The sequence below is a fragment of the Pecten maximus genome, chromosome 17 (genome assembly GCF_902652985.1).
Source record: "Pecten maximus chromosome 17, xPecMax1.1, whole genome shotgun sequence".
Lineage (NCBI taxonomy): Eukaryota > Metazoa > Mollusca > Bivalvia > Pectinida > Pectinidae > Pecten > Pecten maximus.
Window position 1 is genome coordinate 25,707,240 of NC_047031.1, and position 72,089 is coordinate 25,779,328.

General features: G+C 34.7%; 2 protein-coding genes across 2 annotated transcripts; one reads left to right on the forward strand and one right to left on the reverse strand.

Moving 5' to 3' along the window:
* Window positions 1-11,283: 11,283 nt before the first annotated feature.
* On the reverse strand, window positions 11,284-34,282 carry LOC117315348 (fasciclin-1-like). Its single transcript, XM_033869498.1, has 14 exons — window positions 34,063-34,282; window positions 24,418-24,595; window positions 23,556-23,671; window positions 22,995-23,173; window positions 20,732-20,906; window positions 19,855-19,975; window positions 18,864-19,002; window positions 18,426-18,585; window positions 17,130-17,262; window positions 16,666-16,813; window positions 15,545-15,938; window positions 13,430-13,550; window positions 12,359-12,607; window positions 11,284-11,398 (listed from the first exon to the last, which is right to left on the reverse strand). Exons 1-13 carry the CDS (start codon window positions 34,201-34,203, stop codon window positions 12,393-12,395), a joined length of 2,220 nt encoding a protein of 739 aa, XP_033725389.1. The 5' UTR covers window positions 34,204-34,282; the 3' UTR covers window positions 11,284-11,398; window positions 12,359-12,392.
* A 25,244-nt stretch (window positions 34,283-59,526) lies between these two features.
* LOC117315350 (snaclec subunit B-like) lies at window positions 59,527-70,409 on the forward strand. Its single transcript, XM_033869501.1, has 6 exons — window positions 59,527-60,143; window positions 65,687-65,774; window positions 66,170-66,264; window positions 67,793-67,889; window positions 68,394-68,598; window positions 70,212-70,409. Exons 1-6 carry the CDS (start codon window positions 59,850-59,852, stop codon window positions 70,231-70,233), a joined length of 801 nt encoding a protein of 266 aa, XP_033725392.1. The 5' UTR covers window positions 59,527-59,849; the 3' UTR covers window positions 70,234-70,409.
* Window positions 70,410-72,089: the final 1,680 nt, after the last annotated feature.

Below are 72,089 nucleotides of genomic sequence, written 5' to 3' on the forward strand. Positions count from 1 at the left end.
CCGACTGTCTGGATAAAAAGACAAGTGTATTACCACTGTGCCACCCGACCGACCCCAATCCCTGATGTTAGACTTGTGGGTCATATTTTACATGGATTTAATTTGTATCAATTATCTAGCGACAGCCCTCTAACCATCAAACATACAGACTCGGAGTCATCCAATTCTAAGAATTTCCAGAACTTTCCATCATTACTTATCTGAGACTTTTCAGTGAGTGTGGTGGACTTTTAGTGAAACTGAGATTACTATGTAACAGAGTACAAAAGCTGATTTTCAGCCGCAGAAACAATTCTGTAATGAAACAAGTGTTAATACCAATTCACGGAGACTTGTCACATTAAAATCAAAATTCCACAAAAACAAAGGAGTATTTTTTAAATATCAAAGATATATATGACTTTTCAGGTGATTTTTGCCAATTTCTAGGAATTTACATACCAATGTGAATCATGGTCTTGCGATAACACATTAACAGATTAATTATCTAAAGCTTGCTACCAAAGTCACAATATCATCTATGTAATTCCACACAAAAACAGACCTGATTAAAGTGTTTATTCTTAGGAATAAAATGGTCAAATAATGTCTATATAAAGAAATACAGATGATTGAGACGAATCTTTATCTGGAGAATAAATATGTTTACTCCACGTAGTACAGATGTTTATGATAACTACAAAAATATGTTTGAAATGAAATGAAAGTCTGAAACAATAGAGAGACGTATTCTCACGTATGATTTTTTTATATATACATATATAACAATGTACCTCTCAAATTCAAATTCTATATCGCTTCTTGTGTATCTATCAAATAAGACATCAATCCTTGTGTGAAACCTTCAAATGTGTCATCAATTCTTGTGTACCTTTCAATTATGTGTCATCAATCCTTGTGTAACGTTCCAATATGTCATCAACTTTTGTGTATATATTTTAATTATCACCAACTATTTATCTTTGTACATGGTATAAAGTGCTTACCCTGTTTCTTTTTCATGAACTCTCTTGTAAAGGATCATGTAATATAATTGATCTGTAATCATAAATGTCATGAGTGACATACAACCTTAACACAATGTTATCTAAAAAGTGTGATAATAGAGCGAGTCATCAAACTATGACACATGACCTGATTACTGACTTATCCTTAAAAGATGACATACAACCTTACTGTAACACTGAGTCAACCTTAATATTGAGTTATCCTAAAAAAATGATAAACAGCCTTACTGTAACGTTGATTCATCATTGAAAGGTGACATACAGCCTTAACACAGAGTCATCCTTGAAAGGTGACATACAGCCTTAACACAGAGTCATCCTTGAAAGGTGACATACAGCCTTAACACAGATTCATCCTTGAAAGGTGACATACAGCCTTAACACTGAGTCATCCTTGAAAGGTGACATACAGCCTTAACACAGAGTCATCCTTGAAAGGTGACATACAGCCTTAGCACAGAGTCATCCTTGAAAGGTGACATACAGCCTTAACACAGAGTCATCCTTGAAAGGTGACATACAGCCTTAATATTGAGTCATCCTAAAAAAGGTGACATACAGCCTTACTGTAACACAGAGTCATCCTTGAAAGGTGACATACAGCCTTAACACAGAGTCATCCTTGAAAGGTGACATACAGCCTTAATATTAAGTCATCCTAAAAAAATGACATACAGCCTTACTGTAACATTGATTCATCCTTGAAAGGTGACATACAGCCTTAACACAGAGTCATCCTTGAAAGGTGACATACAGCCTTAACATAGATTCATTATTAATGCAAAATGTATTGTCTTCAGTTGTGATGTCTATTGTGTGGGTACAAAACCAATATCCGTATATATGTGTTTACAGTAAGAAATCTTCCTCAATGTATAGATTCTAGTATAATATATTTATGTAAACTGGTAACAGTTATAATCAAATGAAAGGTAGAACTATTTAATGTAAAAATGCATGGGAAATATTATCCTGATATATTAATGTTGTGGTTAAGTCTATTTACATTTCCTACATCCAATTACAAAATATTATATACATATTTACAGATAACTAGAACACAAATTATAAAGGCTATTAACAATGACTTATGATGATTTATATTCACAGAATATCCTCAAATTATCACCTTTAAAATAATCAAATTATTACAGATTACTTGATCACACTCTCAAAATCAATCACATGATCACCCTCACAAAATCAATCACCTGATTATCTCACAAAATCAATCACCTGATCATCTCAAAAAATTATCACCTGATCATCTCACAAAATCAATCACATGATCACCCTCACAAATCAATCACATGATCATCTCACCAAATCAATCACATGATCATCTCACAAAATCAATCACATGATCATCTCACAAAATCAATCACATGATCATCTCACAAAATCAATCACATGATCATCTCACAAAATCAATCACATGATCACCCTCACAAATCAATCACATGATCATCTCACAAAATCAATCACATGATCACCCTCACAAAATCAATCACATGATCATCTCACAAAATCAATCACATGTCCCTAAATAAGTCTGTACGAAACTTTACAATGTCCCTAAATAAGTCTGTACGATACTTTACAATGTCCCTAAATAAGTCTGTACGATACTTTACAATGTCCCTAAATAAGTCTGTACAATACTGTACAATGTCCCTAAATAAGTCTGTACGATACTTTACAATGTCCCTAAATAAGTCTGTACGATACTTTACAATGTCCCTAAATAAGTCTGTACGATACTTTACAATGTCCCTAAATAAGTCTGTACAATACTGTACAATGTCCCTAAATAAGTCTGTACGATACTTTACAATGTCCCTAAATAAGTCTGTACGACACTTTACAATGTCCCTAAATAAGTCTGTATGATACTTTACAATGTCCCTAAATAAGTCTGTACGACACTTTACAATGTCCCTAAATAAGTCTGTACGACACTTTACAATGTCCCTATATAAGTCTGTACGATACTTTACAATGTCCCTAAATAAGTCTGTACGATACTGTACAATGTCCCTAAATAAGTCTGTACGATACTTTACAATGTCCCTAAATAAGTCTGTACGATACTGTACAATGTCCCTAAATAAGTCTGTACGATACTTTACAATGTCCCTAAATAAGTCTGTACGATACTGTACAATGTCCCTAAATAAGTCTGTAGGATACTTTACAATGTCCCTAAATAAGTCTGTATGATACTTTACAATGTCCCTAAATAAGTCTGTATGATCTAGCTTGTTCCCGATATATATCTCTATGCTAACTCTGAAAATTAGTTTCTGTCATGATCTGTTTAAGATAAATATGGCACAATGAGAAAATGAACACATTCACTACCAGACTAACAAATACACACACAAAATGATCAAAAAATATTTCTCCATGATAACCTTGACCTTGGATTGGTTTTGTATTGTTTAACATCCTATTTATAGCTCTGGACCTTTAAGGATAGGTTGAACAATGGAAAGACCTCAATATTTATTAAGAAAGAGAATTCTCAATTTTTCAGTGATACATACATGTACTTCTTCACTACTTAACTTCTCAGTGATTCGTTAGTCTAACAGAAACAGTGTATCAGCTGTGTTCTGGTGTCAAAAAGAAGTCTACAAATACATGTCAAAGTTGATTTAGGAAATTTGGTGGTAAATAGTCTCCTTCATGGAGACTGAAAATATTGATAATGATGATATCACTAGGTTGAAAGACTTTACAAAATATGGAATTTTTACAAACTTTTGTAACTATACTTCAACAATTTTCTGTTGAAGATTTTTTTTTGTTTTACAAATTTTGATTCTGTTTTTTTTTTACACATGCAAGCATACTTGTATAATCATATTCAACTTGTACAGACTTGTACATGTGTAGATTTGAATATACCCATAAACTAATAACATTATAGTAAGACTTGGACGGACTGGCTTGTGACGATTTATGAAGAGATTATAAATATTAAAAGTAATGACAGTTTCATGCTTTCTTCATTTTTGACATTCTTCTCATTTTCAAAAAAGTCCTTAGAGAAACGTAACTATAAATTCTCTTTAGAAGTTATATCTGATTACAGATACTGGAATTAATGTCCCCTATGATAGCTGGTGGTCATATTCTATTCTCTTACTCTGGACAGGGATATCCACAATTTTACCAGTGTGAGATTTTCTTATCTTATCCAAGGGTCGAGACACGCTACACTTGACAAGCCTTGTGTTTGGCAAATAAGAATCTTCCCCTCCGGTTAATGTCCCCTTTTCACTCCCAAGGGGGTGAAAGATTTTATCAATACCAGACATTTTCCCTATATATAACTTATGGTAATATTGTTATCTTAGATGTTTTAAATATTTATCTCATTAAAGCAATGAAGAAAAGTATCTTTGAGTTAAATGCTAATTTTCTGTGTCTCTGCATCAGGGAACATCAGTTTTAGTAAAGCTAGAAATGTAAAAATTGCTGCGTTAGTAAAGCTGTATACTGCAAACATATATTTACTGGTAATCTTATTTTAGCGACTTTTGCACTGAAAGAATACAACTTAATTTCATTCGTCTAAATCTCAGTTTCTGTATATTTATTATTCTTTTATGGCAATTGATCTGGTTTAAATTAAGATATGCATGAAAATTCAATTACACCAAAATATGTTTACAGTACATTAATGTTTTAATAGGAACAAAAACTTTAAAATTTCTGTACAGTTAAAAATTAACATGTTATGGTAAGATTATAAAAGTATTAAGAGGAATACATAGGTATTAAACCGTCCTTGATTTTACAATTATTACAATTTTAAGCACCATCATTTTCAGACAATATACATACATGTAAAAATAAAATTATTTCCAGATATCAACATTTTAATATTTGCATAAGTAGTTTATACTTATCAATACATATATACGTAACAATGGATTAGACCCAACGGTGTGACAACTGTTAACGACGCGCGATAGTATACACGTACGTACCTGTGCATGTGTGATATACAGAGCTAGTTTGACTTTGGATTATATTGAACCATGGGTAGAACTAAGACTTCTAGTTCTACCGTCCCGAAGACAACGGAAGAGAAATTAGATGATATATCTGAAATGTTAGCCAATCTAGTGACCAAAACGGAAATGGACAAAAAAATTGAACGCATTACAGACAAAATGGAGGAGAAATTTTCTAGGTTGAAAGAAGACATCAGAAGAGAGAACCGTGAGCTCATAGACACTTATGAAAGCAGAATTTTCGATTTGGAAAAGGAGAACGACGAACTTAAAGAATCAGTTGGTAATCTTAGAAACAATTGTTTGGAATTACAGGACACAGTAAAAGAGATGTACTTTAAGTTCAATGACCTAGAACAGCACGGTCGAAAAAATTCCATACGGATATTTGGTCTGGAGGATCCATCACAGAAAGAGACAGTAGCGGAGTGTAAAGAAAGAGTTACCAGTTTTGTCAATTCTAAGTTAAAAGTGATACTCCGTAGTGAAGACATCGACATCACCCACAGACTTGGAAAATATGTTCCGGGGAAAAAGAGAAATATTATCGTAAAGTTCACACATAGAACAAAGAAACACGAAATTCTCAAAGAGAGAAGAGTGCTCAAAAACACAGGAATCACGATCTTCGAAGATCTCACCAAACACAACCAAGATCGCCTCAGGGAAGCTTACAGTTTGGAATGTGTAAAGAACTCGTATAGCACTGACGGGAAATTATTCGTTATTCTGAAGGATGGCAGAAAACGAAGACTGTTTAATGACACCCCTTTAGATGCAGAATATCTGTTGAAGGATGGTAATTTCCGCTGACTAGATAATGGATTTTTGACTAAAAATCGGTAGTGGACATTTCCGGGAAATCGACCCGGTTACCGATTTGTGATGTACATGTGTTGTGGTAGCTGTCTAGTTGTGTACGGTTTTTCTCAGATTGTGTATTTGTTTTCATTCTTAATAATGGATGTAACACTTGTGAGGATAACTCTCTCTTTCTACAAGGTAAGCTCTTGTGCTTCAATATTTTTTCTTTCGATTTCCCATTTTTTGGCGAGTGTGGTCATTTCACATACGCTTGCACTTGTGCATTAAACACAAAAGAAATCCTTAGTGATTTCATTTCTATCAATATCGTTTCAAATATGTGATTATTATCTCTTATCATCATTTTGTCGCGATTGCATTTTTATTTCTTTAATGAAAAAGAAAGAGTTACCTTGTATGTATAATTATCAGAGTTTGCCCTGTTTGCGCAATTTTCGGGTATCCGTTTATGACGGTGCACTATTTATTTATTGCTTAACCCCCCCCCCCCCCCCCCCCCCCCCCCCCCCCCAATGTGTGGTTATTATCTCTTTTTAAATTATCATTTTGTCGTGATTACTTTTATTTTAATGAAAACGAAAGAGTTGTCTTGTAATCTTGTATGTATAATTATCAGAGTTTGCCCTGTTTGCGAAATTTTCGGGTATCCGTTTATGACGGGGCACTATTTATTTATTGCCTACATACCCATATCCCCCCCCCCCCCCCCCCCAATTTAATTTTTCCGGAACCTTAATACCGGCATCTAGTTTTTTTTTATTATTTTTGACATATCACATATCATCTCTAGCAGCGATATTGTTATAATTTGTCATGTGTTGTAGCAGTAATTTGTAAATAATGGTTATTCCCGATTTGACTTGAGTATCAAATATTCTGCATGTTAAATAAATATACATTTCCGGAATTTTAGCCCGGCATTTCTGTGTAATAAAATTTCTATTGTTTAACTTCAAACTTCTAGGTGACTGAGACTACTTGTAATCACTTCCGGTTAATCGAACCAATATTCAAAATACGATGTAGAAGAGAAGATGCAGTATTGTGTTTTTTTTAAGTGTTTTTAGCGCGTAAGTTAACAGTTGTCTATGTCTGAGATCTCATAGGCTATCTTTTTATGTTTTGTCTTTATGTTTGTGTGTTTGATGTACCCTTTTCCATAACAGGCCTCGGAAACTCGACTATTACTCAGTGGCTCGTTGCTGGTGATGTGATATGTGGAATTGGTCGAACTTCTGCGGCCCTTTCTTCATGTTGTAACACCGGTAGCGATCCAATTCGGTTATACTGTTTTGACTGTAATTTAGTAATTGATTACTGATAATGTAACGATTCTTAGTGCAAACTGTCAGGGTTTGGGGGATAGGATTAAAAGAAAAGACATATTCTCTTATTTGAAGAATCAGTCTTATAATATTTTCTGTCTTCAGGACACACATTTTACGCAAGATAAGGAGAATGTAATTAGAAGTGAATGGGGATACGAATGCTTTTTTAGCTCCTATAAATCAAATTCAAGAGGTGTTGCAATATATTTTAATAATAATTTTGAATTTAAAGTGTACAAGGAAAAGAAAGATAATACTGGTAACTTTTTGGCGCTAGATATAGTAATTGAAGGATCCCGAATGACTCTTATAACTGTATATGGCCCGAATCAGGATAGTCCTGATTTTTATGATATTATTACTCAGACTATTGACGATTTTGAAAATAATTATGTTGTGATATGTGGAGACTTTAATTTAGTATTGAATCCAGAGGTTGATTATGACAGTAATTATAAAAATGTAAATAACCCTAAAGCAAGAGACAAAGTATGCGAACTTATTGAAAATTATAGTCTTATTGATATATACAGAGAACAGCATGAAGAGAGTAGAAGATATACATGGAGAAAAAGCAACCCTATTAAACAAGCCAGACTAGATTTTTTCTTGATTTCAGAAAATATGCTGTCTAATATTGAAAGTTCTTCGATAGATCCTGGGTATAGGTCTGATCATTCCTTTCCTAAAATTCAGTTAAAGTTCAATATTTTTAAAAGAGGGAAGGGATTATGGAAACTAAATAATTCTCTGTTACATGATTTGGAATATCTCAATATTATAAAAGATCTTATTAATGAAGTAAAACTTCAATATTGTTTGCCAGTTTATAATTTAAACTCTATCTCTACAATCACAGATACTGATTTAGAATTCACCATTACAGACCAGTTATTTTTAGAAGTTATGTTGATGGAAATAAGAGGAAAAACAATCTCGTACTCGAGTTACATGAAAAAACAACAAAATCTCAGAGAGGATAGTTTGAAAAAAAACATACAGGAATTAGAAGATAGGGATAATATTGATTTAACTGTCCTTGAAGATAAGAAAAAAGAACTTGAATCAATTAGATTGCATAAAATAAAGGGAAATATTGTTAGATCGCGAGCCAAATGGATAGAAGAAGGAGAGAAACCTACAAAATATTTTTTTGGTGTAGAAAACAGAAACTATACTTCTAAAATCATTCCTAAGTTGCAGAAAGAAAACAATGAAGTTATATCAGACCAGGGGGACATTTTGAATGAAGTCAAAGACTTTTATGAAAAGTTATATGATGATTCAGATGACATAGTAGATATTGATTTAACAAATTTTTTGTCTCACTGTAATGTCCCAAAATTAAATGTTACTGAGTCAGAGAATTTAGAAGGTATTATTACTCTTGAAGAAGCAGGGAAAACTCTTAGTAAAATGAAAAGTAATAAAAGTCCTGGTTCAGATGGATTTAGTGCAGAATTTTTTAAATGTTTTTGGAAACAATTAGGCACATTTGTTGTAAGATCTTTAAATTATGGATATTTTAATAATGAACTCTCTGTTACACAAAAGCAAGGCATTATTACTTGTATTCCAAAAGGGGACAAACCAAGACATTACATTAAAAATTGGCGACCAATATCACTTTTAAATATTGTCTATAAAATAGCATCTGGAGTTATAGCGAGTAGGTTAAAAACAATTTTAGGAAAGCTTATTCATAATGATCAGACAGGGTTTTTGGAAGGGCGTTACATAGGCGAAAATACTAGGCTTATTTATGATATTATGAGTTACACTGAAGATCATTATATACCTGGAATGCTTCTCATGATTGACTTTGAAAAGGCCTTTGATTCAGTGTCGTGGAAATTTATAGACAAAACTCTTCTATACTTCGGTTTTGGGGATAGTATCAGAAAATGGATAAAAACACTTCATAATAATGTTAATTCGGCCATAAATCAGGGTGGGAATATTTCTAATTTTTTTAAGGTAAAGCGTGGTTGCCGTCAAGGGGACCCTGTCGCACCTTATATTTTTATATTGTGCACAGAAATCTTAGCAACCAGGATAAGAAATAATAGCAATATAATGGGTATAAACATTGATGACTTTCCTATTCTTCTTTCACAGTATGCAGATGACACTTCATTAATACTTGACGGATCAGAAAAATCTTTACAAGAGTCCATTCTGGAATTGAAACTATTTGCTGAAATTTCCGGTCTTAAAATCAATATAAATAAAACCCAGGTAATATGGATTGGGAGTAAAAAGTACAGTAATGACACCTTTTTACCAGATTTAGGCTTAAAATGGGGTAGGGACAAATTCACACTGCTGGGGATAGATTTTAGTGTTAATTTACATGAAATACCTAAATTGAACTTTGACAAAAAACTTATTAAACTCAAGTCTTTAATTAAGTCATGGAACAGAAGAAAGTTAACTCCTATTGGTAAAATACACATAATTAAATCTCTATTAATATCTCAATTTAATCACTTGTTTATTTCACTTCCTAATCCAAGCAGTAACTTTATCAATAAGCTGAATAGTATTTTATACAATTTTCTATGGAATGGTAAAATAGACAAGGTGAAAAGAAAGGTAATAATCAAAGAATATTTTGAAGGGGGACTAAAAATGGTTGATATAAAAGCCTTTATCGATGCACTTAAGCTCAGCTGGTTAAAAAGATTTTTTCAAAGTACTTCTACTAAAAATTGGCAAGTGATCTTCATGAATATTACTAACATTGATTATATTACTAACTGTGGAAAAGACTTCTTACATAAATGTGAAAGAAGATGTAAAAATTTATTTTGGTGTGATGTTCTGAGGGCATGGGGAAAACTTCTTGACTTAGATATACTCAAGGGCAGACAACTCTCTATTTTAAAAGCACCTCTGTGGTATAATCCACTTTTGAATATTGGGGGACATTCTGTTTTTTATAATAATTGGTATAGAAAGGGTGTTAAGATAATAAATGATATGTTGAAACACACTTCTCCAGTTACTTTCTACTCCTATTATGAATTTATTCATAAATATGGTGTAGTTACCAACTTTCTTCAGTTTCAAGGTATTGTCAATGTAGTTAAACTAAATATTCATATACAAAGTATCCAAGATACAAAACTTATACTCCCCTTCATTCCTTTTAACATAGAACCATTCATTAACAGGACAAAGGGAACCAGACATTTATATAAAATCTTGTCTAAGAATGATGAAATCCCTACTGGTAGAAAAAAATGGGCTGATAATTATGATTTTGATGATTCTGTCTGGGGAAATATATTCTATCTTCCTTTCAAAATAACCAATGATTCAAAACTTCAGTGGTTCCAATACAGAATTTTACATAATATTTTGACAACAAATTCTTTGCTTTTCAAGGCAAACATTGTTATAAACCCTCTTTGCACATTTTGTAATTCAGAGTCCGAAACCATAACACATATTTTTTGGGATTGTCAAAAAGTACAGGATTTATTGCAGAGTCTAGAAATACTTCTGGATGCACTTTTAATTCCTTTTACTATGAATAAACAGTCTTTTATATTTGGACTCCCATCAGTTAGAAATGTGTATAATAAAGTTGATAATGAGATTAACATCATCATTAAACATTATATCTATAAAACCAGATGTCTAAACACTACCCTAAATTTAAATGCTCTTATCAATTCAATAAGAGAAAACCACAATGTCAAAAAGTATGCAGCAATTGGGAAGGGTGAAGCTTCTCTTGAATGTTTTAACAAAGGTTGGGAAAAATGGAAAAAGGTTCTCCTTTTGTAAGTATTTATTATATTGAATATATTTTTCTTCTCAAACTCTGACTGTTTGTAAAAAGCCAATGACATTTATAAAATTCTATCAGATATTTTCAGCAAGTATTTCTTAAAAGTGTTTTCAATTCACTTATCAATTTTTTTCTTTCTTCCGAAGGCCTTTTTGTATGTCTGAAGTGTCTGTCTTGTGTTTGTCTGTTTGTCAATCTGTCTGTCTTTCCAATTATCTGTTCGTGTTTGGATGTCTTTATAGTTGTCCGTCGGGTGTCTGTCTGTCTAGCTGTTTGTCCTTATAGATGTCTTATATGTGTTTATATATATATATATGTATTTTTTTTTCTTTTTTCTTCAATCTGTCTATCCTTGTAGTTGTCTGTCTGTGGTATCTGTCTGTCTTGTGTTGGTCTGTATCATGCATCTCCCTCCTTTAATAAAAAAAAATACACATTTCTATCTTTTGTTTTGATTGTAAAGAAACATATAAAATATATTTCTTTCTCTAAGAAAATAAATAAATACAAACAGTGATATAAATGTCAGTCACAATGATGTGTGTATATATATACTTTCATACTATACAAATATTCAGATATGATTACTTGAATAAGTATGAAAGGAAATAGTATGCAATGGATGCTTATATGTATCAAGAGTGTTTGAATTTGTGATATGAAAAAATGGATGAAGGTAAAAGGAACGAATGTATTGTCAAATTGTGTCATGTGTATGTATTTTTTGTTTTGAAAACTGAATAAAAATATAAGTTATAAAAAAAAATACATATATCATAATAACAACACCTATATATATAACACGATTGACTCCAAACACTCCTCAGTGATGAAGACTTGCTGGCTGAATGAAGTTGGGCTGAAAAAATTTATCTCCCTATATTCATCCACATTGGCCCCTCCCTTAGTGACAAAGACGGACCAATCATGGCCTCATCATTGGCCCCTCCCTTAGTGACAAAGACACACCAATCATGGCCTCATCATTGGCCCCTCCCTTAGTGACAAAGACGGACCAACCATGGCTCCATCTTTGGCCCCTCCCTTAGTGACAGCAGAAAGACTTAATATTGCGGTGGGAACATTTGTCTCTTTCATCACCAGAATCAAGGATTTCTAACCAGTAAGCCACAAAATAGTACCTCTTAATTCTGAGGAAACTTAAAAAAAAACGTGGTAGAATATTTCATGAAAGGGAGGATTAGTTGTGAGTTAACAATCCCATTTATGTCCCAGTCACTGAAGTATGGAGGTGGCTACTTTGTCAAAGGGAGATAACTTCTGGCCAGGCGGCTACTTTGTCAAAGGGAGATAACTTCTGGCCAGATATCGTTTATATATCAGTAACGTCTACACTTAACAATACTGGCTTACATATAACATCCTAAACAGTTACACTGGTGAGCTGTTACAATCTTCTGTGTCTAGTGATGAAAATACTGATAAGTGCCATGGTTACTATGACAAGGATGCTGTATCTGACGTCAGCGCCTCGCGATACGTCACGCGTCAAATCTTCCGGGACATACAGTAGGCGGTCAATGATGTGAATCAGGCCATTTGTTGCCCCAATATCCATACTGATTACATTGGCTGTGACACCACTAAACTGGATCTTAACATCTGAAAGTAAACAGGAAATGATGTTCAGGTTACATAAAACATAGATAGGGCATTAAACTCATGACACAAAAAATATCAATAAATCTTTAGGTTTCATTAACTGAATCCCTATATAACACTTTTGCCCTGAGCTTCAGAGAGTGAAAATGAACTGAACTTCCGGAATAATGAGGATGTGCTGCAGGGCTTTTTCTGTAGGCTTTTTAGGGCTGTTAATGGGCCCCCTTTCCAACTGAAATATTTCAAATTTAAGCCAAATTTCCAAAACTTGCAGTTCACTTCTGAAAAAATCTTTCCCAATTCATCAATTCTCCTTCCAAAATGAGACAAAAAAGTCCCAATCCCAAACCTGTGAGAAAAATCCCAGCATAAACTGACAATATTTAAAAGGAAATTGTTAAAGGGGCATAACTCCAAACTGAAAAAAACTCGTAACAGTGATAACAATGAATCTTTTGGCTGTCTGCTAGCTAAATGATAGGAAACAGGTTTATTCTTTTAAAACATGTTGTATGAAACCATTAAAGGGCAAAACTCCAATAAACATGATCAAAATGAAAAATCAACAAACTATCCAAGATGGATCTTTGTGCCCATCAATGAATGATATTTTTAGATCATATAGGACTATCTTTTTTTTTTACACTTTTCTCATTTTTCTTCATTTTTTTCTTAATATGAAATTTAGAAAATATTCATGTAATACTCTTGAGAATTAGATACATGTTACAAACAGTTCAAACAAAATTCAAAATGGCCACCTGGTTACCATTTTGTTTGCTGATCAACTAGAGCTGTGTATTGCAAGGTGGGACCTCTTACCTCTGTCCATAGACTTCAGTATGCGAATGGATTCTCCCGTCTTAGCAGTGAATATGTGATTTGTATTAGATAACTTCTCCAAGACAATGGGCTTTCCTTGGAACAACAGTCTCTTAAATAGCTGAAATAATCACAAAATCCACCTTTTGAATGACCTATTAAGATGTTAGATTATATATAAAATAGCACAAAAAAAATCATCTTCAAATTTACCAATACATTATTGTATTTCAGTTTGGGTGAAGTAACATGGTCTATCAGCTAGTGTGACGGCCCTATAACACATATGTTATTACAGACCAGCTTTTACACTGGGACTGTGTGACAGGTCTATAATGAGGTTTATAACAGAGGCTCTATAACACCAATGTTATTACAGACCAGCTTTTACACTGGAACTGTGTGACAGGTCTATAATGAGGTTTATAACGGGGGTCCTTATAACACCAATGTTATTACAGACCAGCTTTTACACTGGAACTGTGTGACAGGTCTATAATGAGGTTTATAACGGGGGTCCTTATAACACCAATGTTATTACAGACCAGCTTTTACACTGGAACTGTGTGACAGGTCTATAATGAGGTTTATAACAGAGGCTCTATAACACCAATGTTATTACAGACCAGCTTTTACACTGGAACTGTGTGACAGGTCTATAATGAGGTTTATAACGGGGGTCCCTATAACACCAATGTTATTACAGACCAGCTTTTACACTGGAACTGTGTGACAGGTCTATAATGAGGTTTATAACAGAGGCTCTATAACACCAATATAATGTTATTACAGACCAGCTTTTACACTGGAACTGTGTGACAGGTCTATAATGAGGTTTATAACAGAGGCTCTATAACACCAATGTTATTACAGACCAGCTTTTACACTGGAACTGTGTGACAGGTCTATAATGAGGTTTATAACGGGGGTCCCTATAACACCAATGTTATTACTGACCAACTTTTACACTGGGACTGTACATGTGTTACAGGTCTATAATGAGGTTTATAACGGTGGGTCCCTATAACACCAATGTTATTACAGACCAGCTTTTACACTGGAACTGTGTGACAGGTCTATAATGAGGTTTATAACGGGGGTTCCTATAACACCAATGTTATTACAGACCAGCTTTTACACTGGAACTGTGTGACAGGTCTATAATGAGGTTTATAACGGGGGTTCCTATAACACCAATGTTATTACAGACCAGCTTTTACACTGGAACTGTGTGACAGGTCTATAATGAGGTTTATAACAGGGGGTCCCTATAACACCAATGTTATTACAGACCAGTTTTTACACTGGAACTGTGTGACAGGTCTATAATGAGGTTTATAACGGGGGTTCCTATAACACCAATGTTATTACAGACCAGCTTTTACACTGGAACTGTGTGACAGGTCTATAATGAGGTTTATAACAGAGGCTCTATAACACCAATGTTATCACAGACCAGCTTTTACACTGGAACTGTGTGACAGGTCTATAATGAGGTTTATAACGGGGGTCCTATAACACCAATGTTATTACAGACCAGCTTTTACACTGGAACTGTGTGACAGGTCTATAATGAGGTTTATAACGGGGGTCCCTATAACACCAATGTTATTACAGACCAGCTTTTACACTGGAACTGTGTGACAGGTCTATAATGAGGTTTATAACAGAGGCTCTATAACACCAATGTTATTACAGACCAGCTTTTACACTGGAACTGTGTGACAGGTCTATAATGAGGTTTATAACAGAGGCTCTATAACACCAATGTTATTACAGACCAGCTTTTACACTGGAACTGTGTGACAGGTCTATAATGAGGTTTATAACAGAGGCTCTATAACACCAATGTTATTACAGACCAGCTTTTACACTGGAACTTTGTGACAGGTCTATAATGAGGTTTATAACAGAGGCTCTATAACACCAATGTTATTACAGACCAGCTTTTACACTGGAACTGTGTGACAGGTCTATAATGAGGTTTATAACGGGGGTCCTATGACACCTGAATGTTATTACTGACCAAACACTGTTGTTAGGACAAGCTGTTTTCTACATTAACCCCATCAGGAAAGGATCAGTGTAAAAGTTTAATGTGAATCATGTACTCACATATTGGAGTCTCTGAGAATCTCTCATGATCTTTATCCCGATACTCGTCTTCTGGAAATAGTCAATAGCTGTGGAATTGGGCACGAAAAACGTAAAGGAACATCCCGAGCAGGTCCCCATATCATATTGAGATGCCTGGTTACTGGGGTTTAAATTGTTAGACTGTTGGCCGTACGGATTGTAAGTTGTCTGCTGATAGTTGTTTCCATAGTTATTGTTGCCGTAGTTATTGTTGCCATAGTTATTGTTGTTGTTGTTGTTGTTGTAAGAGTTGCTGCTGTAGTCATAACCTGGAGGGTAGCCATACATTTCAAAGTAACAACGTCTGGCGGTGAAACGATTATCTGTAAGATAGTTCTTCATCCCTACTGACCGGATATAGTCGTATGTTCTCCTGTAAAACAGATATATATCATGTTTATAAGTTTACTCTTTAGTAATGGGAATTGGTTTCAATTTCAGAAACGATAATCGGATCGATTACTGATTTTGATTGACAGAATTCACAGAATTGCCCTTTTGTAGAAAATGTATGTACATCTCAAGTACATTTATTACATGTGTTAGCCTTTGATGTCAATACCTTTGATACTGAACACAAACAAGCCATTTAACTGTTGTTAATATATAAGTCTCCTTAATTGCTTGTAAACAATCAATGAATATATCAGTGAACTAATTCTTTGTCTGGTAATGTTAAACCGAATATTTATGAACATTTTCATAATCATTATCAATGATCATCTTTAGGGTTGATTATTTTTTACTAATTTTCAAGTATTTTCGATCATCTTCAAAAATAAAAGTGGAGGAAATTATGAAAGTACATAAATATGTATTCTATGGTTTGACTATGACATAAAAATATTTATTCGAATTAACAGCAGAAATAGAAAATGATCAAATGATCAAATTTACAAAGAAATTTTCAGTTAAAATGTACTGAAATAATATTTAAAAACACATCCACCAAATTTTACCTATACTGAAGAATGCTTCTGAGGATGAACAAATATTTCCATTTCTGTTGATGATTGTTCGATATTATACCAAGATCAATCATGAAAGAAATTGTAATGATCGTAGATAACTTTTAAGCCAATCAATAAAAGTATACTCACAGCAACCAAAGATCATCACATATCAACATGGGCAAGTCCAAATAAGGAATGCCCAGGATGGAGTCGATGAGATGTACTCTTCCATTGGTCGCTTTTAGATCTGGGCGAACCACACGTGCCTTAACAAACCCTCCTTGGACCCAGCTCTCTGTCGTAAAAAAAGAAAATTGAAATGAGACAAATGTTCCTCTGTACATTAAATTTGCTATCGAAGAAACGAATAGTAACAAATTATTCTTTGTTAAACTAATTAAGCTGAGCCTGTTAGAGCAACAACCATGTAATCCTATGTGGAGATCCGAGATGTGATGTTTAAAACTGTGTCTGTTGTGTTTCTCACGAAGCTGAAAATCGGGCTGGTCTGGGCTGTCATGGTTGTGTCCATGGGCAAGACATTTGTCTGTTAACAGGACGATAAATCCCAGCAAACACTACATATTTTACCAAAATCATATCTAACTTACCATTCCTGTCATTGTAAATTGTGACGTTCCAGCCCTCGTAAAATGTCTGTCGGTACTGACGACTCTCGTAGCCGCCAACGATGGCCGAGATCTCAATATCCTGGAAAGCTTTCAGGATATGGAAGCGAATCATCTACAATGAAGAAAATATTTCTATATTAAGAAGAAAAGGCAGTTTCATCCAAACCTACAGGATGTTCTGTTTTATTGTTAATGGACTAGGATTACTTAAAAATAAGCAAAAATTGTATCCCTGTTGGATTAGAAATTTGGTTTTTGATGTCATACATTTTAAAGCTTTCCAACATAATGTAATTGCTCAAAACTGTCGCATCCATGTTTCAATATTTCAAGTTACTTGTAAAAATCTGTTTTCGCTACAAAAATTTTAACAAAATGTGATTCAACAATATACAGATACGTAATGTACGAGAAAGCTACACTGGTCTAAATATCAACCACGATGATAAATATCAAAGAAACTGTACATGTGCCCTTGACCTTACCTTGTCTAACCGAGACATATGTGACCTTGACCTTACCTTGTCCAACCAAGACAGATGTGACCTTGACCTTACCTTGTCTACTTAAGATAGATGTGACCTTAACCTTACCTTGTCTAACCGAGACAGATGTGACCTTGACCTTACCTTGTCCAACCAAGACAGATGTGACCTTGACCTTACCTTTTCTACCAAAGACAGATGTGACCTTCATCTTAGAACCTTGTCTACCCAAGACAGATATAACCTTGACCTTACCTTGTCTAACCGAGACAGATGTGATCTTGACCTTACATTATCTAACCAAGACAGGTGTGACCTTGACCTTACCTTTTCTACCTGAGACAGACGTGACCTAGATCTTACCTAAGGTAGATGTGGCCTTGACCTAAACCTGTCCACATGAGACAGACATGACCTTGTCCTTACCTTGTCCACTTGTGACAGATCTATGACCTTGACCTTACTATGTTCACCTCAGAAAGATCAGATATTGATCTTTACCTTGTCTACCTTGACACAAATCTATGATCTTTACCTTACCTTGTCTACCTGAGACAGATCTATGACCTTGACCCTACTATGTTCACCTCAGAAATATCAGACCTTGGCTTTACCATGTCCACCTGAGACAGATATGACATGGTTCTTACCTTAGGCAGAGTTGACCTTGACCTAAACTTGTCCACCTGTGACAGATCTATGACATTGACCTTACTATGTTCACCTCAGAAAGATGAGAACATGGCTTTACCTTGTTCACCTTTAAACAGATCTATGACCTTGACCTTACCTTGTCTACTTGAGACAGATCAGAGACCAGGTTAACACCAGGAACTCCCTGTATTTTGGTGAATGCGTCGCCAATAGGAATAAAGACATTGACTCCTGAGGCCTGTACAAGGGCATCCCTCGTGTCTGGCTGTGCCTTGTTAAGGTACTGGTCAAATTCACTGTAATATAGTTCAAAAGTGAAGCAACAAGGATCTTTAAAAGGAATTCAAAGGCTCAGTATCAATTCATAATTATAGAATTCAAAGTTTCATGTAGAAAGGTACTGCAATTTGAGTGCATATAAAAAATTTAGATATTGAATTTTACTGCATTGATATACATATAAATTGGTATACCACAAAATGCTGGAGGCAAAAATCTTTTTTACATTGAGATCAAGACAATCACTACATAATATCAAGCATAAAAATATATTGTCATTGTCGACCATACTTACGGCGAATCTTGAGTGATAGTTTCACGGACGGAGTGGTACACGTAACCTAGGAGTTGATCAACAACATGGACGACACCGTTATATACGGTGATATTGCCCTGTACTATAGCGGCATCGACTCCCTCACTGTTCACATAAACTGTATAACAGACATAAATACATTGTAGTAGATACTACATCATGATTATTATAGCGACATCGACTCCCTACATCATGATTACTATAGCGACATCGACTCCTTACATCATGATTACTATAGCGACATCGACTCCCTACATCATGATTACTATAGCGACATCGACTCCCTACATCATGATTACTATAGCGACATCGACTCCCTACATCATGATTACTATAGCGACATCGACTCCCTACATCATGATTACTATAGCGACATCGACTCCCTACATCATGATTACTATAGCGACATCGACTCCCTACATCATGATTACTATAGCGACATCGACTCCCTACATCATGATTACTATAGCGACATCGACTCCCTACATCATGATTACATGTATACAGAAGTATCAGTCAGCCTACTTATTAATTTCACAACAACTGCAAACAAGGTTCATACCAACTTATATCAATCTTGTTGAGTCGGATGGAAGTGTATTTCCATCTATAGAGAGTATATTTGTTTTTTAGCAATCTGAAGTACTTTAAAGGATATTTCTGAAATTCAAGCTAATTTGACCCATTTTGGCCCCACGTCCCTCAGAGACCCTTGTGTATGTGGACCATATATTTCATACCTTTTGTGTATTTGAGACCATGGAGGTTTCAATTGAAATTGATGCATGGTTTGGTTTGGTTTAGTTTGTTTAACGTTCTATTAACAGCCAGGGTCATTTAAGGACATACCAGGTTTTGGAGGTGGAGGAAAGCGGGAGTACCCGGAGAGAAAACACCAACCTACGGTCAATTCATGAGTTTCTGAGAAGACATATTAATTGCAAATAGGCAAAATTTTAAAAAATGTTACCTTGGTCTCCGTAAGGTCGTCGGAATCTCACCAAATGATTGAGACGACTGTTAAATCCTTCGTTATGGTTGACGTAGGAAGTAAATATAACTCTGTCTGGGATGATATGGGCCTTGAGAACCTGAAAATCAAATTGCACAGATTTTTAGCCATATTTTGCTGAAAATCACACTGGAACATTGATACCTAATCCTTGGCAGTGATTCTCTTCATTACATCAAGACCCAAAGTACATGAATGAATTTGAACATGAAGCCAAAACAGACACCAACAATAAATTGCATGATTATATACACCTGGTATATATGAACATTTGTACCTATATATTTCACATTTAGTCAAAAATTTGTCTTCCTTCGTCATTTGTGTTACTATGTTATATATCTATTTATTAGCACAAGGTATCATATCCACCATGTGTTGGTGATCCGAAGATATAGATTTGAATTTCCTGTCGTAGTTGTACCGAGAGAAATATATATACAAAATGTATATATAAAATTATACATGAGATTGAAAATGGAAATGCGAATGCTTAATTAAGTCTTCGTGGAGCCCTAATTCATTTTGATATATACAATACATATATATAAATATATGGATTTCAGTGCCATATCTGAAAACTAAATCAATGCACAATAAGGACAAGCAGGCAAAATTTGAGAGATTGGTTCTTTTTGATAAATACGTACCAATAAACAAGACCTGTCGATGGACAGGCAGATTAAAAATGGGGGAAAGATTTGATCAGTTAAAAATAAATAACAGGATAAAAACTAATATTTCTGGTGACGTAATTATTGATACCCAGTAATTGCTGTTGGTAGAAGATAATGAGCTAAAATAACCATAACTATGAGATGAAGTTAAAACTTACCCTGTCTAAGACTCGTGGGTTCTGCTGGAGGTAACTGAGTTTGGAGGAAGGTATCTTCTCCATTGCTTTGTTATTTGGGACAAACATGGTGACCTTTTTGTTGCGGTTTGAGAGATCTGATAGTGTGCTGTAGAAACCGTCCTGTAGATATCTCGATATCAGTTCATAAAACAGGCTGTTATAAAAACAAAATGTGTAATCTACAAAATGTGTTCAAAATCTATAACAAAACTCATAAAATAATATTCTGATCAGTTTAAGATGAAGCAGGAAACAATCCATAAAATATTCAAATTATTCTTGTCATAAAAAAAAAGTCAATCTTGTTGATGAAAACAAATATGCTGTGAAAAGTACCTTAAATTAATTAGATGTTTGTGAAAATCTGAATGTTTCAGCATCTAAAAGCAATTAAAAAAAGCTCAGTCTTGATCTGTTTTCTAACACAATTTTTGTGTAGTTAGAGGGAGATTAATTAATGATGTAGTTTTCCTTCAGAATTGTGGGAAGTTAAAGAGAGATAAATCTGATTATTTCCTTTGTTGGGGTGTAGTTAAAGGGAGATAAATCTGATTATTTCCTTTGTTGGGATGTAGTTAAAGGGAGATAAATCTGATTATTTCCTTTGTTGGGGTGTAGTTAAAGGGAGATAAATCTGATTATTTCCTTTGTTGGGGTGTAGTTAAAGGGAGATAAATCTGATTATTTCCTTTGTTGGGATGTAGTTAAAGGGAGATAAATCTGATTATTTCCTTTGTTGGGGTGTAGTTAAAGGGAGATAAATCTGATTATTTCCTTTGTTGGGGTGTAGTTAAAGGGAGATAAATGTGATTACAGTGGACCCTCGATAATCCGAACACCTTCGTTCCCAGCCCAAACCGTCCGGATTACGAGTTTTCCTGACTACCGAATTTCGTCTACCAGGTCAAAAAAAATTGTTGTGTAAGAGTTATCTCCCTTGACTCTATACAATACGGGACATTTTAATGACGTTTCATAAACACGTCTAATTGTCAGTCTTTTAAAAAAATAAATATATTTATGTTCTTGATATGATTCTTGTTTTCTTTTATTTTGTAGAAACTAAAAAATAAACAATGTTTTTAAAAGAACATGTGAAGTGAAAGTTGTTTTATTGATAGCGGGAATATGTGACCTACAAACAACACACATGGGTTACGTCCCAGAGGTTCACAAACGAGTAGAAATTACAAACGTTAAATACCTGAAATGAAAGACACTTAACAATGTGACACTTACTGATGAAAATCAGCGGTATCTGACGACTTATTAGTGTGTAATTAACCCGGTTCTTGTGATCACTGCTTAATACGTAAATGTACCATATGTGTAATTAATAACATGCATCTTTCAATGAGTCGTCATTACACGTAACGGTGTTACAAGCCGATATCCTTGTTTACCCAATACAATTGTTAGTGATGTTAATTACCGATAATAAATTTATTACATGCATTTGTGATTGATTAAGTATCGTATCACATACTGTATGTTAGTGAATTAATTATTGCTAACTACGAAAAAGCACTATGTAAAATAACTATAATAGATATTGTACGTCAAGTTGATCAAAGCAAGACCAGTCTACACTGTAAAACCCTTTAATACTGTAGCATTTAGGTCGATCGTAAAGAAAAGCAATGTACCGTTATAAAAACAGAGCTACAATGTAACACAGGTAAACACCCGGGGCTATGACCTGGCAGCGGTCGCTATGACTACGCAGTGTCAAGCGATAGTCTGTACAGCTGTCGACACGGGTGACTTGCCCGACATTTTTCTCTACTCGTGGTGAAAAAATCGTCCGGATTATCGGGGGAAATTTACTAATGAAAAGTACTTTCCGTTCCCAAAATGGGCTTCCGGAATCGGAAACCGAATTTCCGGACTGGTGAGTACAAATAACGTTACGGAAATCCGTTCCCGTGTTATTCCGTCCGGACTGCGAGTTTTCCGGACTATCGGCATCCGGATTATCGCGGGTCCACTGTATTTCCTTTGTTGGGGTGTAGTTAAAGGGAGATAAATCTGATTATTTCCTTTGTTGGGGTGTAGTTAAAGGGCGATAAATCTGATTATTTCCTTTGTTGGTGAGTAGTTAAAGGGAGATAAATCTGATTATTTCCTTTGTTGGTGAGTAGTTAAAGGGAGATAAATCTAATATATTTCCATAAATTGTGTGTAGTTCAAGGGAGATAATTCAGATTATTTTCTTTGCATTGAAAAGCTGATAAATCTTTACTTTGTTCGTAAACTGTTATCGTCAGGATCAGCTATGTAGCCATACGCCATTTTTATGCTAGAGATGACATCCATACGTGCCAGGCCGTGAACTACCCCATTACCCGCCACCAGATCCTTCTGTTCATTGGAGATTTCCGCTCCGTTTACAAAGTACACAGTTGGCCCAAAATATGTATTCTGAAATGATCAAAAAGGACACTGTACATAGATAAGTGTGGGCTACATATGGTGAAGCAGCTTATAGATTTAAACCCGTGAACGTTACACATTGAGAGTATTACGGAAATGTTAAAAACTGATACTTCAGGATAAAAATAAATGAGGTCATTAAAATATCACAAAATTCTAAAATATGCTTTCTCTTTCATTGCTATGAACACTTAATCAAGCTAACAATACTATTCCTCATTTCGTACTGATTCTTCACTTTTGTTGCCAGACAATTCCTAATTTCTGTGAATTGGCTATATATTCACCAAACAGGGAAATTCATTAAGCTTCCTGTTTGTAGTTTTTCTAAAACATTCTATATGTTTTCTTAGTTTACTAGGTTGCCTACCGAGAAAGATGCAGTTCTCTGACGTCTGTTGATGAAGATCCTTTCTCCATTTGTTCCCATACTCTGGTACACTTGGTTATCCTGCATACTGCCCGTGGTCAACATCGAGTTAATCACTGTAAAGACAACACAAATTACCTCCCCATGTATATCATTGTAAGAAACAACAAATTATCTCCATTTGTATATCATTGTAAGACACAACAAATTACCTCCCTTTGTATATTATTGTAAGACACAACAAATTACCTCCCCTTGTATATCATTGTTACAAGACACAAAGAATTACCTCCCCTTGAACATCATTGTAACAAGACAGAACAAATCATCTCCCTTTGTATATTATTGTTAGACACAACAAATTACCTCCCCTTGTATATCATTGTTACAAGACACAAAGAATTACCTCCCCTTGTAAATCATTGTAACAAGTCAAAACAAATTATCTCCCCTTGTTTCTCACTGTAGCAGGACACAACAAGTTATCCCCCCTTGTTTATCCCTGCATCGAGACACACTTGCTTTATGTTGTATCAAGACACAACAAGTTATCTCCCCTTGTTTATTACAGCAATTAGACAAAAATATGTGCCCTTGTTTATTACTGTAGCAAGCTACAACAAATCAACTCCTCTTGTTTTTCATGTAACAAGAAGCAAAAGATTATCTCCCCTTACCTTTTACTGTTACAAAACACATGTTGTTCAATGTTCATTAATGTATGGAAACAAAGAATTATCTCCCCTTGAAACAGTAGACTATCAACATTATTTCACACAATATAAAGAAAATGACTCTTTGAGCAACAAATATCAAAGAAGGTTCATTAATTTGAACCTGTCTAAGATTGTCTTCAACTTACATGTGTGGCACTTGATAAATCTTTGTAGCTCCACTGATCTGTCAGACCAACTCTCGATTTCCGCCCTTTTTTCATATGGTATGTTTTCAAATGCTGTGTTGTTTGGAGCAAACACTGTGAATTGTCCATTTGAGTTAAACAGATCAGTGAGGCCAGCTCGTGACACCAGCTCGGCAAACTGTAAATAGAAGCAAGTATTTCACATTTACAATTATAGTTATTGATTAGCACATCTCCACCGTTCTGTGGAAAAGAGGATGGGTGTATGTGCTAATTGAGACTTAATTAAAACATTTCTTAACTCACTAATCTGCCAATAGAATATTTAATCTTCAGTCTTTTATAAAAAACAACTCTATATAGTTTTCACTTCAAAAAGGTATGCACCAAGCAAGTTATAGTAACTGTTGTTAGTTCTACCAAATTTAACATTGAAATTTACCGTTGTACATGATTTTATGAACACACCTGTTCTGTGTTTTTTTAAGTGTACTTATTAGATTATTTGGTTATATATGGTAACCAGTGTTACCCTACAGGTGTAACATGAGAAATCCATGCAGTCACTGAAAATAGTCTGGTATAACATGAACCAAATATGTTCTTCAGGCATTCTCGAGATATCTCACTGATTTGGAACGGGACCGCTGGACATTGGTGACAACTAATCCCCCCTGTCCCCCTTTTTTTGATCTCAACTTTCTGTTAATCATAACATCCTGTTTGAACAAAACATGACTGTACTTTTTGTTCTTATAACTTCAGTGTCAAAACTGAACATGCATTGCAGGGAACCTGATATATATTTACATATGTGTGAATTTGAGAAAGATGTTTATGGTACTTGGTACTGTTTTTCAGAAATAAACCAACAAATATCATCTCTCATAACCCAAGATGGCCAAGGTATCACATTGCCAAAAAAATAAAATAAAAATAAAATAGATCCATAAAAACAAAAATATATTTGTCAGGGATATTTGAATTCTGTGATACATTTTGAAAATATACAGATGTTTGTAGTTGGGACGAAGACATAATTGTTTTATAACATAACCGCCTTCAAAAGGCTGACTTTAAACTGTTAAATATTGCTGCTTAATATACAATTGTAATAAGTGTTCTTGTTAACTGGTGGTTCATATAATGAATAGGAGTATGCTAGATGATTTTGTTAATTTTACAATAGTACTACATTATAAAAATTTGTAGACAAAAAAAAAAAAAAAAAAAAAGAACACACAAAAAAAAAAGCACTTGTAGCTTCCAACTCTCCAGCTTTCAAGATACAGCCAGGATCAGTAAGGGACATGCCTGGTTTTGGAGGTGGAAGAAAGTCGGAGAACCCAGAGAATAACCACCGGCCTTCGGTCAGTACCAGGCAACTGCCCCACCTGGGTGCCGGACTTGCCACCCAGAGGTGGAGGGCTAGTGATAAAGAGTAAGGACACCTTAACCACTCAGCCACTGCGGTCCCCCACAAAGGTTACAGTCTCAAAAAATACAATATGTTGAATAAGACCTACACCATAGGGGGAACAAGTGACATTTTATAGAGCTAACAAGAATAGTTTCACCTTTCACTTTCAGGACAAACAACAGAAGGATGGTGACCATGGGTGGTGACCATGGATGGTGACCATGGATGATGACCATGGGTGGTGACCATGGATGATGACCATGGGTGGTGACCATGGATGATGACCATGGGTGGTAACCATGGATGATGACCATGGGTGGTGACCATGGATGATGACCATGGGTGGTGACCATGGGTGGTGACCATGGATGATGGCCATGGATGGTGGCCATGGATGGTGACCATGGGTGGTGACCATGGATGATGACCATGGGTGGTGACCATGGATGATGACCATGGGTGGTGACCATGGATAGTAACCATAGATGGTGACTATGGACAGTAATATAACCATAGATGGTGACTATATATATGGACAGTAATATAACCATGGATGGAAGGCGATAGAACATTAAACTGACCTACAGTGTATATCAATTAATGTGTCTAAATGATAAATAGATTATACAGTTACACTGCCACCCATAAAACACTATAAAGACTCTTGTGACTTGCTTGTATGTTAAAGTGCATAAGACAACTTTAACTGGGCAATTTCTTGAAGTTGATTAATTTGTCAGTGACAATGACAAATTATTTAGAAAATAACCCACCTTGATGAAGTTCCATGGATGGTCATGCATATCAAGGTAGGTACCTGTTTTTACACTTGTACCATAAAATAACACTCTAGAGTAATCCCTTTAAAATAACTTTGCTTTGGGAAAAAATGCTCTCAGTTTAATGAAAAGAAACATATTATTGAAAAAGTATTGCACTTGGAGGATTTCTGTTTCCAATAACCACATCACCTATTAATGGACTGATTGTTATGGTATTATAACAAAATATCAGACAAAAATTACAATATTCAATTATAAAATCTGACTGACTGAATTTCAAAATAATTTTTTACAGTATGTGCCTCAAAAGAATTTATATAGGTGGGCAAACATATGGTTCAGATAAAGCATATCCCTCGGGTCATTCCACATGTTGTGGTGAACAGATTAAAATTAATAATGTGTATCTAGCCTGGTCATTTATTCAATTAATCAATGTTTAGGTATCCACCTGTTACAACCACACAGCCTATGAGAAACAACAGGATCTTCAGACCTCTATAAACTTAACCATCCTACCAAAAAGGGCAGACCTTAATAACATGTACCTGCATTGCATTTTCATTGGTTGATTAATACCTATATTTTCATTGGGTATATAATATCTGCAATGTCATTGGGTAATATGTATACCTGCTTATTCCATGGCTAATTGATGCCTACATTTTCGTGGGAAATACAATGTACTTGCATTTTCATTTGCTAATTAATACCTATGTTTTCATTGGGTAATACCTGTATTTTCATTGGTTCATACCTACATTTTCATTGGCTAATTAATACCTACATTTTTATTGGATTATACCTGCAACTTAATTGGCAAATTAATATTTGCCTCTTTATGGGCTAATACTCATCACCTCATTATTTGCTATCAAGGGCATTTAGAAATTGCTCAAGTGGTGAGGAAATGACCAATACCTGTTATGAAGACTCACAACATCGATAGGAATATATAATAAAATGTTCTCATATACTTGTGACACCTTGAATCATTGATATGTGTAAGCTTTATATAGTTCTATAATTAGAACATGTGAATTGTCATCACAATTATAGCTAGATTTATTGTTTTATTGAGGACTTCAGACCTTTCCCAGGGTGTTAAACGAAATATATCATCAACCTGGAGAGGATGACAATAAACCAATAACCCTTACTCCCTGTATACATAATGTACCTCAGTATATACTGTACATACACTGGGTAGTTTATAACTCCGCTGTAGCCGGTCCCAAGCCCACATTGAGAAAGGAGGAGGGGATCACCAACTTACAACATCTAACAGTCACCCGAACTAATGTTCTAACCTAGAGTCGCGAGTAGAGGTTGTAACCTAAATCGAGACTTTAAACCAGCAACATCAACATCACATCAACATCAGGGTAGTTTATAGGGAAGAGTTTAAGGGGAGATGTAGTGTTGTTGTTGATGGCCTCATGATCAGTGCCTACAGTATCAATTACACAGATGATTGTTTTCTTCTTTTTTTTGGAATTGAAACAAAATTGAAGTCAACTAATTAAACTGACATTTTGACACGTGTCATTGAGAGCTCGGGGGCGAGTTCTAATATTACATGTATTTTTCTGATAAATAATATATATATAAATCAATAATATTATAATCTTTTCACATTGTATGTGATAATATATGCAGGTTAAAAACAGAATGAAAGTTTTCTAGCTAGTCTAATAGAAGAAAACTATCAAAATTTATTGGTTTATCTTTCAGAATTTAAGTTTAGTTTTTACGAATATGAGAAAAGATGAGATATCTGATTCTTACTATCATCAGATTTCAGCCCCGAAAAGTTTCTGTATAATATATATACAGCCTAGAGAAACCATGTTCAAACCCTGTTATACCTACTGAGAGACCTGTGGCTCTTTTTCTTGTTAAATTAGCATTTAAAGTTGATCGACCTTCACATGTAATGTGACGCCCCTGTAAACACTAGTATATACAGACTCTGACTCTTGTGAAGGTGACCTTGGACTTAATCAAAAACCAAACACCACCACATACAACCAGGGTAGCACTGTTTGTGGGCAAGGATCACTATCCTGGGGTTTCTGAAAACTATGTAGGCGGACTTTGTTGCTTATATTAATAAGGCAACTTTAATCTCTTTGTGAAAAAAATTGTTCAAGACCATGCATATTTGAAAATGGTCTTCAGATGCAGGATAAATGTTAGGAAAAACTCAGCAAAGATTTATAATTTACACTGTATTTTTTTTTAAAGATTAACAGGTAATATATGTGCATTATCATTGACCTACTTCTACAATTTCCCATCAACATATATCATAAATTGTCAGTGAAATGGAAAAAAGAAGATACATATACAAAGAATGTACTGCAAAATACAGTACTGTACATAATCATCAAAATTTTAAGCTAATGTAATAGAAATTCCAAGTCATAAACTGACAGAGCAAATGTTCTACACTCATTTAAGTAAAGACTTAGAGAAATTTCCACTTAAATAAAAAAAGATTTTGTCCTAATGTAATCTATAATGAATATTGTAAAAGTTCTTATTCTAAAATGAAGTAAATCTTTTGATAAACCTTTATCCAGCAGTTTGTCATATTAAGGTATTATTCAGTAAGTTAGCCATACACAAGCTACATATTTTAACCTGGAGGCACAAAAAACATTTTCCTGTACCTGACAGCAGGTCTAACACTGCCCTGGGCAGGCGGTTAGCACCTGGTTGTCATGGCAACCTTTTTGATTAATTGATTTACATGTATGATACACTCCCCAAACATGGACATCCCAGATAAAGTGGGGCCCCCCCACAGGGAACTTGTCAGCTTATAATTATATTTTCCTGTTCTGATTGATCTGGACTGATACTGGTACAATATGAAATACTACAGTAAAATTAGAAAATTATGTTTAGTGGTCTCTTATGGACTCGAGATTTTGTATTTAATCATCAGGGAAAGTATTGTGATCATCGGGCACATTCAGAGAACCAGTAATTATATATAGGTCTTGCTAGGAATGTACACCAACATTTCAAAAATAACCTGTCCCAAATACATAACCTTTCCCCTAATTAGGTATTTAGGAAAAATCCTATTGACCAAATTAGGAAAATTTTAAATGAAAGTCATGTAAAAAAATTACATGTACTTATAATTACAGTAATTGTTTTATGAGTAGCAATAGCTGACCAGTTTTATAATGAAGAGTCGATTCTAATTTTACAAGATCATGATGACACAAAAAAAATTTCACCTTCCACTGTCCCCTGTTTTTAATTGTCTATTTTGAGTAATAAATATTTTATTTTTCTGTGTATTTCAGATCTTTTGTATTATCAAAACAATTTGGGATTTTGTTTTTAGTTCTTTTTGAAAAAATAATGTTAAAATGCAATGGGAATGGAGGTGTTTTTTATGTTATATACACAGGAAAAACACCCAGATGTTGCCAAATTCTATATGGTTTTGAATTTTTGATTTCTTGCAAAACTCACATGTCATTGAAGCTACAATCAAAGAAATGCACAATGTTGGGAAATGGCTTGTAAATTACTCAAAACTGATATCATGGCTGCATATAAGCAGAGACATATGACATGATAGTCTATAACTACATTTGTACTAGTCTACTACTAGGAATGATGAAGTGTCTAATGCTAATATAAGAACTTGAACATGGAAAAATGCTTTCCTGCCAATTACAAGTGCCCCGTAAGATATTGAACCAAGTCGTGTTGCATGATAATCCCTGGTTCTAATTAGGCCTCCTGAGCCAAAAATAGGTATATACCATGCTCCCTCAGCTGAGTGACAGTGACCTTATAATTCAACACTATATGTGTATAATACAAGCCAGCATGATCAACATTTACCTGTTCCTTAGCCTATGATATCAATATTGATAGTCGTGATCGATCGAATGTGAATTTTGATGATAACCTGCAAAGCTGTCATTTATATCGACTATAAACTAATGTCTAGCAAGATAAGTCAATGTTTATATATTTACATTCCACACGAGTACTGATGATTTGATGTATATGATTGACCTCATAGACAGTTTGACCTTTTAATAATTTTGTTATGTAGCTGTATTCCCTTTTTTGTGTCTATAAATTTAAATATTATGACAGCATGGCACAATGGGATGGCATTTACAGACCTTTAAATCACATTGAGTTTATAATTTTTATCTTATTGTCATGTTATATTAATGTAAATATGAATTGTTGTCTGTTTATGTATAACTAAAGCTATATATAGAGTGTATATCAATGCATTCCCTATATATATATAGCTACTGTATCTCTAGATACTTTGACCTGACAACACTCACAGGATAAGTTATATTATCTATACAAATAATCTACATGTTCTGATCACATTTGACTAAGGTTAAAACCAGTAAACAATTGATTTTTATCATATATATTGGCCTTGCTTTTGAATAATATGTTTATTGGCCGATTAACCATAAGTAATACATCTGTTTGGAAAAGATTAACTTTTTATTGAAGTAGTACTTGCAATTTGAAACAAAACAGTCTTGATTATAGAAAGTTTAGTTTAATTGGGGTCTACTTCCTACAGCAGACAGAAGGACTCACTGCAACAAACTTTGGCAGCAACAATCAAAGAAGCAGAGCTATATGAAGATCGAGAGTCAAGATGATACCAGAGTTAGGGTTATTTCAGAATTGGATGCCAAAGCAGATACTGCCAATCAAACACACACCAATTCCAAGCACAAGTGGTAAATTGAACAATGTATATTTTTATGGTTTTTTTTTTGTTCTTGTTTTACCTGTGTGTGCGTATATACACATTGCATGTTTTCCCCATTTGAGGCCCCATCATTTGTTATTTTACCCATATATATATGGGTACACCCCATGGGAGGCCCCACATTTTTACCAGTGTGCACTGATATCAATCAGCCTTCAATCATATCTATTTAACATGCATTACTTCAGGACTGATGACAGGAAAGTGACAGTATGGAACATTATAATATAACATGTAGCTTACAGGCAATTAGGTCATGCAGTAAATTATCTTACAGGACAAAGATTAAAGCATACTTAATGCTGAGAAGACCTCAATAATGCATGTAGTCTCTTGTCTGTAAACAAGCTCTGGACAAAATGTGATATCTGCAAATTAACAACTGTGTATAGTCAATCTCTTGGAACCAGAAATAAATAAGCACATCAACTCTATCCATCTTGGGATAAACTGTGACATCAGAAAATGAACAAAGGGCAATAACTCTGTAAATATCCACCCTCTTGACAAACTGTGGTACCAGAAATTAACAATGGACGTCATCAACTCTGTATATATATCCATCTCAGGATAAACTGTGACATAAGAAAATTAACAAAGGGCAATAACTCTGTAAATATCCACCCTCTTGACAAACTGTGGTACCAGAAATTAACAATGGACGTCAACTCTGTATATATATCCATCTCAGGATAAACTGTGACATAAGAAAATTAACAAAGGGCAATAACTCTGTAAATATCCACCCTCTTGACAAACTGTGGTACCAGAAATTAATAAGGACATCAACTCTGTATATTATATATCCATCTCAGGATAAACTGTGACATAAGAAAGTTAACAAAAGGGCATTAACTCTGTATACAGTTGACCTCTTCACAAACTTTGGTACAAATAAAAGAGGTCATTAATTACCCTATATAGATACGTCTCTTGATAAACTGTGGTATCAGAAATTAACAAAGGGTATAACTCTGCATTCAATTTATCTCTGGATAAACTATGGAATCAAAATTAGAAACAAATAACTTGATATAACACACCAACTTGAAATAGTCCAAAACGGGTTTATACTGGAAATGACACAGGAATGACCATAGTCCAAAATGGGTTTATACTGGAAAGGACACGGGAATCACCGAAGCAGAGCTATGACACAGGCTTCAGAGTGAGATATTGGTGTGGTGTCCAACCCTTGTTTCATGATTACAAGATGGTTGCCGTTTAAATGTGTATAACAATTAAGGACAAAGATTTGCCCAAACCTGATTTGTAAAAAAAAAATGTGTTGTCTTTTAGGTGATTCAGCTGATATGGATTTGAATTTCTATCTTTTCATATCAGGGAGTTATATATATACCATCACTTATTATATACACAAATGTAGGCCTTCATATGATAACTTGTCTAAAATTGCCCAGTGTTGTTCAAACAAAAACCAGTGTTACCTATAATGAGAGCATACCAGGTGCTTGATATGTCAATCACCCTTACATTACCACTAACTATATATATCATAGCAGCTCATGATGTTTAACATGTTATTCAGTTGAGTAATGAAACAGTTCCAAATATTCACATGTACTTAATGTATTTGTGAAATCCAATTAAATGAAATAATAATTTATAATTGAATCATTGCATTGATTATTGTATTGCTATCCAAGTTTTGTAATTTCGTTTGACCTTTCGTTTTACAAGGCTTTTATTGGGGCTACAGGCTAATACCTATATCAGCCTACACTTTCCCTAGGGACTTGTATAATGGACTGTATACAATATTACTGATAATGTTCAACAAGACAGTGAGTTCTGAGACATGTCCATTACGACCACTGGAAGTCAATACCTGTTCGTTAGACCTATTTTATAGTCTTCAGTTGCCTCCTCGATCAGGTATTAACAATGATAATTACATCACTTACTATTTCAAATCAAATACTGATGTCTCGGAAAATATCATGTTGACACCATATGTAGTTTGAACTGTTATTTAGATATAGAATATAACGAAAAGTGTATTAGGATGTTGTGTGATGCAATTTTTTTCTCTGGTGTATCTCTAAAACAGCCTATAGCTAATACCAAAGCTATTCTAATCCTGTGTGTGACAGTATCTTTTGTACAATCCTGAAGACTCGGTTACTAACAGTAGGGAGAATTTCTTTTCAACATATAATCCGACCAACTATCCAGCAAGTAGAGATTAAAAGATTCTATATATATTCTTATTGATAGAGACAAACTCCTGTGTAAACACCTATAGAAAGGCCTGTTTTTGTGCGACTTTTCTTGGTAACTATATTACATATATATAGGCCTACAATCTAAAATAATCGAAGAAGATAAACATATCTGATGATATACGTAATATGTATGTTATTACGGCTTTTAGTACAGGAAATGTCCATATAATTATATACTAATACATTTTGAACTGATCTCGCGGACGGTTAAATTATAGGTAAAAGTGTCACCAAACACTTCTGGTCACAAGTCCACGTCAAACCATTCCGCTGTTACCACCCCCCACTCCCAAACCGTCAGATCATTCAATTCAGTAAACAGCGTAAATCTGACCTATATATATCCCCAACGCTACTTCTGTTTATAAACACACCTAGCTAAAATCTCAGGTGCGAAAACGACATACTTACCCTTCCGAGTCCGGCTTTGTTTTGTAACACTCTCAGAACTGTTCCCGAGTTCGACGTCTGTCCCATACAGCATATTAAATCACCCAGAATCATTAAAATCACAAAAATACTTCTCCGTTGTGAAGACATGACCGCCGACATTTTAAAACTAACACACCTGTACGATATCAGGGGCGGTAACTCTAACGTACTGTTTTCCTTGACAGGTAAATTGTTGTGACTAATCTGTCAAAAAATAGATTGATGACATGACATTTATATTTAGTCATAACCGCGGGTGGACACCGAGCTATCTTAACACACACTCAGAGAAGTAGGGTTATATGTATACATTTACCTATTAATTATGTCCATCGATCGGTCACTTAAGGTCGTATAAAAGAGTTTAGGTCGCCTTACTATAAATGAGACTTGTGGTACCTACTGTAAGATGTTTAGCCGCTAGAGCGAGAGGTCGCTAGTTCGAGCCCAATCGCGGACAGGGAATGTCATTATATGTCATTACTCCTTCCTATTACACAAGTACAAATGTTAATCATTATCAATTATAATCTAGTTAAAACTGAAATTACTCCCACCCAGAGGTACGGCGTACATGAATCCACATGGACTTGACACGTTCCTATGACCCATAATGAAAAATAGACCCTTGGGTCCTTACCCTATATCACTTGTATATATACTGTCATGATAAGTGATATACAGGGGTCTGACCCTAGGGTTAATTTTTCATTCTGTGTCATAGATATAGAACGCAGATTTCAGATTTTTAAAAAGTTAAACAGCATGACTAAATATATCCTTCTATTGGTTAAATCACGAAGAATGAAAAAAATATGTCTACAATTTGGCACAGGGACCCCATAGGAATTTTCTATAAAGTAGCTTGTGGTGAACCAATGTTTAAGAAGATTCATTCATAAGTTCACATCAGTGCTATTTAAAAAAATATATATATCTAGTTTGATAACAAGTTTAAAACCCTTCTCCTTTATGTGCAAACAGTCACAGTTTGACAGCATATTGAATCATGTTTTATCATTACGTGTAATGTTGATATTGCACATGGACATAGAATCAAACCCTGGTCCCGCAGGAAATGAATTGACTATATTTCATTTAAAAGGACATTCTTTCAGTCGAACGCCAGATGTCAGTTGTACAGAAATTTATAAGATTTGTAAACAAAAGAAACTTATAAGTTTTACTAGTTGAGAAAAATACAAGAATCTCGTTTACTTTTGTTTTTATAGCATAAACTCATTTCAGCGACGGAATGTCCCTTTAAATATCAGGAGCATAAAAAACCATACAGGGGTATATTGGAAATATCGCAGACGATGTTTTATTTTGCGCTCTACCGAAAAAATTGAGATCACCGTGTACCATTTTCTGAATTAACTATACCGGGTTTTATGGAACCGTTTCGAAAAGAAAGAAACTTCTCAGGTGGAAGTTTATAAGTATATTATTTTGACTCTTTAAAATGTTCCTGAAGATATGATCTTGAATTGTAGACGGAGAAATTATTTAGATACAAATTGAAATGGTCAGGTAAAAGTTACTATTGTTTATATTGTCCGGAACGTTCATGTCATCCATTTCGGGAAAATTTCAAATATACAATTGAGAAGCTTTTGAAAATTACAACTAATGTGGTAATTGCATGTTGGACATATACCTGATGATTTGTAACCATATCGCATAACCGTATTTTAGGTCAAACTATGTTGAAAATGGACTTAACCAATGTTACTCATGAACTCACTAGACATGGATTGACAAGGCATATTGTAGTAGATGCGATTTCATTGAGTGACAATTCTAGATGTACAAACTCTCGTGTAATTAAGATAGATCGTAATATAAGTGGTCATCATGGCGCATTTGTAGTATTTCTGTCTATACCGTACCTATACCCGCCAGGTTTGGTCGAAGTAATAAGTTAAATCATTTGATTGATACTTTTGATTAGGATATATTTTTCCAAACTTTTTATTCTGTTGATATTGCCGGTGTTAAATTTACCGAACAGTTTTTATTATTTGCTACGGAGTGTATTTTGCGGTTGTTATTAGATTACAAGATAAACTTTGGATGAATTCAGGAACGTTATGCAGCTACGAGATGGACTACATAAAGTATTCAAACGTGTCAAGTCCATTTCCAAACTAACATAATTCAAACAATAATGCAATAAGGTTAATAATATGAAAAATAGACAACAAATGTCATGCAAGGAAATTAATTGTTTTATGATAAATGACACTAGTAACCCTAAATCTTATTGGAGAATTGTTCGTAAATTATATAAACAATCTGAGTTCCAGGAAGCCATTCATACAATCACGGACCAATTACATTACCGCATCTTGTTTCGGTTTCGAAAGAGTTGTTTTTAAGCACATTAGCAATTATTTTTTAATTCCTCTTTCTATGATGAACAGTCTGGATTCATGTTATGCCACTGGACAGTAAATGGTAAAGAGCTATACCAGTCCTGCCAGAATTGATGTGTTCATGACCGCAGTACTAACCTTGCACCTGCCGTTACGTCGACATTTCGTCCTGCTCCGAATTTTCTTGGATTTTGCCATGCATTTCGTTGAATTCACTTCTGAAAACTCGTAATGTGCCATTACAGGATATTACTGGACGTGTGGTGTCGGAGGTTTGTAGTCATTCAACTCAAAAGTACCTCTGTTGATGTTTTGATTCCGTTCATATATTGCTCATTCACCTTGTTTACGTGTGAGATACCTGAGGTACACTTGTGCTATAAATAGATTTTCAGCTGTGTGCTCAGGTAAGGTGTCCCTATTGACATTTTTTTTTTCGTCACGGTCTACTGCGTTACGGACTTGCATTCTATCATTCACCATGGGCAATAAGTCTAAAAAGCGTAAGAAGAAGAGCAATGCCAGTTGTAGTAGTGAAAGTAGCGTTAATGATAGCACTGACACACTTTCTGTTAGCACTATTTTGAAGGAAGCAAATGAGGTTTTACACCCGCGAGAAACCATCAATGAGACAACTCCCAGACCCTGTGTGTCAACTCCTTCATCTTCATCTGATCGAGCAACATCCACATATATGCCTAGCAACACTGATTTACATGGAGTGCATGCAAAACTTGACTTCCTTGTGTCAAAAATTCAGAAACTTGATATCATTGAACACCAAGTAAAGAACATTGACGCTACTCTATCTCAGACCATTAGAAGAGTTAATGCATTTGAAAAGAAAATTGCAGATTTTGAGGATGCAGTTGCTTTTGTTGATCATCGCTGTGAGGTTATTGAGAACAAGAGTGAGAACAGAACAAGTATCAAAGTTATTGAGTGAACAACAAAATGATATAGATCTTATCAATTACAGAATGGAAAAACTCAGGGATGAACGGAATAAACTGTCTGAAACCGTAACCGATCTCCAGTGTCGCTCCATGAAGAATAATTTGGTGTTTACTGGGCTTGGTGGGGAGCCAAGGGAGGAGTTAACGGAGAACAAGCTACGGGACTTTCTGTCCAATGAACTCAACATTCATGACAGAATTGTGTTTGGGAATGTCCATAGATTTGGTAGACATATAAGTGGTAGAAACAGGCCTATTGTCGCGAGGTTCATATTTTATCAAGATCTCCAGCTAGTCAAACTAAGTTCATTTAAGCTTAAAGGAACACGGTATGGAATACACGAACAATTTCCTCCTGAGGTCGAAGAGCGACGTAAAAAATTATACCCTGTGATGAAACATATCAAGGAGTCTGAGGAGAGAGCTATGGTTAGGCTTGTAAGGGATAAGCTTTATGTCAACGGCACGCCTTACGAGCCAGAGTCAGTCGGTGATAGCGGGAGGCGTGGAGCAGCTGCAAGCAACACCGGAAGTGCTACCGGAAGTTCTACCGGAACTACCACACGCAAATAGGGACTCGCGGAGAGTGACATACCAACATGCCTTAATCGCCAATCACTTCAGGTCATATCTTGGAACATAGGAAAAGGTCTCCTTAGTAAATTATGTAATGGTGACTTTTTAGATGTTCTCGTCAACTATGATCTCATTTGTTTATCCGAATGCTGGATATCGGATAAAGACGATTTTGAATTTGACGGTTATTCCAAATTGGTCTATCCAAGGAAAAGTGGTATTGGTGGAGGTAAAGTAATATTGTACAAAACCTGTTTTAAAAATAGAATATCTGTGGTTGAAAATATACATGATAGTATTATATGGATTAAGATCGCTGAAAATATGATCGATAGTTATATAGCTTTTTGTTATTTTCCTCCTGAATATAGTGTGTTCTATGAGAATGTTGAAGACATTAATTAGTTTCAAAACTTGCAGGATGCATCAGCTAGATATAGAGATTGCGGCAAAATTTATATAACGGTTGATCTGAATGCGAGAACTGGTGGTAAACTCGATTTGATAGAAAATGATGATTTAGCTATAAATATTAGCGAATCTGTTCACTATCGTTTTGATGATATACATGATATAACTGTACGTAACAATATGGATAAAATAATTAACTCTTTTGGTAGAAAATTATTGTCATTCTGTAAGAACACAGGTTTTAGAATAATGAATGGACGCCATCCTGGTGATCCTGATGGGAGTGTTACTTTTTGTAGTGCTAATGGCACCAGCCTTATTGATTACCTTTTAGTAGAAAAAACATAACTTTCAAAATATAGTAGAGTTTAAATCTGGAAAATTTGAAACAGTTTCTGATCATTCACCCATATCCTTCACGTTAATAACAGAACACGATCCTGAAGTAAGGCCAGTGGAAGATCATCTTCATGTTAGGTGTGTATGTGAAAATGTACGATGGAAGAATGAAAATGTAAATGTAATCAGACAGAATCTTTTACAAAACATCGACTCATTAAATGATATAATTGGAACTCCCTTGATCAATGAATTAGATATTGAAAGATGTATTGACAAAGTTTGTTCCTTTTTATGTAATATTTGTTTACCGATGTGTGAAGTTTTTAATTGTAAATCACATGAAACTAATATGTGTCAAAGGAAGAAATCTAAATTGAAAGATGATAAACCTTGGTTCAATATTAAGTGTAAGCAGAAATACAGAGAATACAAAATCGCTTTGCATAACTTTAATGTTCAGAAAAGTGAGACTAATTATAGATCACTTATAAGAAAAAAGACAGATTATAAAAGATATGAGGTAAGAATTAAAAAAGAATATCAGAGACAAGAGGGTGATATGATGGAATACCTTAGAAAACATAATCCAAAACATTTTTATAAATTCTTCGGCAAACGACGATCAAAGACACATAACAAAATTTCAATTGATGATTTCTTCCTACATTTTAAAAATCTCGCAGGTCAAAGTAACACAGAGAGTGAGCAAGGTAACATTGACGATGATGAAAACAATATGTCTTGTGTATTTGAAGAATTGGATGTAGATATCACCGAGCAAGAGCTGTTATTGGCTATAAGTAAATTAAAAAGAAACAAAAGTTGTGGAGACGATAAAGTACTTAATGAACTTTTTATTGATTGTAAAGATATACTGTCTCCATTTTTAATTAAACTTTTTAACTCTATTTTTCAATCGGGGATATTTCCAGAGGCTTGGTCTACTGGTGCAATTACACCTGTTTTTAAGAAAGGTGATGCTGATAATACAAATTACTACAGAGGTATTACTCTTGTAAGTTGTATGGGTAAGTTGTTTACATCCATACTGAATGAGCGTTTAGTTAAGTGGAGTAATGAAAATAATATCATAACAGATGCACAATTTGGTTTCAGAGCTAATCATTCTACCGTCGATGCAATATTTGTACTTCAAACACTTATTAACAAGTATTCTACCATGTTTGTTATGCAACGCCAGTTTTGATTGGTTTAAAACCATGTATTATTTTCCAATAACCCACGCTCGTGCCAATAATACACGCTCGTGAGTCACGGCTGTTACAATTTTATATATCTAATATTCACCCGTTTTATGAAAGATTACTATAGCCGAGTAGGCTAATGGGTTAGTCTTTCAATAAATTTTTATCACGGCGCGAGTTCGAATCCTACGGAGGCCCTCCTTTTTTCTTTTTCTTTTCTTTTATCCTTTTTTTTTAAATTTTCAAAATCAATGCCATATGATAGATGCTCTTGATTGTAGTGCTGTATTGCCTGTATATTTCATCAACAAATAATGCAATACTCAAGAAATAAATTACAAGGTTTTCTCGGGGTTTCCTTGCTGTTATTCTATTAGAAAGAGGTCGATCTGAGAACTAAACAGTACATGGTAGAATAGAAATAGTCAACTTTGACTCGTGTATTGTTGCAGGATATATAACGCGGACTCGGATATTTTGCAATTTTAATTAATAACTCAGGCCTGCGGCCTTCGTTACTAATTTAATTGCAAAATATCCTCGTCCTCGTTGTATATCCTGCAACAATACACGAATCATCGTTAATTATTTCTTAATTTAAATAAAAAGGGCGGAAGGTTATACTGCTGTTTTGTCGATTACAAGAAAGCATTTGATCTTATTGAAAGGTCTCAGTTATGGAGTAAACTAATAAAACAGGGTGTGAGGGGGAAAATGTTACGAGTCATTCAATCATTATATAATTCAGTTAAATCTTGTGTGAAACATAACGGTTATTACTCTGATTTCTTCTCCAACACAATCGGTCTCTTCCAAGGAGAAATCCTCTCCCCGATTTTGTACTCATTATTTGTAAATGACTGTGAAATGCATTTTATTAGCGAATGCTGTCCATCAATTGAACTTAACTTAATCAGTATTTTTCTTCTTATGTATGCTGATGATACAGTGTTATTTGCTGACTCTCCAGAGAATTTGCAACAGGTCATAGATGCTCTCAAATCTTTTAACAATAAATATAGTCTTATTTTGAACACAGACAAGACGAAAATAATGGTCTTTAGAAACGGCGGGAATATTAAAAATAACGAAAAGTGGTTTTACGATGAAACTGAACTACAAATTGTAGACCAATTTAATTATCTAGGGATGCTTTTCAATTATAATGGTAAATTATATGTTACCCAAAAGCATGTGGCTGAACAGGGCACTAAAGCATATTACGCTGTATATAATAAGTTCAAAAATCATGATTTTAACATTAATACCCAATGTTCTGTGTTTGACACATATGTAAATAGCATACTTAGTTACAGTGCCGAGGTATGGGGTTTCCACAAAGCTTTAGATAATTTACTATATTGTGAACTCGGAAGATTACCATTGTCAACATACAGAAAACTTCGTATAATTAAGTACTGGTTGAAACTGCGAAATTCAGATAATTGTATATTAACAAATTGCTATGAGGAAAGGATAAGATCAAATGACAGTTGGATTTTAAACATAAGAGCAGAATTAGATAAATTAGGATTAGCTTGTCTTTGGAACGATATAACATGCAATGATAGGAAGGCTTATAAAATTATTGAAAATAGATTTTACAACGTTTATCGTCAAGAACTTTTATCATACATACAAGCAATTCCAAAGGGTTTTCTATACCGACATCTTATCGATAATTTTACACTACAATTATATTTAACTAAACCCATTAGTAGTTCTTACAAAAAGAATATAGCACGTATTAGACTTAGTTCACACAATTTAAATATTGAACAAGGACGGTATAGAAACCGTCCTAGAGATCATAGGATATGTGAAGTATGCAATTCTAATGATATTGAGGATGAATTTCATGTTCTTCTAAGGTGCAACTGTTATACTGATTTAAGGCAAAAGTACATTAAGTCATATTATTACAGACGTCCCAGTGTTTTTAAGTTGATCCTTCTATTAAATACCCGGAATATTGGAGAATTAAGTAAGTTAGGCAAATATATATCTTTGTGTTTTAAGCGCGGAAATAATTATATATAGTTTTGCCTCAAGATAGATTGATACAAACATATCAGAGCTGTACTTTCATTTATATATTTTATCTGTTTTAAAGACATGTCGAATGGTTGAGATTGTATAATTATAGGATAAAAGGTATTATATATCAGTGTACTTCCTGTCTACAAATCAGTGGTCCTTATAAAGCTAATATGTAAAATCGTATACGTATATAATTAAAGTATGGATTGGCACTATTTACCGTTTCTATAGTACTAGTATATCACGTTTGTATTATCAATGAAACATATTGTATACTATATTATTTTATCATGCATTTAAGATAAATGTATATGAATATTATCTATACTTAATAAATATGTCAGCGTTCATATAGATTTTATCCTGGGGCTTGCATCGAGGATTTGTATGAAGAATTTCTTTAAAAAAATCCTGAAAATTTTGTGGTCAACGTAATGAATGTTAAAATATCAGTGCATAAACACTGTGATTATCATTTAATATGAATGACATCATTTAAGTAACTGTAATGCATTGTGCTATTTTTTAATGAAATACCATGTAATGTGTTCTTCTACATAAAGATATATATATTCTTGATTGATATAATGGTTTGATTGTCCATCACTATCTGTACTATTGTTTTATTGTATATGTATATGTCTACTCTCCAATATGTCTTATAACACAAGGAAATAACATAATCTGAATCTGAATCTGTCCCTTGGAGGCGAATTGTCTCGTATTACAGCACTACGAAGACGAAAGTTAGCAAAGGTGACGTGACCTTTTGGAGCTGTGCTGCCGGATCAATGGATATATCATGCTAGGGAATTATATCGTCAAAACAAAGTGAGGAAAGATAATATCCTAAAGGAGAAGTGCCATTTTAGCCCTTTAGTAACTATCACCGATACATTTTATTTATAAAGTTGATGGTCAATTTTCCGATTGGCCAAATTTTGACGAAACTTTACGATATTTTTGGAATCTTAATAATTATGATGCTTTAATATGTTGAAAATAACACCAATTGAAAAAAAAAAAAAAAGGTCACTGTGACGCAATTTTATAAATGCCAATTATTCCTCTTACCAGAGACATATACATGTGTATATGTCTCTGCTCTTACGATCATGCAATGGTGTTGCAGGTACGAGTATTACGAATTACCTGCAGGGCATTCAACTTAACACAGGTAAATAATACTAATACGGATATGTCGATATACTACACGATATTTGAGATGTACAGTAAAAATACAAATTAGTGACCATATGTATTAACATCATAGTATGAAAGTCAGAACAGTCTCAGATCTTAAAAGTTATGTCACAAACTAATATCTTTACCCAAATCAGAAATGAAGCGCCGAATGCTTATTTATGAGTTCCCTAATTGATTAATTATTTTCCTGTGAACCTATATTCGAATTCGCACAGTCATATAAATTGTTTATCTTCCCCTGGCAAGCAGTTATTTTCCCGAATGCGGCACAACGCAACTAGGGTGATTAAGATATCTTAATAGTTAAACGACTATCAAGCTTTGTAACTGATGTGTGAAGATATAGTGAAATAACTATCGAGCATAGATACAATATACAACGGAACAATATACTACACGAGATACGGGAAAACAATATTTTGACAGTAAAATATAAATCAGAGACCATTTCATATTATATCTAATATATGGAAGTACAAACAGTCTTGGATCTTAATAATCCTATCACAAACTATTCTCTTTATCCCAAAACAAATGAAGCGCCGAAAGCTAATTTATCTATGAAATTAATAGCTTGTTTTCCTTTGAACATATATTCGAGGTTCGCAGTTTTGTGAATGGTTTATCTACCACTGGCAAGCAATTATTTTCCCTGATTAATTTAAATAACCGGTAAACTCCCATGAAATATTCCCAATCCCAACAAGAGTTACCTCGCTTGCCACGATTCCATGACTCTGTCCTCTGACTGAACAAGTATACCCACAATGCCTTGGTCACGTGCACCGTTGGATACACGTAAATACTCTCCCCGCCGGGTCGGGGGTGGTTCCACCTATGTCTTCTGTCCAGAGGCCACTGGAGAGCCTTGGAGTAAGGCCCGCTGTATCACACGACAAGTTTATCGCAGAAGGAGACTAAAAGTGGGTCCCCTGAAGAATCGAGGACTTTAGAAGACATTGAAGAGACCAAAACTGATCTTCTGCTCAATTGCAACACTTAGGATCTTAATATTTCCTCTCTGTCCTCCCTGATCTGTCTTTCAGTAATTAGATTTATTCTATAGTTGTCTTCTTAACACCCCTCATTTGACCCTGGCCATTGCAATAACCTCATTAAAAAAATCGCAAACTTTGTCAATCCTCATCCAAGGAACCTATCGGTCAAATACCATGATTCTCAGACTCTTGGTTTGTGATAAGCTGCTTAAAAAGTGGGAAAGTTGGTGCTGGAGGCACGTTACACCACGGAATCAGCCGACTTGGCCCTTTTGGCCAGGTAAGCTAATAAAAGATGGGTCTGGCCCCCCCAGGGGCCTGAGGGACGTGACCCAATAGGGTGAATATAAAGAATTCTTTCAAACCCTTCTGTAGGAATGAATGGGTTCGGTTCATATTTGGCCTAAAGTATCCTTGAGCGTTGAGGAACCAATCTTTTTTTTTTTTTTATTTTTTTTTATTTTCCAAAACACATATATCATTAACAGTCAATAATTTTAATATATCACCTACACACTACTGCCATAATCTTTTAACAATTATCCTCACTACTCACACTCATCTTAATCCTCATCATCCTCATCATATCATCCTCTTCCTCATCCTTATCATCACCATCACCATCCAATCATCATTATCATCCTCATCATCATCATCAAATCATCATCAGCATCACATCATCAAATCATCATCAATAGTCATCATCCTCATCTGCAATAATCATCCTCGTTCTCACCACCATCATCAATCATCATCAAATATCAATCGTCAGGAACCAATCTTGTGTAAACGGTGTGTCTGATCCCTAGGGGCCTGAGGGGCGGGACACAATAGAGGATATATAGCAAAATCTTTAAAATCCCCCTTCAGTAGAAATAAAAGGATTCGGTCCTCGGATGAAGGGGAACAGTTGTTTATAAATGTTGGCTATATATGGCCCCCTTGGGGTGTAGGGATGGGGTTTGGCTCAATAAATATACGTAAACCTTTTAAATCCTTTAGTCCATGGCCTAAGACATCTGTGGGTGACAGGGAGACAGATCTGTATAATCAGTGGGTCTACCCCAGAATTGTTGTATTTCGAAATGGTGGCCGATTACGTATCGGCGAACAATTTCTATTTGATGGAAATGAAATGAAATTGTTGACAGATTTAATTATCTTGGTGTAGTTTTAAACTTTAATGGCAAGTTTAAAAAAAAACTCGAGAAAAAAATTGCTGAACAAGGTCGGAAATGTATGCATAATGCATTAAGAATTAGTAATAATTTGTCTCTCAATGTAGATTCTAGACTAAATGTTTTTGATGTTTATATTTCTTCCGTTCTTGATTATGGTTGCAAAACGTGGGGTTTTCATGCTGCAGATAAAGTAGAAAAAATACATCTTGACTTTTTAAGAAGAATCCTAAATGTAAAGAAAAGCACGCCATCTTTAATGGTATACTCGGAGTTAGGGCGCCTGCCTTTACATATTATCAGAAAATGTCGAATAATTTAATATTGGTTGAAATTAATTAAATGTGACAATTGTATTCTTAAGTCGTCAGTTTATGAAGAAATGAATGATTGTAATCACATAAATTGTAATTGGCGGCGTTGCCAAGTTAGAAACCTTTTATTGTCATCAGGTTTTGGTGATGTTAGGTTAACCGAATTTGTTGATAACGAAACTGTATTTTTACATTGTTTTAAGCAGCGTTTGATTGATAATTTTATTCAAACAAGGAATGAATTTTTTGAAAGGTCGTCTAAATGTTTTTTGTATAAATTCCTAATCGATAGTTTTACGTTACAATTTTACTTAACAAAGTCTATTCCAGATGCTTATTTCAAATTAATTTCGAAATAGATTAGTCGAAATCAAAGAAAGAGTCAATCAACCAAAGACTAGTGTCATTGGATCAAAGGACCAGAGCGCATTTTCTTATCTCTCCACTAATAATAATAATTCATGATGACATTACAAAAAATGCTTCAAATTCCAAGCTAAAGGTCATTTCTGTGTCCAAAGGTTAAAGGTTAAGATAAAAAAAAAACCTCTTACGCGTTCTCCGATGAACATTCTGTCATTAAATAATTAAGAAACGTTGGTTTCTATTAAACAAGATGTATACTGCCCAAAGATCAAGGTCACTGTCGAAGGTCATGGACATTGGGTCCAAAACTCCTTGACTTTGATCTCTGACAATAGCCCTGGGATAATAAAGTAGATCAAACTTTAGAAACGAGTATCATACCAGTATACAAGGGTGGAAAGAAATAACAGCCTTATGAAGATACATTTCGTTTCCTTACAATTGCTTTTTAAGTCATAACGTCAAATATCAAACCGCAGCGATATGGGGGTTCCTTTGGGTTTTCATTGTTTAACATCATTTCAACAGTGAAGGTCATTAAAGGATGGCCTACCCAGTGTGTGCGAGATAGGTGAGTGAATGTTGGTGTATTCGGGGAAGCTGCAGTATGTTCGTGTTTGTCTCGTTGTGATAGCGATGAACTGATGCTGAAAATAAAGTGCAACAGAAGCGTACTACCAAAGACATCCATCCGGACACCTCATACAGACACATTTTACTGAAAACGGGAAAACTTGTCGTCCCATTCTTAAAATGCTGAGCGGTAAGTAGGAGCACCAACTACCAGTTTTATAGACTCTGGCCAGAGGACAGAATCCAAAGCCTTTCTCATAGGGGCGAACGCTCAACTAAAGGCCAAAATTGAAGCCGTGTCAAAGGAGACATTCGGGAGAATAACGTTGTTTCAAAGAAGAGATGTACATGTATAGGATCCCAAATTTCCAGTACATCATATCGCCTCTCAAAAATATGTACAATTTCTCCTGAAACATAAAGTCATCATGATACATGTAATTCGTTACCACTTTTCCTTACAGTTATGTGAGTGATTCAGGTCTCATGGGCCTTTTGTTATTGTTGGTCTGTCGCCGTTATGCTTCGATTCTTTGTGTAAAGTACAAATGCACCAGCGTAATTAGAAAGGTATACAAAATACGACATATCCCTCATGAATCAGAAATAACATATGAATCAGAGCAAGCTGACTGTGTCGATATGAATATATCAATGTAATATTCATATGATACTAGTATGTCATTGAGTTCAATGCATTTCACAACTGGTTTTGCTGATAAGCGGTATAAAGATGGAAGTTTTAATATCTTGAATATAAATGCCATGCTCAGCTGTTGATGTGATGTTCAAACATTTAAAAGTGTTTGGTTTAATATTGGTCATCGTCCCACCAACAGATAAGGTCCTGTAAGACCGGCCTGCCTTTTCTGCGAGTTTCATGTGTGTAATTTATGTCTGTATGTTAAAGGATGCTGCGGTATGTTTCTGTAGTGTAGAACTGATGTCGAAATTAAAGTGCTACCTCACCGAGGCATACTGTCGAAGACATGCATCAGGAAACCCCGCCAAGACATATTATTCTGCAAACGGGAGAACAAGTCGTCCCATTCCTAAAATGCTGAGCGGTAGGCAGGAGCAGCAATTACCATTTCCAAAGACTCTGCTATGTATCGGCGATGAGAAACAACCCAGAGCCTTTCACACAGGCGAAAAAAAGGAAACAAAAAATGAAGCAGTGTCAAAAGAGACATTAGGAAGAATAAAGTTGATATAAAGAAAATATATAACATAGAATCCCAAATTTCCAGTACATCATATCACCTCTTAAGAATATGTACAATTTCCTGAAACATCACAAACATAAGGTCAACATGGGAATTCGTTACCACTATTCCTTACCAGTTATGTGATTGATTCAGGTCCCATGGGACACTTGTTATTGCTGGTCTGTCGCCGTTATGCTTCGATTCTTTGTGTAAAGTACAAATGCACCGGCGTAGTTAGAAAGTAAAATACAAACACAACGTATCCCTCATGAAAAAGAAATAGCATATTAGTCAGATCAAACTGATAGTGTGGCGTTAAGGTCTCCAAATATAACTCCAATGTAATATTCATGAAGCATGTCTTTTTTTTCTTTGTATATATGTATATCACGAACTACTTGATAATTCGTGTGTATCATGAAGCAGGAAGTGTGATTTTAATATCTTGAATATATATGCCGTGTTCAGCTGTTGATGTGTTTTAAATTTTAATAGACGAGGTTGTTCTTGCCCATCTTAGGATGGGCCATACATATAAATGACATTCGTTCTTATTGAAGCGAGAGGACCAGTCTCTGCGCATCGTGTGCAATGAATCATTTACCGTTAACACTTTCTATTGGATTGCATTGATCTACAACGTACAAAAGAGATTTTACAACAGCATGACAAGTCTAAAACGTTATTTTCAAATCTGTTAGCATATATACAAAATTTGAGTAACCATAGCCACTTTTTCATTTAAACTGATCGTGAATGTACCAATATATATATTTATATTTTTACATGTTTCGTTTGTTTGGTGTCGTTTCGTCTTTTGTCCCATTTTATTCGCCATTGTTTGGTCCTAAAATGAACTTCATAGTGTTGATCGGCGGTTCAGAATTGATAACTACCTAACTTCAAACGTATATGTACAATGGCGCATGTACAGCATGCATTCTGATCAGTTGTTTATTCGCTATGGTCATTAACATAAATCAGGATTGTTATATAAATACTTTTTTAATTACAAGTAACCAGATACATGATTTATGACATTATTTGTGTCTGGTCAAAAATAGGATTTTTCGGAGTTTATTGATTTAGTCGAGGAGAGATGTTGAAAAAAGGGGTCGTGGAGTTTATTTTCCTGACCTAAAGTCGAGATCAGGTCTGCATTATAGTAATTATTTTCTATAATATCAACATACCAAAGTTAACAACAACAGTAATTACTTTCTGTAAATCATCAATATAACTGTTTAGAGACTTAAATATCAAATAAAGATTATGAAAATGATACACACTTTGTTGTAAAGTTGAAAAGAAGTACATGTACATGAATTTGTAATATATTTGTGATATGTTTCAGATTTTTAATTATGTTGAAATTCTTTGATAAACTTAACGTTTTCTCATATTTGAGAATTAAACACTGATGTACATCAGAATCACATTGAATACATTTATAGAAGTACATATTTAATTGTAACTATAACATGGGAATGGGTTATGTTTAACATTAAGCGGCGGCAATAACACAGTATATAGTTCGGAATCGAACAACTATTATGGAAAATCTGATTATTACACAAAATGTTTTGTTAAAATAATATCTTAAGAAGCTAGATACCACTTTCTGCTGGTATATATAAACTCGTTATTAGTTGGGTGCCAAATGTAAGAGAAGAGAGGAAAGATAAAGAACTTAACCAGGAATCGAACCAAGGTCCATGAGCTTCATTGTGAGTTCGAACTATTTTCAACATTGTATGTCTGTCTAATATTGATAAACCTGACCAATACAAACTGGTTGATAAAATATCTGAATAATGCAGAATTTTGACAATCAGTTATTTGGCCATCGATTCCTGTAGATAAACTTTCAGCCAAGTACTCTTTAACATTTGGGTAAAAAATATACTTTTCCCGTGCTATGTCGGCTCAAGCGCTTACGATAGTTGAAATCCTGCCAGTAGATTAAAGGGAAATTCCTACTAGGTGTCAAGCATAAGCTGGCAGTAACTTTTAACAATGTATGATCAGGGTCAAGCTGATAATATCAATTAAAAGTGTTTGAACAACGCAAACGTTTGACTTTGACCTATCATACTGGATGGAAATTTCAACGAGCATAGACTTTGATTTTACGTAAGCATAGGTACACGTGACATATATCTCAAAATATAGTGTTGTTATACACGGATAAACATTGGCTTCCAGTATGTCTTTGTAATTTAAATTGTTTAATTGTTGAATAGTAAATAGGCATATCTATACACATTCTGCCACATGAACATTAATGCTAAATAGTTATGTATCTTATTGTGTCTGGTAGCAGTTGTCGTGACAGTCAAATACTGTTAAGATCTTGTTTCATCTTATTTTTCATTCTACTGGGATATTGTACAAATGGTTGAGCTTGTAATTGAATTCTCAGAATTTATGTTAAAAGTCAACAAACAAACCCACTTGTTTCAGTATATTTTCTTTGTCTCCATAAGCCTAGATCACTTTTAACAGTTCAGTACCAGGTTTGTGAAAACCAAGCTAAGTAGCTTACGAGGACGTCAATAAGTATAAACTGCTAATGTTGATAATTTCTCATAACTGTTAACTTTAATGTGATAGGAATAGATTAATTGTTACCTTGTGTTGTAAGGGCATTGGTGCCTCAACACAAACTATATAAATCATTCAGTGTTCATATAATTCTCCGGTTGTTTTTAATATTGTCCCATTTTCGTAGAGAAAGTTATTTCCGGGTCACGTTCTGATTGAATGCTTGTTCCGGTTACGTAATTTTCCCGCGAAATTGTCGGGAAATATAATTTCAAGTTTTGATTCAGCGTTATGCAATAAAACAAAATAATTAGATATCAATCTGAAATATTGTTTAAGTAAATGGCATGTTCCACAATGCTAAAAGCAATAACAATTAAGAAAGTTCTCATTTACTTCAGTCATTTGAAATTCGCTTTACTAGTATCATTAGCATGGGTCACCAGAGCGTTTAACTGAGGCGGAAATTAAACAAGGGATTCATAGTGCAGACGACGGAATAAATGGTTGATTTTCTCTAAAGGCCAGATGACATTTTTGTTCTCACTTTGCAGACTCCCTAATTCGTTCTGAATTCAATACATTTTGAATTTTGAAAATATCAGGATTCTTTATTAGAAATAAATGATATATTTAATTATTATTTCTTCCACTATCTTCTGCCAATTTTGCGCTGTAGGCGAAACTAAATTTCCTGTGTAAACACACGTTCGGAAAATCCGGATATTTAAAATCCGGAACCAATTTATTGATTTTTGTTTTAATAAATGTGAAGCCTGTATGTACTACTTCATACTGGATATACCAATTATAGTGTACATTTATTTTTTCATTTTTTATACATATCATAATACAGGAGTTATTTGCTTAACAAAAAAATTGCCCATGGCCAGGCTGTCTTACTGTGGTGTGCTACCTTATACATCACTTTTGTTAACTCTAATTTTACTAAAAACCCCATGAATGTCTAGAATATGTTCCGACGAACAAAACGACATATCGGGTTACTGTGTATCTTTAATAGTCACCGAGTATTGCTGATTTCCCTGAGAGGTGTATTTTGACAACTTTTTCTCCCAATCCAGTAATAAGGGGAGGTAATTTTAAAGATGAAAACTCCCATAATTCTGTATATCTCTTGAATAAAGTTGTGTTTTGAGTTGAATGTGGTACTTTGAGTCTCTGTGCATGTAATCAAGCAAAAAATACTATACAACTATCAAATTTAGCCTTGTAATATGACGTCATAGTTACCATGACGTCATCAGTAACTATGACGTCATCAGATGGTATCTATGACGTCATAAATACTCAATGGTGTCATAATAAATAACCAAATTCCTTTCCAAACCTCAGCTTAGCAACACATGCAATATTCTAACTGATAAATCATGACATGACATCCAAGATTTCAAAATGTCATGCCTATGACATCACAGTCATCTGTTTCCACCCCGGTAATTCAGATATGTACCAATGATCATATGAAAGTGTCCGCTGATCCCATTTTATGCGGAAAATGCTATTTTTTCTGCTTTACCGAAGGAAGTGACAATAATTGACAATATTGTATCAACCGTACACTCCATCAATTGAAATTACATGCTTACCAATGTATAAATAAATTGAAAATAATGGTTTCACCAAATATTTCAAAAAATAACACTTACTGTAATAGTTTCCATGGATACGGGGTAATAAATCAGGTAAAACAAACCAGAATTCAGTCTATATGGTTTGTTAGATACCCAATAAGTTATTTTGGGTTTGTTATAAAACATAGAATATCTTTTCAATTTACACTGACTCATTAACATTATGCTTAATTAATCCACCCTTAAAATGGGTAAATATGCGAGTTACCTCCCTTGATTCCTCTAATATGACAAGCCTGATAATAAACAAGTTTTAAATTGTTTTTATGCATTTTTGAGCAATAATGAACTAAAATGAAGCTTAATCAAGCATAATTAAGCACAATTTCCAAAAAATAACATTTTTCAGCCCTTATAAGGTAGCAGTGTACAGTAAAAATGCCAAATTCTGAAAAATATGGCACATGCTTTAGATATGTAAACATTGCCAGTTAACCTTACATATAACCTCTAATAAAGTATATATATTTGAAATCTGTACAACATTTGCAATTTTAATAGAGCTCTGAAGGATAAGTAAACTGATATTTTCTGTGATTTTTAGAGCTGTGAATACCATGGTAACAGCTTAAAAAATTCTCAAAAATTGCAAAATATTATGATATTTGACCCAAAATGGCACAATTCTCTACACAATTTTTTTTCTGAAACCTATTTAAAATTAGATATCTCTATCCCAAAGACAGAATTAATCTTGTTTGGACATATGTTGTAAATTAAGTTTTTCCGCTATCTTACCTTTTCTGTGGGCTTCCATTTTGCGCTGTAGGCGAAACTAAATTTCCTGTGTAAACACACGTTCGGAAAATCCGGATATTTAAAATCCGGAACCAATTTATTGATTTTTGTTTTAATAAATGTGAAGCCTGTATGTACTACTTCATACTGGATATACCAATTATAGTGTACATTTAATTTTTTCATTTTTTATACATATCATAATACAGGAGTTATTTGCTTAACAAAAAAATTGCCCATGGCCAGGCTGTCTTACTGTGGTGTGCTACCTAAAGGTTTCCGACAATTTTCTTGAAAAGCATAACGTTAGGGAGAACAGAAAGGAAACCTGACATGAGTGCTCGATTGGTCATCCGACTGGACAGCCAAAGTCTCCGATTGGTCGAAATTTAGACATCGTCCGACTTTGATGATTTTTCTTATGTAGGTGTAGTATAGCAAAGCGCAAAAAAATAAATAAATAAAAAAAATGGCGGTATTCATTTTATAAAACGAAATGGCCGCCTTTTATGGGCCTCTGATTGTTTGAAATTTAGTATGTCGATACGCCATGAACCCCGGTCACTTTCATAACATATATTACTGCGAATACAAATGCATGGGTTTTGTTACCATAAAAGGTATTCGCAGATTAAACTCTCGTAAAGATACGTGTTTACCTATTTCTGTGAGTCTCTTGACAACAATAGTACAATCCCTTTCCAATTTATCATCATATGAAACAAAGCTCTTTAGTCTCGCATGCATTATTGCATTTTTTGTTTACTTCGGGTGGGTGGGCGCAACACAGTGTACAACATCGGGACACAGCTTCTGGTAAACAAATCTTCTTCCAGACATCCACAATTCAAAACCTACCAAACTAGCGTAACCATTGGGATCCCTAAATCAGGAAGGAACCGTTAAGGTCTGTTATACACAATACCATACATTGTATTTCAAGGGATTCGATGGAAATACCAGGGACCTTTATTCTGCCGTTTTGGGAGAGCTCCATTAAACAGATCCCAATTTGTGGGAGTTCTGTGTAAAATTTCTAAACTATCTTGGAGAAGACGCAAAACCTAACAAATCCCATTCCTTTAGAATTGGCTGTGCCCCAAAAACTGGGTTGAACGCAACGTATAGGTTGCCTTCTCAATCTTTTATTTCAACATCAGGGTCTTTCAGTTAAATTTTTCTCAGAAAAAGTTTCAAGTCAGTTGAGTTGTTATAACGCTTTTAGCAACGCTGCTTTGAAGATTTCCAGGTGCGGTGTTGATCTTGGGATCTTCTCAGATAAAACACGCGCTTTGGGATCGTCCTGAAGGCATTGGGCTTAACATACCTGGTTAATTAGTTATGAATTCCTGACGGTCCGTCAACACTGTAACAATGTAAATATAAACAGTGCACTCTGTCTAAACCGGACACCTTTGGGACCACAAAATAAGGCCGGCTTGTAGAGAGTTCCGGATTGTAGAGATTCTACTTGATATCGTCGTTGAATGCAAAAAAAAAAAAAATAGTAATAAAGATATATTACAAAGAAGATGTCATTGTGCATTATTCATGCATATACAAACTTTGAATTGAATAACAACATTGTTGTTTGTTTTATCAACCGCTCTGACACTTTCTACAAGTGCAGATTCCCAATCTGAGGAATTAGCCTCAATTTCTAATTGGTCCTTAATGTCGGCGGCTGTCGTGAGATCCATGTTTGTTGATAATAGAAACGGAGTAATACAAAAGGTATGTCGTCACCATCATCTCCGACTTCCTCATCCGGGTACGTTCGTGTAGTGAGGTCCGCGAAGGGGAAGCCAGCCAGCATGAAACATTACTTAATTACGATACATTTACAAACACGTAACATTATGGGGATTAATTGACAAAATGCATTCTTTATTGTACCTAACAACTGTTTAGATGATGATCCAGCCGTAGCCACCTGTGGACAATGACATTTAATGGTCAATTGATAACATACCTGTGCGGCAATTACAACTGTATAAACACTCGTCGGGAACCCCTGAAGCTACCGCGCGCTACCAGGGAAATATCAATGGGACCGACGCCGGTTTGTATAGCCTTAAATAAAAAAAAAGTGGCCATGGTTGCTTAAATCTAGTTATACTGGCTCATGCTAAGGGAATAATTTAGTCAAGCATGCTTTTTGTAATTCAAGCTCATCTATAATGAAACACGCACAATTGGCAGCACTTCGGGATCGTCCTGGAGGCATTGGGAGAATCATTCCTGGTTAAATAGTTATGATTCTTAACGTCCCGTCAACACTATAAAGGGATAAGGGCCAAAACAGGCGAGTGAAATGGGTAAGAACGAAGGAGCTTTAAACAGACGAAACATGTAAAATTGTGAATACATATTGGTAAAAGTATGCAGAGCTTGAAATGAAAAAGTGGCCATGGTTACTTAAATATTGTGATATAGACCAACAACCTTCAGATGATTAAAAATGCTGATATGAAAGACGCAATTTAGTCAAGCATGCTTTTTGTAATTCAAGCTCATTTATAATAAAACACGCACTACCGGATCGTCCTGGAGGCATTGGCAGAATAATGTTTGGTTAAATAGTTATGATTCTTAACGTCCCGTCAACACTATAAATGACTTAAGGTCCAAAACAGGCGAGTGAAATGGGCAAGAACGAAGTAAATTTAAACAGACGAAACATGTAGAAATGTGAATATTTATTGGTAAAAGTATGTAGAGCTTGAAATGAAAAAGTGACCATGATAACATAAATCTTGTAATACAGACCAAGTAACTTTCCGATAATTAAACACTTGTTGATGTTTAAGTGGCAATTGTGCCGAGCATGCGTTTTCAATTCAAGCAGAATCGATAAAATGTGTATCCAGACAAAAGATAAGGCAGTCCATGATTATATGTTACGTTTCAAACGACGTAGTCAATGCAAAGTATGGTCAGTGTAAGTTTGTGGAAAGCCCACGCCAAAAGCGACGTATAGCATTAATCCAAATATAGTTGCACCCTCTGGCAGGAACAGAGTTGGTTGGAAACACATCCACGCGATCGAAGCACAGAGTGACGATACGGTAGATATGATTTCACGTATACATATTTCTTTGGATTTTGATTTTACAACATGCGTAATAAACTATTGTTCAATCTATCACAATTAATATAATTCCATGATGAAATACTGTTTAAATGATTCCAAACTCAGGGTTTATTTACCTGTTTGTACACAAAGGGGCACCAAAGGGGAATACGACTGGTACGTCCCTGATCTCTTCTGACGCAGAAAATACGATTATTATTGAAAGATGTGGCCACCATCAGCAGTGAAAGAGAATATATAATACAAAAAAATTGTCAAAATTGAATTGAAAAAAACAAGACCTTATTATTTTTAGGACCAAACAGTTAATTTGACTATTAACATAACCTTGCAAATAACCCATTCCCGTGTGCCTGTTTATTCTGTTTCGAGTTACGAGAGGGATAAAGTGGATGGTAAATATCCCGATTGGCCCAATTTTGACAAAACTTAAAAGATATTTGGGGAATTTTTCTTCATAATTATGTATGATGCATGAATATGTTGAAAAATAAAACCAATAGAAGAAAAATAACCCATAATCAAAGAGTAGGTCAGTCCAGCAAGATAAGTGTTGTTCAAAGACTGCTTCATCTCAAGGGAGGGTACATCAGGTTCATATATATTGTAAAGAAAACTAAACAGTTATTCAAGCCAAAATATGGGGGTTCATCTGCCTGGTTTAGGGGGAGGAGGTGTCCCTAAATTGGGTATGTGGCAGTGCACGGCAATCTTTGCCTCTTCTAGCATTAGTAATAGCTTAGATATTTGTAAGATGAATTTTGCATTCAGGAAATGACTTTATACACTACAGCTGAATGTTTAATTCAGAAGTAACGACCCCAATAATGAATGTACTAAGAGATATTAAATAAACATTGAACTGAATAGTTGAGTTGTAGGTTATGCTCTGTTGGCAGCAAACTATGTGAGTTTAATTTAATAAAAATAAGATCCAAAGCCTAGTCAAATCTTAGCCAAACCACAGGAATTATAAATAAACGATTACCGAGAGAACATACTGTTGTTAATGTTTTCACCAATAAACGTTTTAAGTACGTAGTTATGACATTAAATATTTAATACTTGTCTTTGAAAAGGTTATCTTGTCATGGGATCATTACCACAAGGGAGACAAAAATGTTCTAGATATATATATGTTTTTTTAAAATATGTATTGAAGTTTAGTAGCAGTAACATTCGATGGTGTAGCTATGGGCGACTTAATGATTCATTTGATGAAACACATATCTCGTATGATAACTTTGACGGGTTACCTCCTGGACAAGTTCGATATGTTTCTTGTTGTTAATGTCAACCTATTCTGCCCCAAATGCAATACTTGAACCTTCTCCAACTCTTCTCTATCTTTCTCTGTTGACTTACTACCATCTTTGACGCCCGTCTACATATATCAATTGGTTGTCGGGTGGCACAGTGGTAACACATATTCCTTTCATCTAGACGGCCGGGGTTCAATACCCTGATCGGACGTTTAAAGGTATGGGGTCACCTGCCCGACCACGTGGGTTTTCCCCGGGTACTCCGATTTCCTCTCACAGTAAGACCCAGCGCACACTTCAATGCGGGCCATCAAGCGTAATTAAAATCAGTTTAACTTTTTCTTTCGAAATTGTTGTAAAATAAATAAAGTTTACGTAACTTGGCTGTTGGTAAGAAGTTAAATACCTAAAACAACAACAAGACGTCCTTCTAGTCTGGTGTTGTTTGGCCTAAGAAGAATCTAATTATCGACGGACCGTAAAGCCATTTTAAACATTTAGGAATATTTGGCTTTATCAATGCCTAGTCTTAGTATGTCCTGCTGAGAACTTTCGGCAGTATTGTCCTTGTGATAGCAGGAAACTGATGTTGACTTAATGGTGCTACCTCTCTGAAGCATACCTTAGGAGACTCCCTCCCAATCACATTGTACTGACAACGGATTATTCACTCTTAAACTCTACCTACTGCCCCACTTCCATGGTCATACGATTGGAATCTTCTTTTTTTACTTCCGTTATGACAGGCTTATGTCCTTTCAGGTGACGAATTTCTCCATGCCACTGACTTGCATGTGGCCTTTGGTTAAGCGTTCGGCCCTATGAGGAAGACTTTAGGTTATATCCCCTGGCCGAGACATATCAGCCTATAACAAGAGGCCCAATGGGCTTGTTTCGTTCACTTGGTTCTTATACATTTTTCTAACGTTGATCTAGAACATACGTGCAGATGTTTAGCTAGTTATCACTTTAATAAAATTCATGGTAAGCTTTGTTTCTTTTCAATTATCTCTTTCCGTAATTATAGTTAAAGAAAAATGCAATAATATACAGAAGTCTTTCAAAAAAATATGTGGTTGCTAAATTCATGCTTGTTTCATTCAGGCTACGTATTTTCAGTCAGCTTTTTTCTGCATGGGTTGTTAATGCAAATAAGAAATGGCAGTTTGCTACACTTTAACTTTTGATAGTATTGTCTAGGACGTTACAAAATGTTCGATGCGACGTTTAGGTATTATTTAGTTAAATATTTCTCAATAACGTTAGCTGACAACACTAATCTTTATGCTTCTGTATTAAAAACAACAGATGAACACATGAAGTACGCCTTTGCATTTAAACTTCGTGGGCGGGACTAATAGTACATGAAGCATGGAAAGAGCTAAATAAATATTGTAGCCCTTTTACCAGCACACAACTGTCCCAATATCGGGTCACTGTTGTGATTGAGGTGTCATTTACAAAAGTTAGCCGTTTTTGATCCAAGGTGGCACAAATTTCTAGCTCTTTCATTTATTCCAATGGATGACCATGACCACCAATATTTAAGGTAAACAGTGTTATATAGGCTTTCATTTAAAAAAAATAATTCTCAATAACCAAGAGGCGCGGATACCTGATATTGTGCCTGTAACATTCTGGGGTGAAAGGCTAGCAAGTTTGTTCAAATGACTGACCTTGACCTACATTCAAGGTTGCAGAGGTCATATGCCTTAAAATCTTTGGATTATGACTTCTCAATAAATATGTGTTCTCATAATATGTGGCTATTATTTAACGTCGCCTTAGTTATCCATAAACAGTCTCCCTGTGTGCATGTAGTCGTGATGTGTATGTTTTTGGAGGCTGTGGTATGTATGCGTTTGGTTCCTTGTGACAACGTGGAGCTGTTGTTGACATTGTAGTGCTACCTCACTTGGCATAAAGCATACAGGAGTGACAGGGACCAAATATTCTCGCTTAGTGCCATCTAGCGCCAGAGAAGCCGTAAACACTTGCAAAGTTCAGGGACACACTAGAACATGTCATGATAAACAAGTATGCAAAGTTTCTTTGAAATACATGTGTAATTGGGATGAGTAGCGGTACAAACATGTATCTACTGAATGACAGACAAGCACACGGATTCCACTCCAGTAAAACAAGCTCAATTTTAGAATCCTTACATATCATTTGTGTATATATTCCATTATTATTTCTCCGGTCCTTTAGTTCCATTATTTATATAGATATCTATATTTGGAGCTTGTCGGGCAATAGTAGCTGTAGTAACAATATCAGGTGAATAATTATCTTGTTGGTAGCTTTACTGCCAAGGCTTATAAAGCGATTGGAAAACCGAGGCCTCCTCACTCGTTACTTTGTTTTCGTTGTAGTGCAGTGATACATAAAGAAATATTGACATCAGTATATCATTAAGGTGTCGCTTCGGATGAATGACTGCAATCTAGAATCCTGGAATATTATAAAAGCAGTTTCTAAGGTCTATCGTTGGTATCATCGGCACCTCGGCCTACACAAATCTGACGGACATTGATCACTGTTATTTGTGGCAAACTTTGATCCGCAATATTAATTCATTTGTAAAGGACAGTTTAACCAGACTAACAGTGAAACGCTTTACTGTTTTAGTTAGCTGAAACCTTATTACTTATACTAGTGTAAACATTTGGATACACTGATTCCTCTACGGAACCTTCACTTGACTAGTGGTAACATCGATATGTTTTTATTGGAAATTGTGCTGCTGGCCCTTCTCCTAGTTCTATTTTCGCAAGGCTTCTTAGAAGTACCATCAAATGACAGGTATCCAATAACTCGTCAGGACTTCCTTCATATTAAATTACCGACTCGCTATCAATGCCTTGAGCTGTGTGTTACATTCAAATTGTGCCGCAGTCTTCACTTCAACCACAAAGATGGTATATGTAGATTGAATTCGGATGACAAAGACCGACAGACCATTTGGAATACGGGATACCGATACTTTTTAATATCGAGGAAAGACATTCCCGAGGTACGGTTTTGTATTAAATTGTATTGTATTAAATTGTATTGTATTACATTGTATTGTATTACATTGTATTGTATTACCTTGTATTGTATTACGTTGTATTGTATCGCATTACCTTGTATTGTATTACATTGTATTGTATTACATTGTATTGTATTACATTGTTTTACATTGTATTATATTGTATTGCATCGCATTGTGTTGTATTAGGTTACGACCCATCGACATTTTGAGTGATCTATTTCTAACGAAAATAATTTAAGAAGGATATACTCGTGAAACTCTACCAGATGTGTTACGATATCAACTGGTTCACAATGTGTTATATTGTAGTTCTATTACCGGTAAACAATATAATTATCGCGATGTTAACTGGTTCACAATGTGTTATATTGTAGTTCTATTACAGATAAGCAAGCAAATAAAAACGATGATGAAATTGTATCGAATTTTGTTACTTTCAAGCGATTGAGCCTATATCAATTTAGATAAAAATCTACGCAAGATATTGTTGTATCTAATGTATATATATATATATATATATTTTTAGATATTGCGCGTTTCCGTTTTAGCCGTATAACGCTTTCTGTAATTCCCGGATCTGTTGTATATCTAATATCATGTTAAGGTTACTCTACCTTCTGTTGTTTTTACTCAACAGACACCTGTATTTAAACCATGTCTCTTAACGCATGGCTAAAACACTGATGCGTTGTATTAAGAGGCAAAATGCCAAGAGGCTCTCGACTTGGAGAATATTTATCAACATTTATTAACTTAGTATGTTTTCTGACATGCACAAAAAGGTTCATAATAAACCAGATCGGCTTTTAAAGTAAAGTGAGTCCAAAGCTCATGGTGATCATATTGCAATGGTATTTTGTCAGTCGCTGTTAACTTACCCTACAGCGTCCGTCGTCTGCAATGTTGTTTTTTTTTGTGTTTTTTGTGGTTTTTTTTTTACATTTTGATTTTGTCCTCAATAACTACAGGGCAAGGTTTGACCAAACTTGACATCGAACATCATTAGGCCGTGTGATCTGAATTGATTAAATTTGTGGGACTGCGCCCAAAAGGCCTGAGGGGTGCGCCAAATAGGTCAAAAAGGATGTCAGCTTGAAAAATATTCTCTACTTCTACAAGAAGCAGAGAGTAATAGCATTTTTAATTGTGATCGATTTTCCCTCTTTGATTTATGAAATGTATGGCCCTGGGGTCAAGGAGTCAAGTGACTGTGTCATTATTTTATATTTATGTTATTTATGTGTTTTTTAATCTTCCTGTTTTTTCTTGACATTTCCCTTGATCCGTCACTTTTCTGACATACTACTTATCGTAGTAAAACTTTTAAAATGACGCCAGGTGGTGTGATTAATGATCAGACATCGAAAACAAACCATACCGCGATATCATAGGAAATGTGTATACTGCCGCAGACACACAGAAGGACATCCCACCCGGTCATTTTATACTGACTACGGACGAAAAAAAATCGTTCAACTCCGCGATTCTGCGCGATAAGCAGGAGCAGGAACTATTATTTTCATAGAATGTGGTATGCCTCGGCCAGGGGACACAACCACAAGCCTTCCTCACAGGGGTGCACGCTCAACTAAAGGCCAAAAGTGAGGCAGTGTAAAGTGGGACATTAAGGGAAAAACATGATTAGAAAGAAAGAGAAAAGATAAGATCCTCCCAAATGTAGTTGCCTCTTATGATCATTGAATGGGAGCAGCAGGTACAACTCTTACGCCCTACCTGGAATACACTCAAACCTCCCTAACCCCACACACTAGCCCCACTTATGCATCTATTATACCTTAGAGGTCGCTCTTTTTGTCTTTCTAAGTGCTATTATACAGTATAGTTACATTACAGATAATATATATCTCTTACATATTAATCATTTTTTAATTAACTCTCAATACACATTGAGTTCAGCACCCAATGTTCCAGGTCTGCGTTTCATTATGTATTATTTTGTATATGAGTTTAATCCTATTTGTTTTAATTATAGTGTCTAGATCAGTCATATTTAATCCACATTGTCTCTTTTCTAAGTAGACCGTTTCTCTAGCCACCTTATTTATTTTACATCCCCAAAGGAATTCATATATCAATCTGTTTATTCTTTGCTTATATTCTTCAGGTATGGAATTTTGTGCCAGTTCATAAGTTAGCTGAGAACATAGCAAAGACTTAATTATCAGAATTTTTCCTTCCAATGTCAAATTTCTTATTTTTCATGTGTTGATGATATTTTCATTTTTTTTTCTATTTTCCTATCCCATAATATTTTTTGTCGATCTTATACCCATGGTATATTCCCAATACCTTAATATTGTCAGTGACCCATGATATATCTTTGTTTCCAGCTGCCTATATACAAGCCTTTTGTTTTATCTTTATTTTCCTGTGCACCTGATGCCTTTTCATATCTTAGTATTTTAAATAATACAGGTAATGATTTTTCTTCACCTAGAAACAGTTGAGAATCATTTGCAAACATGCTTATTTTTGTTTGAATTTTTCAATCATTTACTTCTGAATATCTAAACCTATAACTTCTTTGTCTTTCCTTATGGAGCACGCTAGGGCCTCTGCCTGAATTATGTATAAAATTGGTGCCAATGGCAACCCTTGTTTTACTGAACGTGATATATTGAAGAAGTTTGACATATGTCTATTTTATTAGGATGCAACTTTTTGCATATCTATAGGTCATGTTGATATACTCTATGAATGTTTTACCGAAGTTAAGCTAGTCTCTAACCAACCCCATTCTACTCTATCAAATGCTTTCTGTTGGTCTAAAAATACTATTATTTCTCCTTTATTTTCAATATCTGTATATTCAATTATGTCAGACAGTAATCTTACGGACTCCTCAATATTTCTCCCTTATTGAAGCCCATTTGGTCACTATGAATGATATTAGGTAAAATAGGTTTGATTCTTTCTGCTTTTACCCTTGCTATGATCTTATAGTCTGTATTCAAAAGAGTAATTGGTCTCTAGTTAGCAATATCTTCCCTTTACCCTTGCTTGTACATTAGCGTTACGGCACTTTTATACTGAGATGATGATGATAATTCCCTATCACTAAATATTTCTTTAATTACCCGTGTAAATTCCTTTTATTATTACATGCCAATACATTTCATAAAATTCTGAAATAATACCATCACATCAAGGGGATTTATTATTTTTCAGAGTTTTGATGACTTTTTGAATTTCCTTTTTAGTTGGAATGTTATCACAATTATCCTTTTCTTAATCTGTTAATCTGGTTTCTATGTTTGATAAAAAAAGCCTTCAGCCTCTTGTTCATTCCAACCCTCTGATGTAAAAGGTTTTGATAAAATTTTACTTGTTCTTTTAAAATGGTGTCTATATCTGAACTGTACTGTCCATTTTCACATTTTATTGAGGTCCATTGTTTGTTCCTTGCTCTTGATTTTTCTAAATTAAAAAAAAAAGATTTCTCACCTTCCTCATTCCATTGCACCCTTGATCTTACCCTTGCCGCTTCTGAAATATTGTTATAGTAGGTTTGTATTTCTGTTGTAATTTGTAAATTTTCGGTTTCGCTATAGACTAGACCCATGTCTTTTTTGTTGCAGTTCTTTTAATTTTGTTTCTATTGTTTTTATATGTTCTTTTGGTTTATTGATTATCTGCATGTTATACATATCTGTTGTATCTTTATTTTTGTTAGTTCCCACCATTTCTTTATACCATACCCTTTAATTAATTTTTTCCAATTGTTCCATTTGAAACATGTGTTTAAAACATTATGATTTGATTGTTTCCAAATTCATTTTCCAGTAACCTTTTCCCCTTTCAATTTCATCTAAATTCAGAATAATAACAGGTGACCTATAGTGAACATTGCTTGAAAAGGGACACAACTCCATACTCAAATTAGTTACCATATGCATGTAATCAATCGATTTGCTTGTTAACAATTCTATTCTAGATTATTTCCTCCCCCTTTTGAATGTAAAAGATTTTAAACCAGGGTGTCCCCGTCGCCAAATGTCTCCAATTAACAGATCAGTTATTAGTTGTTTAAGATCATTTTGCCATGTTTCAGAATGTGATGTGCTATTGTTCCTATCCATTTCAAAGTCTCCTGCTATTATATGTTTCGAATCATTTTCACTTAAATCCTGAAGTTTTCGCTTCATAAACTTGAAGAAAAGTGCTCTATCATTATCTTCATTTGGTGTATATATATTAGTTAACCATAAAATACTTGTTTCTATTTCTAATTTTTAAAATATGTATCTTCCATCTGTGTCTTTTATAATATCTAAAACCTTTAGGCCTAAGTCCTTCCTTAAAAATATGGCTACCCCCCTTGACGAAGAGTTTCCATTGGCCCATTTTGTTTTCCCATTCCACTCATTTCCCCAATGTTTTTGTGACTTGCTGTCACAACAGCGTGTTTCTTGCAATAATGCAATATCTACTTTTTTACTTGATAACCAGTGGAAGATGTTTCTTCTCTTTACATAATTATTTAGACCATTAACATTAATAGTACATAATTTCAGATGTATTTTTTTGTTTTGTTTTAATGTTGAGTTTGGATCTTTTTTTTAAAGCAAGTATGCTGTACTCAAACTTAAACGTACTCACGCTTCAACATGCATGTTCATCGTCCTCCCCATTCACTTTACCCTGTTTAGGGATACCCCCTAAAGGGCTCATATAGGCCACACTAATGGTCCTCTTTTTTTGTCACTCTGATTGTTTGAACATGTTCGTGGATCATTCTGGCTAGGATATTTGCACCATGAGGGCTAATATGAATGCCAGTGCTGTCGTTTTGATCATAAGAAGCTTTTAACGGTAATCCTTTCACAACAAATCCCTTTTCTAGTTCCACAAAACTCAGATTAGTTTTAGTACACAAAGTTTTCACAAAACTATTCACTGTTGATTGTATTGTTTATTTTTTCACCTTTCTCTCTTTGGTAAAATGCTGCATATTGATACTTTAGATCTTGGGAACTGGAATTCGATTTTGTCCAGAGCGGTTGTAAAATTGATGTTGATATTGTCAATACTGCTACTGGTATTTCTGGTGATATCATTGGTCCCTAAATGAACCACCACATCCTCAACCTCATCACAGTCTATGTCTGGGTCACAGTCACACATGCGCAAGAGTTCTTCCACTTGACCAACTGTTGCTCCAGATTTAGAAACAATTTTCATGGATGGGTCCAGCTTGTTGCAATTGGAGGCGCCAAGTACAACAGAAGTGATCCCAGATTGGGGTCCAGTTGGAATTGAACTCTGCTGGTGTACATGTGCACACATGTTGGACACTTGTGTGCTCTGTTCATGTAGATGGTTGTGGGATGACCTTGACAAGTTTGAAGGTCACTAATACTTCTACCTGTATTCTGACTACCAGTACTGCAAGTGTCCTGGGCATTCCGTGGTGTTCCTTTGTTATCGACAAAGGTCGCTCTTAAATGACATTAACGTTATTGGAAAATTTCAAAACCAAACCGTTCACTTTTGTTTTGCAGGATATAGGGGGCGCCTGTAGCGGAAACACGTGTGCTATTGATGAGAAATGTGTTCCAGCTGGCTTGGCTTATTTCTGCGTTAAGCATGGTAAAATATAAATTTCTTATTGAATAATAGACTAGTTCGTAACATTTGGGGGCAACGGATTTGTAACGCTTTGTCGCTTGTCCGGCCGTACAGTTATATTTTAAAGCGAGATTGGGATAGTACCTTTGCAATGTAAATAGGTAGATGAAGCAATGTCACAATCAAGCATTTGGGAAGTTGAAAAATAGGAAATTGAAATTATCAGGCTATTCACAGCGCTTAGTACTTCTGGGTAACAGCTAATACAAGGCTTAGTCTCGAGTGAATGTTTTTTTGTCATTCACTACCACTGTGTATAACCGTACACCGGAAATTACTACCATCGAAGCGAAACTACTGGATGGACGCGGTAACGCACACGTAATTATCGTGTTCTCTTTCCATTTTTTCCATAGAATACAGCACCGTAAAATGCCCGCCAGACTGGGGACATCGTGGAGATTTATGTTTTTATCTTTTCTTGGAGAGCAAAACATGGACGGAAGCCAAGGTATTTTCTTTGTTACATAGCTCTTTGTTTTACTTATATAATTGTACATAAAACACATTACCGTATTCATATTCATTAGAATCATTCCTGAAATAATATATTCTAATACTTGATCGTTCTTGATATTTAAAGTTGACAGTACAATAAGCTACAACACCGTCAGGTCAACTAGACCGTCAGGTGTGTGTAAATCAATATCCCTGAGGTTAACGTTTGAAATAAAAAGTATTTAGATGGTAGCAACATCTGTATTATGTGTACTATGAGGGGCATTTGATTTCTGACCGATGGTCAGTTGATCAAATTCGAATCGGTTTTTCTGTAGACCTAAAAACCAAAATGGCTGCCATAGAAATAACTTATGATTGGTCAAAATTTAGACATTGTACGATCTTGATGAAGTTTTGTATGTATTATGGCACTACATGAACAAAGGTGACGTTCATTTCTGGGGAAGAAAACGAAATGGCCACCATTTACTGGCTTCGGATTGTTTGAGCTTTCAATATTGTTCTATCATAATGAAATTTGGTTTGTAGGAACATCGTTGGGCGCTAACACTTTCATAACCTCACTTTCACATTTTGAGGAAATGGCCTCCATTTTGTTTGGTCGAGAGTTTGGTATTTGTTTTTGATGAAGATTTGCACATATGGTAATTAGGAGATTGCGACTTTAACTGAATGGGTTTCGTTGCCAAAGCAGCCACAATTAGGCTTCATATTGGTCGAAACTCAGATATTGTTCGCTTTCGGTAAACAGTGGGGTATTAGGGGACTGCCAATGCAACCGCTTGGGTTTCATTGATATTATAATCACACTGAGGCCTCTGATTGGTTTATTTCGAAAAAAATGATGTATATGAGTAAATTCAAATGCAAATTCAACCGCATGAGTTTGATTGTCATAGCAACCACACAGAGGCTTCTAATTTAGAAATTAATTGATGTTGATGGAAATTTGTATATATGTGTAGAATATCAAACACTATAACGATACCAACATTTACGACTGCCTTGGTCTTTGCGGAACATATGTTTCGGCCGTTGTTGCAATACATATTGGTTAATAGGCAGCCATCTTAAATTTGAAAAATGAAAGTTTGTTATCGCGATTTCATGAAAAGTACTGAAGGGATATATCTCTTTGTTTTGTAGGATGCACGTGGTCCAAATCTGTTGAATGTTGGTTATCAAATGATGAATGGGAAGCCATCTCAGATTTGAATTGTTTAAGTTTGCGATCGCTTTTTTCAGAAATGGTGTAATTACATATATTTTAGATCTCAAGTCTAAGATTTCCTTGATAACAATATCCCTCTGGGATCTCTTGCTTTGTCCTCAAATTGAAATTCTGTTATCTTGCCAACATGACGTCTTTTTTTCTCTCGTTTACTGACAGCTTGTACCTATTCTAATGGAGTAGAATGTCCACAAAATTTATATAAGGATTTTTGCAATGTCAGCTTCCAGCTAAAGAAAAACAAAACCATATTGGAAAAAGTGTTTATTAAAAATGTGTTTTACAGGACTACTGCGCCAGCATGGGGGCCGAGCTTTTGAGGCTGAATTGGCAAAATGAAAAGAGTCATCGGGTCTGGATCGCGTTTCAATTAACCAAAAGTCGTAGGTATCTTGGTATGATTCCTGTGGGTTTGTCGGTTTATCCTCGGTCTTCTATATAGGGACAACAAAGCAACCGGCACGGCTATGATCGGTCAGCTGCAAATCTTAAACATATTTCCGTTCTTGTTTAGTTATATGACCACACTCGAAGCCCTATTACTGTTGTGGGTAAAACTGAACACAGATATATTCTGGAGTCAGTGTTATTCTTGGGCACATGATGGTCTTTTTATCCCCCGCTTTCTACGAAACGGGATATCAATTTGGGTTCGTCCGTCTGTCTATCCGTCAGGTCTGTCTTTAATTGTTCAATAACTGGAACAAATGGTAACTTATTTGTAACACGTTCTAACAAGATTAAATGCTTTAAGGGCTGAGCCGAGTTCAATTGCCACTTTTCTCAAATTGATTTATATTATGATGATTAATTACTTACAAGCATTCGACGATCTAAGTTGTTGTTTCTAGAACATGTTAATTTTACTAAACTATCAAATTTTGAAGGCAAGCGTCCAAAAGTTGGGAAGGTCTGGACTGATCTCCAAAACACACCTGACGTGCGAAGGTGGTTGACGATATCGGACTCAGCTACAAACGGGTCAGATTTGTGCTTGGGTTTAAAGTATGAAGAGATGCGTAAGAGGGTGTCACTTAAAAGTTGGGAGGCTGTAAGCTGCAACGAAAAAAATCCCTTTGCTTGTCAGCACTGGTAAGTGTGATGGAATAATAATTGGATATATTGTTAAAACATGAATGGTATATACTATATACGAGATGATACAGTGCTAAACATACCTTAATTTACAATGTTAAAGTATCATTAATTTGTTAACGCCCTCTCAGCACTTAGGTAGCAGTGTACAGTAAAAATGGCAAATTCTGAAAAATATGGCACATGTTTTAGATATGTCAACATTGCCAGTTAACCTTACATATAACCTCTAATAAAGTATATATATTTGAAATCTGTACAACATTTGCAATTTTAATAGAGCTCTGGAGGATAAGTTAACTGATATTTTCTGTGAGTTTTAGAGCTGTGAATACCATGGTAACAGCTTAAAAAATTCTCAAAAATTGCAAAATATTATGATATTTGACCCAAAATGGCACAATTCTCTACACATTTTTTTTTCTGAAACCTATTTTAAAATTAAACATCTCTATCCCAAAGACAGAATTAATCTTGTTTGGACATATGTTGTAAATTAAGTTTTTCCGCTATCTTACCTTTCCTGTGGGCTTCCATTTTTCGCTGTAGGCAAAACTAAATTTCCTGTGTAAACACACGTTCGGAAAATCCGGATATTTAAAATCCGGAACCAATTTATTAATTTTTGTTTTAATAAATGTGAAGCCTGTATGTACTTCTTCATACTGAATATACCAATTATAGTGTACATTAATTTTTTTCATTTTTTATGCATATCATAATACAGGAGTTATTTGCTTAACAAATAAATTGCCCATGGCTAGGCTGTCTTACTGTGGTGTGCTACCTTAGCAGTTCATTAAGGCCAACAAATGGCGAGTAAAATACATATTAAACAAAATAACAGTAAAATGTATATTATATAAAATAAAAGTAAATATATATATCAAACAAAATAACAGTGAAATGTATATTAAACAAAATAACAGTAAAATATATATTAAACAAAATAACAGTAAAATGGATATTAAACAAAATAACAATAAAATATATATTAAACAAAATAACAGTAAAATGTATATTAAACGAAAAAACATAAAAAAGAACCAATGATTTGTTTAAAACATTTACATCGATGTGGCTGGATTATATACGTACTGTAAATATTAATGATAGCGTTAATATGCTGAATAGCAATGTTCGGGCTTTAAGGAATTGGTACTAATTAATAAGCTCACGACAACGCCTATGTACAGGTATGTACTTTTTACATAACTGACATTTAGACGATGCTTGATTTAGTTGTAACAGAATTTTTTGTATTACATTTTTATATAAAAGTGATATTTTTCACTAGTGAAGAATATCATATTTTTCACTAGTGAAAAATATCACTTTTGCTGAATTGACCAATCAAATTAATGATTAGAAAATACCAAAATAATTGACCAATCAGAAAGCCCGACATACATGTCAGCACCTAGACAGGGGAAACTACTTTTTTTTGTTCACAAATTATCGCTGTAGTCCTAGTTAGCGGGTTTTAGTTGATAACAAATGTAATAAACAGAATATCTAACAGTGTCTTCAGTAAAACCAAATATATTTCACTCGTGTGGCTAATATTTTGATATTTTTCACTCGTGCTGCATTTATTCTACTCTCTGTAGGTCTCCTGATCACTGGCAGTGAACGTAGAGCGTCATGCATCACCAATGTGAGGACAGTTTGACAGCTAGACGCCGTCCTGTAGGAACCACGGAACCAGATGATTTCCCATAGACGATAATGTTAACGTTTACCACTGTCCTGCTTAAATGGAGTTTTAAACACTGGCCAACTAGCCATAATTTTGAAGAATGTCATCTCGGAAACCTTGAAATAGATTGTTTAAAAATTCTACCAATTTGAACTTTTTTATATGGGGGCCACCATCTTGTAATATTTCAATTTCTACTCAAGTTGGACTCAATGAAACTATCAAACTTAATCTGTTTCATTGGCTCATGAATTTGACCAGATTAACACTTATCAGTGCGTATGAATACATTATTAAAATACTTCCGCGGAACGATTTCACTTTTTCTACATTGTTGTTATAAACATGGATACTTATTAAAATTATTAAATTGATAATGTATTCTTTTATTTTATGAAAGACCAGATATGCTAAATACTTCGATTTTGACAAAATAAAGCTGTTTTTAATCCTAAAATTGCGGACTATTTTACTCGACCGACTAGACATGTACAATCCGGAACTCCGCGGCTTTTCCGCATTTGGATTTGCACATTCTTCGTGCAATTAATATCTAGACCGACTTTTTTATTCGAAAACAAAAACCACAAAAAACAAACCCTTGAAATACTAGATCAGATCAAGATCAAAACACGGGATTTCCAACTAGAAAATGATCGCAGACATGTTCTCATTCTGACGAACACTTTTGTACGTTTTACCTACGTTTTCTCTTCGTTTTCTCTTCGCCTCCCTTCTTTAACCAATCAGTTGACTTTCAACCGTGTCTGTGACCTCGAACTTCGAAGTTCAAGATAAAAGATTTGCTCACCTTTTGTAGCCAATCATTCATGCTTTAGATGTGCTAATTATCACGTCTGTAGGTGTCAGAGTATTGGTAGAAAAATATTTCAAGTGTAATTGTAGGATACTATTTAATTTTGGCAGTAAAATGTATTCCAACGGGGCTTTTTCTGAGATATATTTGATGATTTGACCTTGAAATGCTGCAAAAATCTTCAAAAGAACGTTTTCTTTCATATATGATGAATATAAACCGTTTTAAGAGAATTTGAAATATTCAATCTTATATCATTTGACCTCCGTGACCTTTAACGAAGGTCAAGGTCAATTAAATAGTAATGGAATTTGTAGGCATTTGAACATGCTATCACTGTGTCAAATGTCAAATCTGTGTATGTAAAGATATAGAAGAAGAAAGAAATTAAGTGCGTTTTTGGTAGAAATTTGAATTGTGGCAGGAAAACGAACATTTTTCAAAGTGCAATTTCTTCGTAATTTTTCATCGCACGTCCATAAAACTTGCACAGTTCGTCTTGGTAAATCCTACACTTTGCAGTGCAATTAATAAAAAATTTAAAAAAAATAATAAATTGGAATTTTAAATTTTTGAGCTTGACTTGACCTCGTACTTAGACTTTGACCTTGACATATTTTCTGATAACATGTTGAAGAGAAAAGTTAGTGCCGACCATTGAACTACAGGATGCACTGATTGTGCAAGAAAATAAACTAACAGACAAAGAAATTGATTCAAAAGATATTTTTTTTATTTTATTTTTTTTAGATTATTTGACCTTGAATGAAGTACAAGGTCTATGAAAAATAAGTAGCCACTCTTACATGCTACAGTTTTACTAAATATCTCGGTTGTTGGATATGATGTACTGTAATACGAACGTTTTATTTGTTTGCGTTTTTGCTGGAAAGTGTTCACAGCAAGTGTTAAGAATAATAATAAAAAAAACATAACAAAAACAATAGGGATTTCCATCCGAAATGGAAATCC

Excerpts from the sequence above, each read along its gene's own strand:
- LOC117315350 (XM_033869501.1), top strand. The coding sequence starts at position 59,850 with ATGTTTTTATTGGAAATTGTGCTGCTGGCCCTTCTCCTAGTTCTATTT. Across the intron at positions 60,144-65,686 it reads CGAGGAAAGACATTCCCGAG|GATATAGGGGGCGCCTGTAG; the intron begins GTACGGTTTTGT and ends TTTGTTTTGCAG. Across the intron at positions 67,890-68,393 it reads GTTTCAATTAACCAAAAGTC|GCAAGCGTCCAAAAGTTGGG; the intron begins GTAGGTATCTTG and ends CAAATTTTGAAG.
- LOC117315348 (XM_033869498.1), bottom strand. The coding sequence starts at position 34,203 with ATGTCGGCGGTCATGTCTTCACAACGGAGAAGTATTTTTGTGATTTTA. Across the intron at positions 24,596-34,062 it reads ACAAAGCCGGACTCGGAAGG|TTTGCCGAGCTGGTGTCACG; the intron begins GTAAGTATGTCG and ends TTCTATTTACAG. Across the intron at positions 20,907-22,994 it reads GATAACAGTTTACGAACAAA|CCTGTTTTATGAACTGATAT; the intron begins GTAAAGATTTAT and ends TTTTTATAACAG.